Genomic DNA, 72,089 nt, shown 5'->3' on the forward strand with positions numbered 1-72,089 from the left:
TGGAGCAAGGAAAGCCTCTTCAACAAGTGGTGTTGGCACACTGGTTAGCCACTTGCAAAAAAGCAAACTCAGATCCCCAGATAACACCATGTATGAAGGTAAAATCCAAATGGATTAAAGGCCTTGATATCAGATCTGAAACTATAAGGTATATAGAAGAACACGTAGGTAAAGCATCTCTTAACCTCTAGTCGGGTTCCCAGATTCTGCCGCAGTCCATTGGAAGCAGTAGTCCCACAACAACTGCAAAGTAACTTGGTCCCCTGCTTTAGGTTCTTTTTTGTTTTTCTTTTTTGGTTTTGGGTCACACCTGGCAATGCTCAGGGTTACTCTTGGCTCTGCGCTCAGAAATCACCCCTGGCAGGTTTGCGGAACCATATGAGATGCTGGGAATCGAACCCAGGTCCGTTTCGGTGTGGCTGCTTCCAAGGCAAACGCCTTACCGCTGTGCTGTGGCTCCGGCCCCCTGCTTTAGGTTCTGATCCAAGAGCACTGCTTCTCAATTATTTTCTGTCATTTCCCCCTAGGAAGAAGAAAACATTTTTGCACCCCCTGCACTACTGTAAATAGTATCTATATTTAAAAAAAAAACTTTAACATGCAAAACAAAATTATATAAAATAATTTGAGCTGATTTTTTAATCAGAGGTGATGTCTTGGATGAATGGCTACAATGAACACATTTTGCAATGCGTAGCTTTTCGAAGCTGGGTTTGAAGCAGGACACAGCAACTCTCAGCTCCAGAGACATACAGAGACATAAACACGGGGCTTAGCTTGTTAGGACAGTGTTTGCGAGGTCAAATGCCCCCCCCCCGCCCCACCCATTTGAAAAGCACTGTCCTAGAGGAAGATCTGCTCTGACCTCTGCAAAATGGCCTGGCTCCAGTCACTGATGCCCTCCATTCAGCGTATACAGTGCGGGTCATAACAGAACCATAACCAGATTTTCCATGTTATCCAGCAGGATCATAGATGAGAAGAGGAAACAGCTTTAACCATGGAAAATCCAGAATTAAAAAGAACTATAGGGGCCGGAGAGATAGCATGGAGGTAAGGCGTTTACCTTTCATGCAGAAGGTCATTGGTTCGAATCCCGGCATCCCATATGGTCCCCTGTTCCTGCCAGGAGCGATTTCTTTCTTTTTTTTTTTTTTAAAGGGGAGGAGGCCTCGATGTTCTTCTGACCTGTTCATTTTTTTTTTTTTTTGGAGGGGGCCACACCCGGGGTACTCAGGGTTTACTTCTGGCTATCTGCTCAGAAATAGCTCCAGGCAGGCACGGGGGGGGGGGGGGGGGGGCATATGGGACACCGGGATTCAAACCAACCACCTTTGGTCCTGCATCAGCTGCTTGCAAGGCAAACGCTGCTGTGCTATCTCTCCGGGGGCCCAGGAGCAATTTCTGAGCGTAGAGCCAGGAGTAACTCCTGAGCACCGCCGGGTGTGACCCAAAAACCAAAAAAAAAAAAAAAAAAAAAAAAAAAAGAGCTTTAGATCATCTGATGCAAACCTGTAGCCTGAAATACTTCAATGAGATCCTCTATCTGCTTTTCTCATTTGTGCTTGGAAACAGCTTATATTAAGAAAGGGACAGGAAAGCCATCAGCTAAGCTGTATGTAGAATCTTGACATTCTTGAGAGGCTGGAGGAGGTTATAGCCACACGTGGTAATGCTCAGGAACTAGCCCTGGAGTGCTCAGAGACCATATGTTGAGCCAGAAACTCACTAAGTTCTCAGTCCTGTCTCTCTGGCCTCTAACGACCATACTTTAAAAAATAAATAAATAGGGCCCGGAGAGATAGCACAGCGGTGTTTGCCTTGCAAGCAGCCGATCCAGGACCGAAGGTGGTTGGTTCGAATCCCGGTGTCCCATAGGGTCCCCCGTGCCTGCCAGGAGCTATTTCTGAGCAGACAGCCAGGAGTGACCCCTGAGCACTGCCGGGTGTGGCCCAAAAACCAAATAAATAAATAAATAAATAAATAAATAAATAAATAAATAAATAAATAAATAATGTACTCCTGAGGGCTGGAGATATAGCATGGAGGTAAGGTGTGTTTGCCTCTCATGCAGAAGGTTAGTGGTTCGAATCCTGGCATCCCATATGGTCCCCTGAGCCTGCCAGGAGAGATTTCTGAGCATAGAGCCAGGAGTAACCCCTGAGTGCTGCCGGGTGTGACCCAAAAACCAAAAAAAAAAAAAAAAAAAAAAAAAATTTACTCCTGACAGGCTGCAGAGATTGCATGAGATGCCAGGGATTAGCCATGTTCAAGGCAAGCACCCTGCCTGTTGGAATAATCAGTGTTTCCCTAAATCACCCCTAACAGCTATGGCTCCTCTTTTACATATCAAAAACCCACTTATACAGAAAGAACCTCTAGATAGGTTCTTTTCCCCAACCTGTTCTCTAGACTGCTGTACAGACTCCTCTCACTCTTTTTCCTCTCTCCTCTCTCTCTCTCCTCTCATTTGTTTCTCTGTCTCTGTCTCTCTCTCTCCTCTCTCTCTCATTTCTGTCTGTCTCTCTGTCTCTCTCTCTGTCTCTGTCTCTCTCTGTCTCTCTCTGTCTCTCTCTCTCTGTCTGTATGTCTCTGTCTGTCTCTCTCTGTCTGTCTCTCTCTCTCTCTCTCTCTCTCTCTCTCTCTCTCTCTCTCTCTCTCTCTCTCTCTCTCACATGGTGCAAAGGTGTTCGGACCTGTGCTCGCTTCGGCAGCACATATACTAAAATTGGAACGATGCAGAGAAGATTAGCATGGCCCCTGTGCAAGGATGACACGCAAATTCGTGAAGCGTTCCATATTTTTAAATATATTATTATTAAAAAAAAAAAAAGGGCCCGGAGAGATAGCACAGCGGCGTTTGCCTCGCAAGCAGCCGATCCAGGACCAAAGGTGGTTGGTTCGAATCCCGGTGTCCCATATGGTCCCCCGTGCCTGCCAGGAGCTATTTCTGAGCGGACAGACAGGAGTAACCCCTGAGCAACGCCGGGTGTGGCCCAAAAACCACAAAAAAGAAAACAAAAATTAGGGTCCCATATGGTCCCCCGTGCCTGCCAGGAACTATTTCTGAGCAGACAGCCAAGAGTAACCCCTGAGCACCGTCCGGTGTGGCCCAAAAACCAAAAAAAAAAAAAAAAAAAAAAAATTTGGGCCGGAGAGATGACATGGAGGTAAGGCGTTTACCTTTCATGTAGAAGGTCATCGGTTCGAATCCCGGCGTCCCATATGGTCCCCCGTGCCTGCCAGGAGCAGTCTCTGAGCACAGAGCCAGGAAAAACCCCTGAGCACTGCTGGGTGTGACCCAAAAACCACACACACACACACACACACACACACACACACACACACACACACAAAAAGGTGTTCGGACCTTTCATCTCTCTCCAGCCAGGTTTGAATTATTTCTTGCAGCAGCCCTGTTCCAGAGACCTCTTTTCTCTTTTCTCTTCCCCCTCAGGATTGGGATGTGAGAATTTAAGCAAAAAAAAAAAAAAAAAAATAGGGGGAGAGCAAGGAAGGGTTATCTATGATAGAGGGAACAACACTATACTACATAGACATTATATCTATTATGGACAGAGGTTAGACTGACACTGGTATGGCACACACACTCATGTGCTGACATCGACAGCCAGAGGATAGATTCGTGGATTACATTTGAAAAGCTTTCCCAGGTAATATTTTTCCTGGGTTAACACCCAGGTGATATGGGACAGACCACTTAAAGAGAGGAAGGGAAAAGAAAAAAGAAAAAAAAGTAAAGCTGGCAAGTCTGCTGTAAAAGGTCCCCCCTTTTCCTTTTAGGTCGATCATGTTTGGTAAGGGTAAACTATATTGAAGAAAGGCTTCATAACTTATGTTGTGTGTGGAGCATTATTAAGAACAATCATGGCTTTCAAGTCTAAATAACAGAGTGACATGGTAATGAGCACTGTCTGGGGAGACTATACTATAAAATTGATATTGTATATATTACAGACGAACATTAATTAGTATGGTAAACATATATACTCATGCCATTGATCCATGGGTTACAGTTTAAAAGCAGACCCAGGTGAGATGTGGCATAAAATAAAAAAATAAATAAATAAAGGAGGGAGGGAGGGAGAGAGAGAGTAATCTCGGGAGGGGGAGATGTTGGAATAATCCATCTCTCCCTAAAGCTGTATGGCTTATCAGACTTCACTCTTAACCTCTATAGCTTCCCTTTTACATATCAAAAACTCATCTGGGTGGGAGGAACTTCTGGATGGTTCTCTAACCCAATTTATTCTCTATCTATGCGGATTATTTTATCTTCCCAATAAAGACTGCATTCACTGCCAGTCTCTCTCTCTCCACATGGTGGAAAGGTCCCCAGACCCTTGTTTCATCTCTTTCCAGCCTAGTTTAGATTTTGCCTGCAACACCACTGTTCCAGACCCACTTTTCCTTTCCCCTTGGGATTGGGGCATTTGGATTTATCTACACTACCCACTTTACTATCATCTGGCCCTAAAACTTTTCCTTATAGGAGCCATTCAGTACCTATGTGGAGCTCAGGCCTATGCATAAATTACCACCTACACTATCTTCCTGGATCTGAAAAATTAAATTATAACTTTTGATCCTTTTCACCTGTTTTGTTCACACATACCCCATTCTGTACTATGTATTATGGCTTTTTTTTCTTTGTTTTGGGTCAACCATAACCAGTGGTTTTTCCAGGTCAATTTGCAGAACCAGGATTCACACATGTAAAGCATATATTCCTGTCCTTTGAACCATCTCATTGCCCCTCTTTTTATTTCATAATTAAAAAATAACTGGGCTGAGATATAGTACAGGAGGTAAGGAGCTTGCCATGCATGCAGTTGCACAGGTCACAAGTTCTAATCCTTTGCATCCCAATGTTCCCCAGAGATAACTCCTGAGCCCAGAACCTGAAATTAGGAATAGCTTCTGTTGTACTTGTTGGGTGTGGAGCAAAACCCAAAATAAATAAGAAAAATTAAAAAATTAAAATATATATTTAAAATAATAATAAAATAGGTGCCGGAGAGATACCACAGCAGTAGGGTGTTTGCCTTGCAAACGGCCAACCCAGGACCAATGGTGGTTCAAATCCTGGCATCCCACATGGTCCCCCATTTCTTCCAGGAGTGATTTTTTTTTGTTTTTTTTTTTTGGCCACACCCATTTAATGCTCAGGGGTTACTCCTGGCTAAGCACTCAGAAATCACCCCTGGCTTGGGGGGACCGTATGGGACGCCAGGGGATCGAACTGCTGTCCTTCCTTGGCTAGTGCTTGCAAGGCAGACACCTTACCTCTAGCGCCACCTCTCAGGCCCCTAGGAGTGATTTCTGAGCAGAGAGCCAAGAGTAACCCTGAGCGTCACCAGGCATGGCCCAAAAACCACAATAATAATGATAATAATAATAATAAAATAATTGTTTGGGGACTAGAGAGAGCTGATCAAGTAGGATATTTGTCTTGCACACAGCTAATTCATTTCCATATCTACCACCACATAGATTCCCTCAAAGCATTGCAAGGAATGATCTCTGTGCACAGAATGAGTAGTAAGCCCTGTGTATCACCAGGCGCAGCACAAAAAGCAAGTAAAAATAAATAGGGGACCAGAAGAGTGTTTGCATTGCACATGGCCCACACAGGTTCAATCACCACATATGGTGCCAACCCCTATCAGGAATGATGCCCAAGCACAGAGCTAGGAGTAGATGCTGAGTAACTCCAGGTGTGGCCCTCAAATAATTAACTGTTTGGAGGCCAGAGGGTTTGTACAGGGCTTAAGGCACTTACTTGCCTTGTATCCCACCAACACTAGTTCAAATTACCAGCAGCAATATGGTCCATATTCCCCTTCTACAGCACCTCATAGTGTTACTCCTGAGCACAGAGTGAGAAATAGTCCCTGAATACAGCCTGATATTCCATGCAGACTTAGGAAAAGATGGATTATTCCAACATCTCCTCCTCCTGAGATTACTCAAATGCAGAAATCTGAGATAAACCAGAATAAATTGTGTACTAATGTTCTGAAGACAGTCTGGTGTGTCTCCTCTCAAAACAACTTATTTGAACTGAGGAAATGGCTGAAAGGGCCGGAACTCATGCTTTTTGTGTGATCCTTGCTTGATCCTCAACATATATTGCCAAGCAAGTATTACCAAAATTGAAAATGGCCACTAAAATTAATGATAAATATAAATTATAGATTGCAATATGAGAATATGTTTGCTTTTAAAATTTTATATACACATAGGCAGAAATCAATTGCTGTTTATAGCATGTATAGGACATATATATATATATATAAAATATTTTTTCAGTGCCTGGAATCAAACATAGGATTTCACATATTTGATGCATATGATGTACCACTGAGCCACATCTTAGGCAAAAGAAATTGAGTCTGGAAAGGGCCACACCTACCAAAGCTCAGGGACCTTAGGTCACTCCAAGTGGTATTCAAAGAGATATCATTTTTTGTTTGATTGGTTTGGCTTTTGGGGCCATACCCAAAAATGCTCAGTCAGGTTACTCCTGACTCGGCACTGAGGAATCACTCCTGATGGGCTCAGGGGACCATAAGGGATGCCACGGATCGAACCTGGTTAGCCACATGCAAGGCAAGTGTCTCCTGCACAGTACTATCACCAGCCCCTCCTCCCCAATGTTTTGAACCAAAAATAAGTCAAACCATATAGATTGTTTAGTTACCTGCTTTCTTCAGCAGTTAACTGAAGAAATTGTTATTATTGGATAGATATTTTACCACATAATTTTTGGAAATAGATACTGAACAAAACCTAAAAATCATAGACATTTAACTTATTTTTCATGGTATCATATTCTACAAGCATGCGGTCCAGCTCTTTCACCCCACTAGGGGGCACTCCTGAGTACTTATCCAAGAATGGTCCTTGAAATCACAAGGTGTGGCTCAAAAAACAAATCATTGGATTTGGCAAAATTGTATTGGATTGGACGATCTAGCTTGCTTGGAGCCTAGACTTGGTCTTGTGCCAGGAAACTTCAGGGGTCTGGTCTCTTTGTACTTAGGCCAAGGTTATTTCTTTCCATGTTCCTCATATTTTGATGGGCCTATGCAAACAACAATTGCCACTCTAACACCATTCTTACTGTGCTCCTTTGACTCTAATCCTTAAAAAGAACTCACTTAAAATTTGAGGTTAACTTAAGCTAATATGCATGTATATGGAAATGTAAGAAAATACTATGCCTGTAATGTTTAAGGAGTTACGTAAGTTTTATGGCTTTAGATTGCCTTGTGTACTGTTAAGAAATATTATAATGTGTTACAATCTGGGGACTTGAGGGACAAAGTAATTGTACATGGATTCTGTCTTATTTATCTTAATGTTCTTTGGCTGAAATTTCAAAGTTAATATATCAGCAAGGGGACTTCTGAGAATTATGTTATGGGTGATTGTCCTTCCACTGTAACTTTACCTTGTCCTCTTACTTTGCACCCTTGTTCTCATAATTAAAAATAAAAATTTAAAAAAAAAAAAAAAAAAAAAAAAAAAAAAACAAATCAGTCTACCACCACCACTATCAACAACAACAACAACAACAAAGTTAAGTCTAAGTAAAAATTCCAGAAGAAACAAAGTCATGGTTGGTCAGGGCTTAATTTTTCAACAAAAACAGTTCTTTATTCTTTCTGCAAAGTAGAATATGGATTCTAATATAGAGAATCATGTAAATTACAAGAACTCAGGAGGAAGGCTATAAAGAGGTGTGTGCTGTTAAGGAAACTATGGCAACCATAGACTACTCCAATGTAATGTCTGCACTTGTTTCTTTACAAGTTGATGAGTCCGTAGTAAGGGGAAGTCCCAACACAGATTTCACCAAAGGAAACACGGTGGGTGCCACAACATTCTAGAGCACATTCATTCATTCTAGGGCACAGTCCAGAGTATGCTACTAAATTCTGGTGCAGAGCACCTATAGTGTCCAATCTGTGGTAATCACAACAGAGAAGGAGAAGAACATGGGCAAAAATAAAAATTAATGAATAAAAAATACTTTCTCAGGGCTGGTGGTTCGAATCCCAGCATCCCATATGGGTCCCCTGAGCCTGCCAGGAGCAATTTCTGAGCATAGAGCCAGGAGTAATCCCTGAATGCTGCTGGGTGTGACCCACAAACAAAAAAAAAAAATACTTTCTCAAAAAAAAAAAAAAAAAGAGGCAATCAAAAACAATTAAGGGATAGTCTTCAAGATAATTGTTATAAAAGCAAAATTTGGCAGGTGATGTGGTTCAGTGGAATGCTGGAGCTTGCATTCTTTGTTTCTTAGTCATATCTGTATTTTCATGGATACTGAACTATTTCTATTTCTGTGACTGAAAATGATCATCAGAGTTTGCTGTTCCAGGAAGTACTTGGGCTTACCAGGTCATCTTAATGGCCTTCAGCAATTATACATCTCTCTTTAGAGACTTAATACTTTTTTCCTTTCTTAAATTTTATTTTAGATACATGATTTACAAATATTGATATGGCATAGTTTTTTACATAAAAATTCCATTACTACACCCACTACCAGAAGTGCCAGCTTCATTTCATCAGTCCCAGTGTCCCCTTTCTATCCTATCTTATCCCCATCCCCACCCCTGCTAGAGTGATAAACTTCCTGCTAGAGGTGCTTTCTCAATTTCTATTGTTTGGAGTATGTTTTTGTTTTGTTTCTTTTTCTTTTGTTTTTGTCACTGGTTGTTCTCAGGGTTATTCCTGACTTTATACTCAGGAATCACTTCCATCAGGCTTAGGACTAAGAAGAGGATCAAATTTGGGTTTGCCTTGTGCAAGGCAAGCATCTTACTTGCTGAATTATCAGTCTGTCATCCATTTGTTTCTTTACTAGGTTTCTTTATAGCACATATAAGAGGGAGAGCATTTCGTATCTGTTTCTCTCCTAATTCTACTCAGCACGTAACTCTCCAGATTCGTCCATACAGGGACAAATTGCATGATTTCATCTTTTCTTAAAGCAGAATGGCGTTCCATTGGGTATATGTACCATAGTTTCCCTCTCCAGTCATCTATTCTTAAATAGTTGGCCTGTATCGAGATTTAGCTATTGTAAATAGTGCTTGAGTGAACACAAAAGTGCAGATCTCTTTTATGAATGTGCCTCAGTACTTCTTGACTGGATTGTCAGCCGTATAAGTAACTCATACTTGAAGTCTTTGAAAAGGGGGTCCAGAGCTATAGTAAGGAGGGTAGGGTTCTGACCCAGGTTCAATCCCTGGCACCACAGATGCTCCATCTGAATTTGCCAGGAGCAGAACCAGGTATGGCCCAGAAACTGAAGAGAAAAAAAAAAGAAGTTCTTTGAAGTGGGATTGGGGCAGTAGTATAGCAAATAGGATGCTTGTTTGCAAACAGCCAACCCAAGTTCAACCTCCAGCACCACATAGTCCCTGAGCCCTGTCAGGAGTGATCCCTGAGCTCAGATCCAGGAATAAGTCCTGAATCTTTGTGTGGCCCCAAAACCAAAAATTGTTATTTTTAAACTTTTGAAAAGAAATAAACATACGGAATACAAGCATAAGAAGAGAAATAATAAAAAACCAGAGCAGAAATAAACAATATAGAAACAGGGGCCGCCGAGGTGGGGCTAGAGGTAAGGTGTCTGCCTTGCAAGCGCTAGCCAAGGAACGACCGCAGTTCGATCCCCCGGTGTCCCTTATGGTCCCCCCAAGCCAGGGGCAATTTCTGAGTGCGTAGCCAGGAGTAACCCCTGAGCATCAAACGGGTGTGGCCCCAAAAACCAAAACCAAAACCAAAAAAAAATATATAGAAACAAAGAAAACAATACAAAGAATTGATAAAACCAGGAGCTGGTTTTTTGTTTTTTCGGTTTTTGGTTTTTAGGATTTTGGGTACAACACTACTGGTCTGTGCTCGGAAATCGCTCCTGGCAGACTCGGGACCATATGGGATGCCGGGATTTAAACCACCATAGGTCGGGGCCGGGAAGGTGGCGCTAGAGGTAAGGTGTCTGCCTTGCAAGTGCTAGCGTAGTAGGTGTCCCATATGGTCCCCCCAAGCCAGGGGCGATTTCTGAGCGCATAGCCAGGAGTAACCCCTGAGCGTCAAACGGGTGTGGCCCAAAAACCAAAAAAAAAAACAAAAACCAAAAACCAAAAAAAAACCCACCATAGGTCCTGGATTGGCTGCATGCAAGGCAAACGCCCTACTGCTATCTCTCTGCCCCAGGAGCTGTTTTTTGAAAGAAAAAATAAGATAAACAAATCGTAGGCAAGACCCACAAGAATAAAAAGAGGTGGGAATAAAAAGGGAAAGCTGGAAGTGGGTAGGGCATTTTCCTTGCACGTGTTAACCTAGGACAGACCTTGGTTTGATCCCCCAAGCCATTTCTGAGTGCATAGCAGGAGTAACTAACTCCTGAGTGTCACCAGGTGTGGCCCAAAAAACAAAAAAATAGTGGCGGGGGAATACTCAAGTAAATCAGATTAGAAAATAAAAGGGGAGCGATTACAACAGAGCCCTCAAGAAATTCAAGACATCATGAGGGACTATTATGAAAAACTGTACAAAGTTAAGCTAGAGAACCTAGAAGAAGTGGACAGATTTCTGGAAAAATATTATCTCCCAATACTGAATGAGGAGAAAATAGAAAAACTGAATGAGTAGGAAACCAAAAGAAACACAGACTAAAATTAGAAGACAGCTAACTGAATGGGAGAAAAATTTTGCACTCTACAATAAGATAAATGTTTGATATTGGGCCGGAGAGATAGTATGGAGGTAAGGCGTTTGTCTTTCATGCAGAAGGTCATTGGTTCGAATCCCGGAGTCCCATATGGTCCCCCCTGCCTGCCAGGAGCAATTTCTGAGCATGGAGCCAGGAGTAACGCCTGAGTGCTGCCGGGTGTAACCCAAAAACCACACACACAAAAAAAGTTTGATATCTAGAATATACAAAGTACTTACAAAGGTTAACTCCACAAAACCTAAAAGTCCTATTAAAAATGGGGAGAGGAGGGGCTGGGTGGTGGCGCTAGAGGTAAGGTGCCTGCCTTGCCTGCGCTAGCCTAGGATGGACGTCGGTTCTATCCCCCAGCGTCCCATATGGTCCCCCAAGCCAGGAGTGACTTCTGAGCGCATAGCCAGGAGTAACCCCTGAGCGTCCCTGGGGAGAGGAAATAACAGATACTTCCCTGAGGAAGACCAACAGTGACCAACAGACACATTTAAAAAATGCTCATCATCGGGCCCGGAGAGATAGCACAGTGGCGTTTGCCTTGCAAGCAGCCAATCCAGGACCAAAGGTGGTTGGTTCAAATCCTGGTGTCCCATATGGTCCCCCGTGCCTGCCAGGAGCTATTTCTGAGCAGACAGCCAGGAGTAACCCCTGAGCACCACCGGGTGTGACCCAAAAACCAAAAAAAAAAAAAAAAAAATGCTCATCATCACAGCGAAATCCAAATCAAGACAACAATGAGCTATCATCTTACACAAATGAGGATGGCACATATCAAAAATATGAGGAACAATCTTTGTTGGCAGAGAGTTGGTGAGAAAGAAACTCATGCACTGTTGGGAATGCTGCCTGGTTCGACCCCTATGGAAAACAGTATGACCCAGAAATCCCTCTTTTGTGTATCTATCTCCAGGACAGAAAAAACATTCATGCAAAAGGATATATGCATACCATTATTAGTTTTGTTTTGTTTTGTTTTGGGTGACACCCAGCAGCATTCAGGGGTCACTCCTGGCTCTACACTCAGAAATCGCTCCTGGCAGGCTCAGATCATCTGGGATGCTGGGATTCGAGCCACTGACCTTCTGCATGCAAGGCAAATGCCTAACCTCCATGCTATCTCTCTGGCCCCAATATGCATACCATTATTCATTGCAACACTCAGTACAATAGCCAAGACTTGGAATCAACCTAGATGCCCAACAAGACAAGTGGATCATGAAGATGTGGTACATAGATACAATAGAATACTATATTTTCCATGTAGGGAATGAAGCAGTTATGCAGTTTGCAGCTACATGGATGAAACTAAGATGTTATGTTAAATGGTGTAAGCCAGAAGAAGGATAAATACAGAATATTACCTTTTTGTGGTATTTAAAATAACTACATGAATAAATGTAATGGTCTAAACAGGAGTTGTCTCGAACACCCTAGGCCCCAGAGTATATAGCAAGGAGAAGGAAAGAAACTGAGTGGAAGAGGAGAAACACAAATATGAAAGGATGGGTGCCAGGAGCCAAGCAGGCTCAGGTTCACTGGTAGTGTTAAAAAAGGACAGAACTAAATACCCAAGCCAAAGGTGACAACAATGGAATCAAGAGACCAAACTTTAACTATCTAAACTTAAAATGGGCCCGATACTGGCAGGCTGGGGGCTGTGGGGGTTGTATAGGAGGCACTTGGGAACATGGGTGGAGGGAAGTGGACACTGGTGTGGGACTGACCCTGATTCATTTCATTGTCTGAAACCCAACTATGAAGAACTTTGTAAATCACAATGGTTTCAATAAAATTAAAAAAGAAAACAACATAAAAAGAAAAAAATGTTCTGGTCTTATGGTCCATCTATAGATCCAAAAATGTATTATATATATAGTCTTAAGATCCATATTATAACTTGTAGTGTTTTATACTTTTGTTTTTATTGTTTATGTTTTTATCCTTGATATGCATAATATAATTCAGTTTTAATTCATGTACGATTTTACTTTTACATACAAAAGCTATACATCGAATATAAATTCTTTTTATAACTTAATTAACAAACATGATAGGATGTCTTTCTTTTTTATTTATACAAAGATACTGTTTCCTTTCTACCAACACCTCGTATTTTGTTTGGTATGCATTTATTATAAATCACATTGCATAAGTCAAATTTTGAAAAGAATATTTGCATTCACAGGATTGTAATGAGACTTTAATTAAATGAATTTACTTGGGGGAAAAAACGAAATAGACATTTGGAAGAACTCTTAGAGGAAAGCTCTGATATAGAAAAAATGTCTTGGAGTCCAGAAACAATCTAATTTACCGCTGACTATGCACTTTCATGTTTTTCTGTTAACTTTACTGAATCTATTCTTTATATATAAAGTGGAGGTAGTGACAGTTTTTCGTGTATAAAATTGTTGTGGCACTCTATATAAGTAATTGATGAAAAATGTTGGTAGGGACATGGCTCAGTGGTAGGTATGAAAAAGGTATGAAGCCTTAGGCTTGTTCCTTGGCATAACAAAACAACAACTATTCGCACATTGTAAGATATCGTTATTGGTTACTTGACTTTAAAATATACTTAAAGATAATTGATTGTGGGGGGCTGGAGAGATAGTACAGCAGGTAAGGCCCTTGTTTTGCACACAGCAGATCTGGATTTAATCTCTTTAGTCCCCTGAACACTTCTAGGAGTGAGTCCTGTATACAGAGCCATTAGTCACCCCTGAACATTACTAGGTGTAGTCCCAAAACCAAAAAAGGAAAAAAAGGATAATTGTGTGTGTGGAGCCAGAGTGGTAATACACAAAGGTGTTTGCCTTGTATGTTTCTGACCTGGGTTCAATCCCTGGCACCATATATTGTTCTCCTGAGCCTGTCAGTGTGATCCTATGGGTTTGATCCCTAGTGCTCCAAAACAACAGCAACGATAATGGCTTGGTTCTCTTCATAAAAGTTTTTAGGCATATTACATTATACCAAAAAGTAGAAATAAAGACTGAAGAGATAATGCAGTACATTAAGCATTAGCCTTGAACACAGCTACCCCAAATTCAATCCCTGCCACCATATATATCTCTAGGAGTGCTACCTAAGCATAGAGCTAGCAGTAAGACCCAAGCATTGCTACTTGAAGCTAAAAAAATAAAAGGTAGAAATAAGGTTTGAGAAATGACTAAAGGACTAGAGCACATGCTTTGTACATGGAAGTCCTGGATATGATCCTCAGCACTGCAAGCACCTCCAGGAGTACTGAATCAGGAGTAGCCACTCACCACTACCCACAGAACCCCAAAATTAAAAAAAAACATGTCAATATAATTATAATTATTATGTAGTATATTATATATAATTACAGGTAATTATAGTTAAAACAAGGTGTTTCATATATGTTAGTTTTGGAGTCACACTGGTGGTGCTCAAGGATACTTCTCTGTGCTTGGGTCTCCCTTGATGGGGCTCAGAATTTATTGTTGAGGTTGGAGACAATAGAGTTGAAGGGTTTTCCCCTGGCTCCAAGGCTTAAAACTTTACATTTATTTTTATTTATTGATTTTTCTTCTCTTTGTATTTTTTTGGGGGAAATGGGCATCAGGTTTGACTGCTCAGGAGGGACCCAACAGCCATATGTGATTCTGGGGATCAAGTCCAGGTTGTCTGTGTATAAGGTAAGGGCCTTACTATCTCTCCAGCTCCCTAGTTGTAGTTGTTAATGATATTGCATTCTCTGTTGCAGTGTTGTGGCACCCACAGGCTGCAACAGTGCTGGGTGGGAAGTGAACGCACAGCTTCTCATCTGTAAATTAGGTTCTCCACCACTGAACCATCTCTGGGTCCCCAACAATTTTTTTTAATCTAAAATAGTGATGATTTTTGTTTGTTTTTACTCAGGAATTGCTCCTGGCTCTGACTCAGGAATTACTTCTGCTGGAGCTCAGGGGACCATAAGTAGTATTGGGGATCTAATTGGGTTGGCTGTGTGCAAGACAAGTACCTTTCCAATATACTATCTCTCCAGCTCCTGTGGTAATACCTTTTAAAAGACTTAATGATACTAGTATAATCAGTTTGAGTCATAGTTGAACAATCTCTACTAAAACCATGGCTCTGATAATCTAGAAAATGCAAGTAAAATTCCAATGAAAAAATGGTAAATACATGATAAAGTATAAGTCTACTGTAGCATATCAAATTTTTAATGAGTTAAATCTATAAAGAGTAGTAATAGATTCTTAGCTTGTGGAATAGGTTACATAAAGGTCATGACTCTTCAAATGCCAACCTATAATTTCATGTTTATAAATAATACTTATGATTCTAGGTTGGGTCATAGAGAGGTATGTATTTGTGTGTGTGTGCATAACTACTTAGTTATGCCTTAGCTTCTAAGGAAATCTGTAGTTCTTAGACATCAGTCTAACTATCTGCGAAGAAAGGTGACGGTAGAGAAAAGCTCTATTAAGCAACAAGCTAGCAGGTTGGAAGTGGATAGGCTCCTAGAGAACCATTTTGCCTACATGGTCACAAGATGCAACTTATAAAGGAAAACAGGAAAGTCTGTCTTTATTTATAGTTTTAGTTCTTGGGTCATACTCCGTGGTGCTCAGGGACTACTTCCAGTTTTAGGCTCCTGGATTGCATCTGGTGGTGCTCAAAGGAACCATGTAGTTACAAAGAGGACAAATGCCAAGAGCCCTGTGGAAAGTGACTTGTTAGAAAGAGACATTTACAGATTGGTTAGTACCAGGGCACTACTCTAAGTTATCTGAATACCTAAAGAAATGTTTAGGAGGGGACGGAGATATAGCATGGAAGTAGAGCGTTTGCCTTGCATGCAGAAGGATGGTGGTTCGAATCCCGGCATCCCATGCAAGGTCCCGAGCCTGCCAGGAGCGATTTCTGAGTGTCGAGCCAGGAGGAACCCCTGAGCACTGCCGGGTGTGACCCCCAAAAACCAAATAAATAAATATATAAATGTTTAGGAGTGGGAGTACTAAGACTGGATTGAGGCCTTGCATGCACGTAAGACTGAATTTGAGACCAAGTCCTGGATGGTCCCTACAAAATATTAAATTAAAATTTAAAATAAATTGAGGCTGGAACAATAATTCAGCGGGTAAGGTGCTTGCGTTGCACAAAGCCAGCCTGGGTTTGATCCTCGGCACTCCATAATCCACTCCACTAGGAATGACCCCTGAGTATAGCCATGTGTGGCCCCAAAACAACAATCGTCAAACAAAGGAGGGTGGGAGTGATAGCACAGCTTTGCACACAGCCATCCCAGGTTCGATCTCCGACATCCCATAGGGTCCTCCAAGCCTGTCAGGAGTAATTTCTGAGTACAGAGCCAGGCATAACCCCTGAGCGCTGCCACTGTGACCCCTCTCCCCCAAAATCAAAACGGGGGTCTGATATGTGGCATGGCAGGCATTTGCCTCGCATGGCCGACCTGGGTTTTAATCTTGGCCAAGATCTCTGAGCACCACTGGATGTGACACAACTTTGGCCCTCCTAAATGAGTGATCGGCTCTAAGTTTAACAGCAATCTCTGTAAGTGGAAATCCACTCATTTTTTTTCTTTTTAAATAACTTTGTGTACTCAGAAATTTAGAGGTGATAGGTTAAAAGCTTTCAACAATCACATCTACCACGTAGGTAAATCAGAATCAAACACAGGACCAGGCAGGCATGGTTTTCGGATCTTACACAGCCTCAACGATGAGTTGTTAGTCATGTGAGCCGTCTTTATGTTCTCAGTCATAGGAATGACACAGATGGCTGGGCATCGGCCACACTTGTAGGCAGCCACAGGGAGTCAACCAAGCTGTTGAGCCTGATTTTTTCTGATGTCAGCATTTCCCCCGCATTTTTTTTTTTAACTGGGGTAGCATTGGCTGGCATCGTTGTATTTAGTAGCAGCATCCAGTAATGTTTTTCCTCATTTTGATGCCACTTGAGCGGCATCTGCTTCTAACATGTCATCCTAAGCAGACTGCGAGGGCCGGGGTAACAGCACAGCACAGCTGGCAGGGTGTTTGCCTGCCCTTTTGGATCTCGGCCTTCCCACAGGGAGCCCAGAGCCAGCTAAGTTCTGAACGCGGAGCCTTGAGCGCGGCTTGGTGTGGCCAAGGAAATAAAACGACCCCCTAAACCCTCTCCCAATGAAGAAAGAGAGAACAAGAGCAGGTTCCATTTCGAGCTGGACGCCGCGGACCTGGGTCCGATTTGGGCATCCCGTCGATGTCCCGAGCACCCGAAGGAGCGAGCAATCCTCGCGCGCAGTCCGGAGCGGGCCTGGACACCGCCGAGGAAAAGAGGCGGCGTGTCGGGGGGCCTCGCCCTGGGTGCGTCGGGCGCGTGGTGCGGGTCTCGCTGGCGCTGCCTTCAGTGACCAGGAGGGTCCCGGCGGCACGAAGCGCGGGCGAGCAGGCGGCAGCCCGTGAGGTCAGCGCCGGGACGCGAGCGAGTCACAGAGGCCGCGCCCGGCGACGCTCGGACGGTCCGCGCCGCGTCCTCGGGGCTCCGCGCTCGGGCTCGGGCTCGGACTCGCGCACGCTCCCGCCGGCCCTCGCCGCGCCCAGGCGCCGTCTCGATCCCCGCCCCCGCTTCCCCGCTCCTCCGCTCCCCGGGCGTCCCCGCAGCACGGCCGAGCGCGCCCGCCTCAGGCCCGCGACCATGGCGGTGTGCGCCGCGCTCGGCCCGCTCGGCGCGGAGGCGGGGCCCGGCGCGTGCTGAGCCGAGCCAAGCCGAGCCGAGCGGCGGGATGCGCAGCTGCGAGACGACGCGCGCGCGCAGGCCCGCCGCGACTGCACTTCCCAGAAGCCCCCTCGGCGCGCGCGCAGGCGCCGCGGGGCCCAACGGCCGGGCGTCACGTGACGCGCGGCGGCCAATCGCGGCCCAGCTCGCCGGCGCCCTCCCCCTGCGGCGCGGCCGTGCGGCCACAGCGAGCTAAGATGGCGACCGTGGACCCGGTGAGCACGGCCGGCGGCCCCCAGCCCCGGACCCCGAGCCCGCGCCCGGGACCCCGGCGGGTCGGGGCGGCCCTGGGGCGCGCCCGGGAGCGCACGCCGCCGCCGCCGCCGGGCCCGGCCTCCGGGACGATGGGGCCGTCGGGCGGCGGCGGCGGCGTGCGGCGCGCTCGGGCGGGCGGGCAGCGGAGGGAGGGAGGGAGGGACGGGGCGGAGGGCGCAGGCTGCGCACGTGGCCGGCCGCCGAGGCCGCGAGGGGCCGGGCCGGGGACGGGGACGGGGAGCGGCCGCGTCCGGGCGGCGGGCGGCGAGGGCCAGGCTGGCGGGCGGGCGGGCGGGCGGGCGGGCGGGCGGGGTGGGCTTCGGCCACGCGGCCTGCTCCCGGCTCGCCGGTTCCGGGCCTCGCCTCGCCTCGCCCCGCCGCGCGGCATCCCCGGCCGCCCGGGCCAGCCTCGGCTCAGGGAGGAAGGAGCCCATTCATTCGCCGGCCGATCGGCCGACCTTGCCCGGCGTCGAAGCCCCGCTCCAGCCCCTGCGATCGCACAGCCGCTCGCCGTTCCCGCCCCGCAGCGCCCGTTTCCGAACTGACAGCGGACGACTTGGAGGACCAGGCCACTCGCGCATCCCGGCGGCTTCATCTGGATGTGTGCGGCGCGCACCCGAGCTCGGGGTCACGCCTGGATGTCGTGGCACACGCCCTAAGTCCTGCGCGCTGTTTCCTGGCATGAAATCTTAACTCGATACCCTTGACGGACTCGGGGGTTCGTCTCCTCAGCCTTTCCACCGTCATCAGAAATCCTCAATCGTTGTCAGGGAGTTTGAAGTGAAGTTTAAGTGACACGACTGAGACATTAAGTATGGAAGGATTCTTTTCAGTCACTATTCAGAGCCCTTGATGTGTTAAGAGCACAACAGGACAGATTGGGATTCCCTGTCTTTCAGTGTAAAACCCCCACTTGTTTAATTCCCAACGATGTCTGTGTTCATGATCCAGTGTAGTGCTCCGCTGCTGGTCCTTGGTTTAAATCTGTAGAGAGGAATTGGAGCTATATGTAAGACGGATACTTGCTGTATCTTGTTGATGTACTTGCCTCATACATTGCCAACCCGGGTTCAGTCCCGCGCTGGGTTACTCCTAGCTCCGCACTTCTAAATCACTTCCAGCAGGCTCAGGGGATCCTATGGTATGCCTAGGATTGAATCTGGTTTGGCCATGCACAAGGCAGACTCCCTGCTCCTGGCAGGCTCTGGGGACCTTATGGGATGCCGGAGATCGAACCCAGATCCGTCCTGGTCAGCCATATGCAAGGCAAACGCCCTAGCCCTACCTGCTGTGCTATTGCTCAGGCCCCGACACCCCCCCACCCCATATTTTCTTTTTGTTTTTGCAATTGAGGTCTTCCTTTGGGGATACTCTATATAAAACAATTGCTGTTTTAGGTAGGCCTAAGTTTGTTGTTTTCCTGCTAGGTGTAATTAATTATAGCACTTAAGTTCCATCAGAGTTTTCCTGCTGCTCCTCTCTTCTGTAGGCATTTGGCCTCTTCTCTAGCTCCACCCTATCCTGTGTGTGTGTTACACGCAACGGTGTTCAGGTGCTCGCGGATCACTCTTGGTAAACTCGGGATCATGTAGGGTGCTGGGAATCAAACACAGGCCTGCTGAGTGCAGGCAAGTGCCCTAGTTTCTAAACTTTGCTTAGACCCTTTGTCTCTCCTTTAGGTTTTGGCCAGTTTTATTTTTTTATATGGGGGGGGGGGGACACACCTGGCAGTGCTCAAGGGTTACTCCTGGCTCTGCACTCAGAAATCCCCCTGGCAGATAAAGGGGACCATATGGGATGCTAGGATTCGAACCACCGTCCTTCCGCACACAAGGCAAGTGCTCTACAACCATGCTATCTCTCCAGCCCAGTTTTATTTTTAATTAATTAATTTTGGTTTGGGGACTCAGCAGCGCACAGGGCTTACTCTTGCCTCTGTTCGAGGAACATCTCTTGTAGACTGGGGTATGGGACAATCTATGGTATGCCAGGAAAGAAGTCCAAGTCAGCTGCATGCAAGTCAGGTATCACTTGTAGCAGGATTCAAAACACCACCCCCAAAGCCCCAGTAGGCTATGAAAGGTATGATGTGCCTTACCACTATACTCTCTCCTGTCTTTTTTTTTTTTTTCTTAGAACTTACTAGGGTTTATTACAAGTAAACAGTGCTTAGAGGCTGAACCAATTGCGAAGGGGGTGCTTACCTTGCACAGACTGACCAAGGTTTGATTCCTGTCACCCGTCTAGGAGTGATTCTTTTTGAGTGCAGAGCCAGAAGTAGGTCCTGAGAACCTCTGGGTATGCTTCCCCCCCCCCTTAAAAAAAGTAAACAAAACTTATACTGGGGGGATGTTACATAATTGAGTGGTTTATTGATTTTGGTTTCTTTGGGGCCACACCCGGTGACGCTCAGAGGTTACTCCTAGCTATGCACTCAGAAATTGCCTCTGGCTTGGGGAATCATATGGGATGCCAGGGATCAAACCAAGTTCCGTCCTGGATCAGCCACGCGCAGGGCAAACGCCCTACCGCTGTGCTATGGCTCAGGCCCCAATTGAGTCGCTTTATTAACTTGATTGATAGGGTAATCTTGGAAGTTAATAGGGCATTTTGCTAGCATGTGGGGCTGGAGCGATGAAACAGTGGGTAGGGTGTTTTTTGCCCTACCCACAAAACAAAAAAAACACTAATATGTCAAGATTTCTCACTTACTCCTCTCTCTCTTTTTCTCTCCTCCCTCTCCATCTCCCTCTCCTTTCTTCCCTCCCTCCCTCCCTCTAATTTCTTCCCTTCATTTTCTTTCTTTCGTTTGAAGAAAGAATCCCCAGTGGCACTGAGGGTTTACTTCTGGGTTTGCGCTCAGAAATCACTTCCTGCAGGCTGGAGAGACCCTATGGAATGCCGAGGATCAAACGTGGGTTGGTGTGAAAGCAACTCTCACACTTTCTTAGCAAACAGATTCAATTCTGGTATATGTTTCAGATTTCTCTTCTGTTTCTCACCCCTTTCGAGGGGAGGATCCCACCTGGTGATGTTGAGGGGTTATTGGCTCTGCTTTTGGCAGTGCACAGGGGGCCATATGAAATGCCAGGATTGATTACAAGCAGGGCAAATACCCACTGTTGCTCCAGCTCCAACACTTCCCTTTTTTTTTTGAGGGAGTTGTGTTCTTTGTTCTCGGGCTATTCTGCTTTTGGCCCTTGGTGGTGTCAAAGGGATCATATGCAATGCCAAGAAATGAATCAGGGTCTTGACTGCTTTCATGGCAGGAGCCTTACCCTTTGTACTATCTCTCCAGGCTTGTACTTCATTTTATATTTGAATTAGTATTATGCATCATTATTTGACTTACAGAATTTCAACTTAAAGACAATGCAGTGAAATTGTAGACTACTGTGTAGAGTGGATTGCATAAACTTCATCCAATTTGGACAAAATTCTACATGAAAAATCAATGAAATGCTCTTGTATATAGAAAGCGTATACTAGAAATAGCAATCCTGAATGTAATAAGGAACCTCTGAAACAGTTACTCTAGCAATGATGATTTCTATTTTTTTTTTTCTTTTTTTTTTGGGGGGGGGGTTTTGGGCCACACCCGGCGGTGCTCAGGGGTGACTCCTGGCTGTCTGCTCAGAAATGGCTCCTAGCAGGCACGGGGGACCATATGGGACACTGGGATTCGAACCAACCACCTTTGGTCCTGGATCGGCTGCTTGCAAGGCAAATGCAGCTGTGCTATCTCTCCAGGCCCTATTTTTTCTTCTTTATTACTGTTCTGTCTAGTTCCTGTGGGTTTTCCTATTTTTGTCAGGCACTTTTCTTTTAGGGGGGCTCACATCCAGAGGTGAGTCAGGGCATTCTCTGCTTTGTTTTCTGGGGTTGCTCCCAGCAGTGCTCAGGGAACTTTATGGTGCTGGAGATCAGAATTGAATATATGTGTTTAAGCCCACTGTGCTCTCTAGCCCTGTCTTAATGACTTCATTTGAGAAGAGAAAATGAACATGGCTTTTAGTCTTCATTTTACTGTATTGTGTCCTTGAAGTCTGCTATTTCTGTATGTAGCTGAAGCATAGGAGTATGGTTTCTTATAGTGCTTTGGATTTTCTTTGGTGTTTTTTTTGGGGGGTGGGGGGTTTGGGTCAGGCTCAGGGGACCATATGGGATTCGAACCATTGTCCTGCATGCAAGGCAAACGCCCTACCTCATGCTATCTCTCCAGCCCCAGTGATTTGGATTTTCTTTCTTTCTTTTTCTTTTTCTTCTTGGTTTTTGGGTCACACCCAGCAGTGCTCAGGGATTACTCCTGGCTCTGCGCTCAGAAATTGTTCCTGACAGGCTGGGGGGAGGGGGCGGACCATATGGGATGCTGGAATTTGAACCACCATCCTTCTGCATGAAAGGCAAAGGCCTTACCCCCATGCTATCTCTCCAGTCCCATGATCTGGATTTTCTTTCTTTTTTTTTTTTTTTTTTTGTGATTTTTGGGTCACACCCGGCAGTGCTCAGGGGTTACTCCTGGCTCCATGCTCAGAAATTGCTCCTGGCAGGCACAGGGGACCATATGGGACGCCGGGATTCGAACCGATGACCTTCTGCATGAAAGGCAAACACCTTACCTCCATGCTATCTCTCCGGCCCCATGATCTGGATTTTCAAATGCAGTATTCATAGATGATTATCAGTTGAGTTCTAGAAAATTACTCCTAAATTGTGTTACCAGGGCCCAGCATGTAAGGAAGGCTGTCTTGCTAAAATGCTTATATCCCATAACCCAGGTCCACCCTAATCTTTAGTTTGTTATTTTTGTTCTGGTTGTTTCTCAAGTGCTTAGTGAGTGATCCCTTCGCAGCTTTTTGTTTTGTTTTGTTTTGTTTTGGGGCCACATCCGGTGATGCTCAGGGGTTACTCCTGACTATGAGCTCAGACATCGCTCCTGTCTTGGGGGGACCGTAAGGGTGGGACTCCAAGGGATCGAACTGCGGTCCGTCCTAGGCTAGCGAGGGCAAGGCCTTAATCTTTGTGCCACCGCTCCGCCCCCTTTCCCAGCACTTTTTGGCCAACTCTTCTATTCTGACATTTCAGTGCAGGGCTCCAGAGGTGTGATGCCTTGCAGTGTTGAGGGCTTCCCTGGGCCTACTTGATACTGTGCCTCAGGGGCTGCACCCCGTGATGTTCTGAAATTGAACTAGTGTTGGCTGTGGTGTATAGCATGCACTTTAATACTTGTCTTTCCAGTTACTAGTGCTCTTTCCCTCCCCCGTAAGTCTCCCACATAATGCTCAGGGACCCACGACCATATGGAATATTGGGAATCAAACCTGGGTTGCTTTTGTGCAAGACAAACACCCTACTTGTGCTATTGCTCCGGCTCAGAAACTTAGATTCTTAGAACTATAGATTCTGGTTGATAGGGCATTTGTATTGCATGTGTCTGACCTGGTTCAATCTCCAGCATCTCAAGTGGTCTCCTGAACCTCCCAGGAGTGATTTCCTGAATGCTGAGTCAGGAGTAAGCCCTGGGCACTGCTGTGTGTGGCTCCAAAACCAAAAAAAAATAAAATAGAAACAAATTTAGATCTTGGCCCTTCTTTCACAATGCTTCTTTTAGCATAAATGACTTTTTGTCATTTGTCAGTGCTGGGTATTATTTCGGCTTTGTGCTCGGGGGGTCACTTGTGGTGTGTGGGGGACAGTAAGCCGTGCTGGGGACCAAATCAGGTGGTGATTTACTTGGCATGTCAAGTACCTTAATCCCTGTGCTATCTCTGGTGCTATGAGTGGCTTTTTAATATGGCAGCACAGATTCTGAGAGATACTTGTTTTTAGTTTGGAGTCAGAAATGATTTTTACTGAAAGAAATTTGGAGAGATGTGAGGGGAAAGAAAGAGGAGTTACCTGTTCAAGAGGACATGGGTAAAAAGAGACTCAATTTGTAGGCGCTTGGGCATAGAGCAAAGGTATGGAATCCATTCTTAGTATGTCTAAGAAAGACCCTGAATTGGATTATCTGCAGTTTTGGAATTCTTTCCTACCCCCAAACCCCACCCCAAACAACTCTGGGAGTGATTTTGGTGACCACCAGCTAGGCCAAGCATTTCTGGGAGTAATCCCAGAGTACTGTTGGGAGTTGTCTCTAAAGAAAAATTTTATTTGGTTTTTATTATAATTGCATGGGAGGTAATGCTTGATGTCTATTCCTGACTCTCAGGAATGCTTAGGAATGACTTAATACAAAGGAGACTGTATGCAGAACTGGGGATCAGACCAAGGTTGATTACATACACGTTGCTTTGCAGGACTCTCCCATTCCCTATACTAGTTTTCCTCCTCTTCTAGTATAATTTTATTACAGTAGACAGAATATTCTGATAAATAAGAAAGTGAAATACATTGTGATCTCAACAACTGTTTTATAATATTAAAATAGAATATGCTGAGATAGGATAGATAAAAATATAGCAGTAACCTACTACAGAGTTCAACATATTGAGCATACACTTTGCATGCAGGAGGTTTGCATTTGATCCCATCCTTGAATGGGCTCCTTTGACACCTTCAGGAATGAATATTTATTCTGAGTCACATCAGAGTTGAAGGTAGCACTTAAACTGCTTAAATTATGAATAGTCTTTTTTTGTGGGGGACTGGTGGCACTAGGGGTTATTCCTGGCTCTGTACTCAGAAATTGCTCCTGGCAGGCACAGGAATAACCATATAGTATGCCGGGACGCCGTCCTATATCAGCTGTGTGCGAGGCAAAGGCCCTACCACTGTGCTATCTCTTCGGCCCAATTATGAAGTCTTTTTTTTTTAATGAATAGTCTTAAGCATTGCAATGTGTGCCCCAAAGTCCAACCCATCACCTCCTGACAATCCACAAAGTGGTCTTTTCTTTTCTTTTCTTTTCTTTTCTTTTTTTTTTTTTTTTTTTTGGGCCACACCCGGCGGAGCTCAGGGGTGACTCCTGGCTGTCTGCTCAGAAATAGCTCCTGGCAGGCATGGGGGACCCTATGGGACACTGGGATTCGAACCAACTACCTTTGGTCTTGGATCGGCTGCTTGCAAGGCAAACGCTGCTGTGCTATCTCTCCGGGCCCACAAAGTGGTCTTTTTGTAATTCTTTTTCCTTTTGGTTTTTGGAACACTCTTGGTAGTGTGGAGGGATTATTCCTGGTGGAGTTTGGGAGATCATATGGGATGTCAGGGATGCAAGACCATGCAGGATGGCAAGAGTTCAAGACAAGTGTCCCATCTGTGTACTATATCTCCTAGTCCTTGTTCTTTGTTTGATGTTACTATCAAGTGAAAACTTGGTTTGCATAAAGTGAAGATGGATGTTAGCACTTTAAAGTGGGTTTATTGCACTTGAATCCTTTGTCATTCTGTGTCTAATCTCTGAGTTGTCTGTGAAGGGCTTGCATTGCTTTACAAGATAAGATTCTCTATGAACAAAACCTTTGAGGCCTCTCCAACCTTACTTCCTAACTGTCTGTAGTTTTACAATCCCATTCCTCTCTGAGTCTCTGTACTTTAACATCTTGTCCATAAACACTATGCTCTCACTACCATCTTTTCATCTTTTAAATGTGTGCTCAGTGGCTTGAGTCGGTCTTTTACCCTGTACTCTCTGCAGCTCAGTAAATACAATTTTTAAGTACGATGGGCTGAGAATTGACAGGAGACCCACCTGTACACCGTCTGACCTTCTGAACACTGCTTGATGGGCTCGGTGTCCTCTGCTCTCCTCCCACACACCCCAAAATAGGAAGAGGAAAGATTCTTTTTTCTTTTTCTATTTTTGGGCCACACCTGGTGACCCTCAGGGGTTACACCTGGTGGCTATGCGCTCAGAAGTCACTCCTGGCTTGGGGACCATATGGGATGCTGGAGGATCAAACCGAGGTCTGTCCTAGGTTAGTGCATGCAAGGCAGACACCCTACCACTTGTGCCACCAATCCAGCCCCGGAAAGATTTTTTTTTGGGGGGGTCACACCCGACCGCACTCGGGTTACTCCTGGCTCTATGCTCAGAAGTCACTCCTGGCAAGCTCGGGGGACCATATGGGATGCCGGGATTTGAACCACCGACCTTCTGCATGCAAGGCAAGCACTTTACCTCCATGCTATCTCTCCGGCCCCGGAACGATATTTTCTTAATAGCCTATGTACAGGTGCATGCAAGGCAAATGCCCTATCTGCTGCTCTCACTCTGGACCTCTAGCAGAATTTTACTTTAAATAGCTAAGCATATCCTACTTGTTTATGGATTTTTTTCTGCAACGATTTTGGGAATTGGTGCTCTCAGTATTTTGGGGCTATATTCTGCTTTACCCAAAACAAAAACCTTCCCCCAGCTTCCAGCCATGGTCCTTTTTCATTCACCCCCTTTTTATGTGTAAAAGACCCACCTAGGCTGGATTAGCTCCAGATAAGTAGATACTTTCTGCCCTTTCCCCATTGGATTGTAAATTGAACTGGTCAACTAAAGAGAGGACTTTCATATCAGAAGGCTAAAGCCATGCTTTTAGATAAGTGTCTATTATTTTCACCAACCCTGCTCCAGACCCATTCTCCCAGGGTTGGATTACTGTAGGTTGAGCCTTACAAGTATCTTTATTCTCCGGTACTAATTTCATGGTGTAAAGTAAATCTCAGATACTGGAGATATTAATGGCAACATTTCTCAAAATATTATATAGGGGGCACAGCAATGGGGCATTTGCCATGCTTGCGGCCCACCTGGGAGGGACCTGGTTTGATTCCAGCATTCTGTGTGGGCCCCTGGCCTGCCAGGGTGTATTTCTGAATGCAGAGCCAGGAGCAACCCGAGTGCTGCTGCTGTGGCCCAGAAACCAATCGATCAATCAACAAATAAGGTTAAAAAAAAAAAAAGAGGGGGGCCGGAGAGATAGCATGGAGGTAAGGCATTTGCCTTTCTTGCAGAAGGTCATTGTTTCGAATCCCGGCATCCCATATGGTCCCCCTAAGCCTGCCAGGAGCAATTTCTGAGCGTGGAGCCAGGAGTAACCCCTGAGCGCTGCTGGGTGTGACCCAAAAACCATAAAAAAAGAAAAGAAAAGAAAGAAAGTATCAGGTATGCCTCTATAGTTTACCAAAAAACTAAAAGAGAAGATACAATTTCAGAGTAACTTTACTTTTAATTTTAAGTTATTTTAATGTTGAAAATACTTCATAAATTAATAAATGGGAGCTCTGGGGCTGGAACAATGGCACTATGGCTAGGGTGTTTGCCTTGTATACAGCTGACCAGGTTCAATCCCCAGCTTTCCATATGGTTTCCTGAGCCTGCCAGGAGTAATTTTTGAGTACAGAGCCAAGAGTAAATAATCCCTGAGCACCGTGTACCCGGGCAACTTATGTGCCCATGGTCATTAATTCATTTTGATTTGACTTTATGCATGGTATAGAAAACAGAATTTGGGGGCTGGTGAGGTGGCACTAGAGGTAAGGTGTCTGCCTTGCAAGCGCCAGCCAAGGAAGGACCTCGGTTTGATCCTCCGGCATCCCACATGGTCCCCCCAAGCCAGGGGCAATTTCTGAGTGCTTAGCCAGGAGTAACCCCTGAGCATCAAACGGGTGTGGCCCAAAAACCAAAAAAAAAAAAAAAAAAAAAAGAAATATTTTAAAAAAGAAAATAGTCTTGAGTTTGCTTTTTTAATGTGGTGACCGTTTTTTCCATTACCACTTATTGAGGCTTTCCTTGTTCTACTTCATATTTTTTTGTTACTTTATTGAAAATTAACTAATCATATACCTCAGGGTCTGTCTTTACAGTTCCAGTATTATGCCGTTTTAATCACTACCACTTTGTAATAGTTTGAATTTGCAGAAAAGTGATGCTTCTCATCTGCATTTTCTGGAGGACTGCGTTAACTATTGGGGCAAAGTTTATTGTTCCAATGAATTACACACATTTGATTTATTTTTTTAAATGTCATGGTATCCTTGAAAGAACTGAATTAAGTATATATGATTTGTTTTTGTTTGCTTGTTTTGGGGCTACACCTGGTGGCACTCGGGTTACTCCTGGCTCTTCGTTCAGAATTCGCTGCTGGCAGGCAGGAGAGGGATCATATGGGATAAAACCTAGGTCAGCTATGTGCGAGGCAAACGCCTCACCCACTGTGCTATCGCTCTGTCCACTATATAATGTTTTGGGAAGTGTTGCCATTCATATCTCTATACCTATTTCATTTTTTGCATATAGAAAAGCATGGAGTTTCATCTTAATTTTGTGTTTTTTTGTTTGAGCAGGGAGGGAGTAATATGGTCATCCTGGGCTGGTTACTCCAGGCTCTACAATCAGGAATTATTTCTGGTGGCGCTCTTGGGGACCATATGGGATGCCAGGGATCAAACCCAGATTGGCTGCGTCCAAGACAAGTGCCCTGCCTTCTATACTATTATTCTAGCCTCACATTTTAATTTTGTTACCTTCCATCATACAAATATGTAGAGTTTTATGTTGTTGCTTTGGCTTTTGGACCACACTTGTGGGGCTCAGGTTACTCTTGGCTCTGCACTCAGAAGTTACTCCTGACAGGTTCTGGAACCATGTGGTATGCTGGTGGTCCAACCCAGGTCAGCCGTGTGCGAGGCAAACAAACACTACTTGCTGTGCTATAACTTCAGGCCAATGGATTTTCTAAATGCTTTATCTTCTGCATTTAGTGAAAACATGACCAACTCCTTCCTTTCCTATCTGGATGCCCTTAATCTTTTTCTTGCCTAATTGCTACGCCGTATGTTGAATAGAAGTAAGAATGGGCAATCTTAGACATTGGACCAAAGCCTTTACACATACAAGGCAAATGCTCTACCGTTGAGTTACATTCCTGTCCCATCATTACCATCAACTCTTTATAGTAATTCTTTGGTGTTTGGACCATCCTCAGTATCTGGACACCTCCCAGCTCTGCTCTGTGGTTGCTCTCACACTTAAGGGATTGTGCTGTGCAGGATATTTAAACCTATAGCACTCTGCCACATCCTGGCACCCCCCCCCCTTTTCTTTTTTGCTCATAATGGCAAATGGCAGTGCTTAGGGTTTTTTCTGGCTCTGCTGGGTAGTGAATCTGCAGCCGCAACATGCAAGGCAAACACTGTATCCACTCGTACTATCACTCTGGTATACAGCTTTTTTTTCTTTTAATAAAATTCTTCATTGAAAATTCTGCATTGTACGGGGCCGGAGAGATAGCATGGAGGTAAAACGTTTGCCTTTCATGCAGGAGGTCATCGGTTCAAATCCCGGCGTCCCATATGGTCTCCCGTGCCTGCCAGGAGCAATTTCTGAGCCTGGAGCCAGGAATAACCCCTGAGCACTGCCGGGTGTGACCCAAAAAAGAAAATTCTGCATTGTGATATTGGTCACATAGGTCCAGGGTTACTTAGTACATTACTATTATATATGAACTTAAAATAATGTTTTACTATTTTCTACTAGGAAACCACCCCTACTCCTAATCCCCCACCTCCAGAAGAAGAGAAAACAGAATCTAATCAGGAGGTTGCTAATCCAGAACATTATATTAAACATCCTTTACAGAACAGGTAAGCTTTTTGTCCATATAGACTTTTTTCATAGGCAGCAAGGCAGATGTTGAAGAGAAAGTTGAAGTAGAGACTAGTGTTTAGGAGTATTTTAGGATACTAATTTTATTTGCTCTTGCATGACCAGATATTTTCCTTTCAGAGAAGAGAAACTGGGTAAGAGATTGGTTTGAAATTTACCAATTATTGGTACTTATTGAAATTATAGTAAATTAATTATTTGAAGGATTAAAGACTTTGAGGGTAGAATACTTGGATGAAAGCACCAAGAGGAATTTGGGGGAAGAATTGACTGTGAAGTGTGCAGATGTAGGTTAGGTTGGAGTAAAGGAGCAGTGATCATGAAAAAAAATTTTAGGAAAAAATTAAAATGTGATTACTGAATAAAATGAAAAAAAAACTGTTCATTAAATTGTGTGATAGTTACAAAATGACTACTAAATAGAATGATTTAAGAACTAAATCACAGGTTGCAGGGGTCTCAAACTCAATTTACCTGGGGGCCGCAGGAGGCAAAGTCCGGGTGATCCTTGAGTGCAAAGTCAGTAGTAAGCCTTGAACATTGAGGGTGTGACTCAGACAACTAAAACAGAACAAAACAAAAAAAGATTCCTCTAGGGCAGGGCCACAAAATGTTGTACGGAGGGCCATTTGCGGCCCAGAAGTTTGAGACCCCTGGGTTAGAGTGTAGATGATGACAAAGATTGGATAACTTTAATGAGTGAGTAGAAAAGCATAAAAATTTTAGTACTCTTGTGGCCGGAGAGATAGCATGGAGGTAGGGCATTTGTCTTACATGCAGAAGGACAGTAGTTCGAATCCCAGCATCCCGTATGGTCCCTCCAGCCTGCTAGGAGTAACACCTGAGTGCTACCGGGTGTGACCCAAAAAAACAAAATAAATTCAGTAGTCTTAAAAATTGCTATTGTTCTTTATGTTAAGGTGTTTTTTATTTTCTTTTGATTTGGGGGCAGTGGCCGTGCTCATCACTCTTGCACTCAGGGATTTATTCCTGGGGGCCTAGAGGTATGGGGTGTTGGGGAGGGAATCCCTTTCCTTTGTGTGCAAAGCAAGTATCCTACCTTCTGAACTATTGCTCCAAACATTGATATTTTCTTATAGGTCAGCTGCCATATGGAATCAGAAACCATATATTATTAAAATTTACTGGGTTGGGGGCCCGAGAGATAGCATGGAGGTAAGGCGTTTGCCTTTCATGCAGGAGGTCATCGGTTCAAATCCCGACGTCCCATATGGTCCCCGTGCCTGCCAGGAGCAATTTCTGAGCCTGGAGCCAGCAATAACCCCTGAGCACTGCCAGGTGTGACACGAAAACAAAAATATATACTGTGTTGGATCCAGATACTTTGTATTTTAGATGAATTGTTCTCATTCATGGCTTTGCACACCACTGGTCATTTGGAGAATGCTTCAATTATGTGGATCTCCTAAATGTTGACACTGACCATGATAGAGTATCAATAATACGCCTCCTTGGGGCTGGAGTGGTGGTGCCAGCTGTAAGGCACGCACTCGTTTAGGACGGACCGCAGTGTGATTACCCCAGTGTCCCATATGGTTCCCCAAGCCAGGAATAGTTTATGAGCACATAGCCAGGAGTAATCCCTGAGCTTCACTAGGTGTGGCCCAACCCCCTACCCCCACACAAAAAATAATAATACAGCTCCTTATTTTGCAGTCTCAACAGATGTGAAGTTCTGTGAGTTGTTAAACTGAGTGGTACATGTAAATGTATTCCTTTTAGTTTTCCTTCCCTTCCTTTTGTTGGTATTACTCTGATGAGTAGGGAATGCACACAAGTCTGGCTTTGTCATAGTCTTTAATTCTAGTACTTACTCGGGGTGGGTGGTCACTGGTGTGCAAAAAGCTATTCACCAAGGTTGGTACTTTCTGGTTATGGTGTCTGGCTGACTGTGATGCCCAGGAATCAGACAGCAGACTACAGCAGATTTCCCACTTCTCACTTGGCACATGTGACTTTCTTTTTCTTTAACCCCTGTCTCTTCCTGTTGACGTTTCAGTAACAGGGAGTCACACACATGCCTAGTCGGTGCTGCTCACAGACTCTCTGGTGTAGTGCTTGTTGGAGGTGTCTGGTATCACGTGGTTGTGGGGGTTGCACCCTTGATGTGTAATGTGGATACACTGCTGCCAGAATTACTTGAATGCTAAGGACCACAAATAGCAGAGCTTTCAGGATCTTGCATGGTTTACCTGGCAGCACCAGGAACTTAACTCATCTTTACAACTAGGCACTTTAGCCACTAAATCTTCTAGCCCTGGAGGCTGCTTTTGATTTTTCCTTTCTTGAGAAGTCCCTATTGGGCTATAAGTTCACTACTCTTAGCCATGGCTAGTCACTCACTTTTTATAGTAAAAGTGGTGTTCAACCCCATAAAACCAACCTTTTTTTTTTGGGGGGGGGGGGTTTTGGGCCACACCCTGTGACGCTCAGGGGTTACTCCTGGCTATGCGCTCAGAAGTTGCTCCTGGCTTCTTGGGGGACCATATGGGACGCCGGGGGATCGAACCGCGGTCCGTCCTAGGCTAGCGCAGGCAAGGCAGGCACCTTACCTCCAGCACCACCGCCCGGCCCCTAAAACCAACCTTTTTATTTTTACATTCCACATGATAATTATGTTGCTTTTGTTGTGGGGACCCCCTGAGCAGTGGGGAGGGAGCAATGCAGTATAGGTATTAAACTCAGAGTCTCACACTTTTTTTTTTTAACGATTGATTGATTGGTCTGTGGGCCACACCCAGCACACCCGGTGCTCAAGAGTTACTGCTGCCAGGCTGGGAGACCATATAGGAGTCGGGACCCGAATTGAACCGGGTCCCTATTGGTTCAGCTGCATGCAAGCAAATGCCTTACTGTTGTACACTCTCTCCAGCCCCAGGGTCTCAGGCTTGTTAAGGAATTTTCACCCTCATCTGAACCACAATTCTGGTCCCTTGCCAAAGCATTTTGTGCAGATGTCACTGGTGGACGTTTAATGAAATTGTCATTATTTTTGTTTGTTTGGGGGTCACAACCGGTGGATACTCGGGAGCGACTCCTGGCGGTGCTCAGGAGACCAAATGGGATGGATGCATGCCACGGTTTCAACTCAGCCATGAGTAAGGCATGCCAGCTCCCTTCCTGCTGTACTCTCTAGGCCCTAATGGAAATGGTTTTATCAAGGTGTTTTATTTTCCTTAAATGCTGTGGAACATAATGTGTTCCATATATATAATGTTTACATTTTTAGGGGAGGAGCACTTGTGACAATGCTGGGGTGATTATGCCATGCCAGTGATCTTACCCACAGGGCTTCTGTGCGCAAAGAATGTATTTTGAGTGAAATGATTAGTAGGAGAGGAGGAAGAGAAAGAGGGAGAAGGAGATGTATGGGAATGCAATTCTGGCAAAGCTCAGGGGTTGCTCTTAACTATGCATTTCGTCGATCACTCCTAGTGGTTCTTAGAAGACCATATGGTATGCTGGGGGTCAAACCCGGGTGTGCTTTTTGCACAGTTGTCCTGCCCATAGTACTCTTTCAGACCCACAAAGTATATATTCAGTCAGTCTCTTGAGCTATTTGCACTCTTCCCCAGCTCCGTAGACTGAGCATATGCTTTATATGTAGGTATCAGGTACCATTGGGTCTTCTGAACACTGCAGGGACCAATCCTACCTCGACAGCAAGGGGTAGCTCCTTAACATTGTAGGGTATGATTCCCAAACCAAAGAAAGAGTGTATCTAAAGCTCATGGTTAGTAAAATAAACCAGACCCATCTCATTGAGTTTATAATACGTTGGTATGAAATATAAGTATATGTCTTAACTTGACAATAACAATTTAGTAGCAATAGCTATTAAATTATGGGGTAGTATAGTAGGCAGGATACTTGCCTTTCATGCCACCAATCTGGGTTCAGTCCCTGGCACCCCATATATATGGTCACCTGAGCCTACCTGTAGTGATCTCTGAGCAGAGGCAGGGGTAAGTTTGAGCACTTAGTGTGGACCAAAAATTGGGGCCAGAGAGATAGCATGGAGTTAAGCCGTTTGCTTTTCATGCAGAAGGTCATCGGTTCAAATCCCAGTGTCCCATATGGTCCCCCGAGCCTGCCAGGAGCGATTTCTGAGCCTGGAGCCAGGAGTAACCCCTGAGCGGTCGGGTGTGACCCAAAAAACAAACAAACAAACAAAACTCAGCAGGCCTTGTGGTGCCTGGAATCAAAATGAAGATAAATGTGGGCCAAAAATTAAAAAGAATAAAATGAAGACCTATTCTTTTTTTTTTTTTTTATCTGCACAGCCATCTTTATTTCAGCACAATTTACTCTAGCCGAGATATAGAAACAACCCAAGTGCCCAAATTAGATGAGTAGATCAAGTTGTGTTATGTATGAGCTAAAATGGGTAGACTTCTTTTAAGCCAATAAGTCTGGTATAAAAAATCAAATAATATTACTTCTAAAGAAACAGCAGGGAGGTTTAAAATTCAGCAACATGTACATAAAGAATGTTCAGTGTTGGGGCCGGAGAGATAGCACAGTGGCGTTTGCCTTGCAAGCAGCCGACACAGGACCTAAGGTGGTTGGTTCGAATCCCGGCATCCCATATGGTCCCCCGTGCCTGCCAGGAGCTATTTCTGAGCAGATAGCCAGGAGTAACCCCTGAGCGCCGCCGGGTGTCCCCCCCCAAAAAGAAGTTCAATGTTTAATGAAAAGAAATAATTTACCCCATCAAAAACTTTGAGAGGAAATGAACAGACTCTCCGAAGAAGATCAACAGATGGCCTACAGGCACATTAAAAAATGCTCATCATCACTTATGATTAGGGAAACCCAAATCAACACAACAATGATATATTAACTTACACCAGTGAGGATGGCACATATCAAAAATACTGGAATCAAAATGTGTTGGTGGGAGGCCAGAGTGGTGACACGTATTTGCCTTGCACGTTGTAACCTAGGATGGATCTTTTTTTTTTTTTTTTTTTGTAATGGTTTTTATTTATTTTTTTTTTTCAAACAGAAAAAGCCATTTTAATCACACATATACATTCATAGGACTTTAAACAAAGTCTTTAATACAAAGACTGACTTCATCTTTTAATACAAAGACTTTAATACAAAGACTGACTTCATCATAAGTCCCACCTCAGGATCTGTGCAGATACTGAGACCTCTAAACATAGAGCAGAAGTCTTCCACACACCAAAAAAAAAAAAAAAAAAAAAAACGCCATCGGGAAAGTAAAGGATCCTGATCATGAGCAAAGTCTAGAGTTGATCCCATGACAGTATGCTCCAAGGACAGAGAAACCCCATATCTCTTAGGCCAAGTGAATTCCTTTTCGAATGACCCCAATATTTACTGTGCCAGGGCAGGAGGGAAAAAACAAATACAAAAAGCACAAAATCTTGGTTATTTTTTATATAAATATATATATTACCTTTATTTATTATTGTTATTATTATTTTTGATTTATTTATCTATTTTGGTCGATTTTTCTGTTTGGGTGCGATTATTGAAAGTGTTGTCCCCAATTATATTTATTTATTTTTTTCTTTCTTCTCTTTCGTTATGTGCTATACCATGTTTCTTAATTCAAGACCATGGCGTGATTTTTGTTTGTTTGTTTTAGTTTTTTTGTTTTGTTTTGTTTTTGTTTTTGTTTTTTGGTTTGTTTGTTTTGTCTGTTCTTTGAGGTGCTTATCGATATAGCTGAAGCCCTCAATTCATGGGAGGACTGCCCTGGTTTGTCTCTAAGGAGGGGAGATTGGGGAACAGGTGACTGGGCTGCTAGAGCAGATCACATGATCTGTGGTGGTTATTCATTGAAAATGTACCTCATTATATCTGCTTTTGCTTTTCTTGGGCAGCCCTGTCAGCCAACCCACCAGCTGTTAAGCAGTTTACAAGTAAATGCAATTTTTTTTTGTTGTGGGGTTTTGGTTTTTTTTATATTTTATATGAAGACCTATTCTAAGGGAAGATTTCCAGATATGAAAGGTTACAAGGATGAAGATTACCAAATGGGAAAACACTTTTTAATAACACATAGGGAAACACAGGTGATGAAATCTGGATTTGGTTATTTGAGGACTTTGAGGAATAATTCAGGTAAATTCCATTTCGTGAATGGAAATAGAGTAAGTTAAAACCTTTGTTTCCAGCATCTTTCCCAAGTCTAATTACATTAGCTCTCCCAGAGATTTTATTTGTTCCTAATATATTGTAGTTCAGAAAATGTATTATTGATCTTGGTGTACACAGTTGCCTCACTTCACCATCAGAATACCCAAAAATCCCTTGCCCCCGCAGAGCCCTGTGACAAGGATTTATTTATTTATTTTGAGCCACCTGGGTGTTCTGGGCTCACTCTTTTGTGCTTTGCTTTGGAACCACATCTAGCAGTGCTTGGGGCTTTGTCCTGGCAAGATCAAAGGTGATACAGAGTGACAGGGAATTAATGTTAGAATGGCTCATGCAAGGCAAGTCCCCTTTCTGGTGGACCTTCAGTCTAGACCACAGAGGCTGAAGCTGTTGTTGTGAGAGTTGATCGCAAGTATAATTTGGTGCCTGCCTGTCATGATACTTAATAAAGCAGATCTTTCCTCCACTGATCTTTGCAATATTAAAGCAATGTCAAGCCATAAAAATTAATGTCTTATAATTATGAAAACCGTTTATATTTGTTCATCAGTTAAGAATGGTTCTTAGCTTGTCCTGATTCCTAGGGAGCTGCAAGCCATACTGAGAATTTAAATAACTCATAAGTTCTTCAGATAATCGTAAATTTTCCGAAATTAACTTTCCTTTTTTAAAACTTAACTTAGTGGGGTGGGGGAGTGCACACATTGATTCTTAGGGCTTATTCTTGCCTTTGCACTCAAGGATCCCTCCTGGAGCTGGAGCAATAGCACAGCAAGTAGGGCACTTGCCTTGCATGCAACCAAACCATATTTGATTTCTGGCATTCTATATGCTCTCCAGAGCCTTCCAGGAGTAATTTCTGAGTGCAGAGGCAGAGTAACTAACCTCTGAGTGCTAACAGGTGTGACCCAAACATCAAAACCGAGCCAAAACAAAAATAGATAGCTAAATCAAGTATCAACTCCTGGTGGGCTTGGTGGTGGGGTTACCTTTTGTGGTACTGGGGATCAAACCTGGATCAGTCCGATGCATTGCAAGTATCCTGCCAGTTCTATTGCTTTGGCCCCTTGATTCTTTATTATATCAGGGATCTGATCCAGGGTTTCACACGTGCAGGGCAAGTGCTCTGTTGCTGAGCTGCATCCCGTCCTGGTAATATCTCTTGATGCATGGTAGCCTATAAGAATTGTCCAACACAAAACATGTACCATTTCAATGAAAGCAAGAAAGCTACTCATAATCTGCCACTGTAGGATAACCTTAAATTAGTAAATATTGTAGAATACGAAAACAAAGTCTGCTTTTTTTTTAATAACCAAAGGGATCATACCCAGCAATGCTTGGGGTAGTGCTTGCAGAAGCACATGCTCTAGCTTTTAGAACCATATCTCTCTGTCCTCTGTCCCAGATTTACTTTTTTTTTTGTTTGGTTTTTTGGTTTTTTGGTTTTTGGATCACAACCGGCAGTGTTCAGGGCTCTCTGCTCAGAAATCACTTCTGGCAGGCTTGGGGGACCATATTGGATGCTGGGATTCAAACCACCATCCTTCTGCATGTGAGGCAAACGTCTTACCTCCATGTTATCTCTCTGGCCCCAAGAAAATCTATATACTACAGCTGCTTTCTTCATCTTCTGACATGAGAACTAAAGGAGCAATTACTCCTCAACTTTTCCCCAGTCCTACTTTCTGTCTCTGTACCCACCATTCTACTTTCTCAGTTAAGTACCATGTATATGTACAGTCAAAAGATAGTATTTGTCCTTTTAGTGGTTTATTTTTCTCAGCGTACTATCAGATTCTAATCTATGCATGGGCTACTTTATTTATTTTTGAATGGCACTTTAAATTTTTCGCTATACAATGTAAGACTGCAATTTATTCTGACTTTATTTTCAGATGGGCACTCTGGTTTTTTAAAAATGATAAAAGCAAAACTTGGCAAGCAAATCTACGGCTGATCTCTAAGTTTGATACTGTTGAAGACTTTTGGGCGTAAGTAACCATTTTCAGATGACTTATTGTATACTTAAATTTTATGTGTAGAAGAGCTATCTCCATTTTGTCCATTTCACAATTTTTGTCATTAGTGGTTATTCTTTTGGAAAGTTTAATATTGTCATCCTTTGTTCCTGAAATACATGGTCTGTTCCTTGTCACTGGTTATCCTTTGCCTGAGAATCCTTTTTGTTGGTTCGTTTTGGGGCCACACTCAGCAGTGCTCAGCGGTTACTCCTGCCTCTGTGCTCAGAAATTACTCCTGGCAATCTCGGGGGACCATATGGGATACTAGGAATCGAACCTGGGTCTGTCCCGGGTTGGCCATGTGCAAGGCAAAAACCCTACCATTGTGCTATCTCTCCAGCCCCGAGAATACTTTATTATACCTAGAATTTTTGATATTTTTGCGTCTGTCCCCTTATGCCATTGTTTACATATATATTTTTTCAGGGAGGTGGAGGGTGGCCACAACTGTTGATGCTCAGGGCTTATTACTGTTGGTGCTTTACTCAGTACTCACTCCTGGCAGTGTTCAGGCGATGATCATATGGTACGCCCTGGTGGATCAAACCTGGGCCAGCACTTGGAAGGCAAACTCCCTACTTCTTATAAGAGTTCTTGCCTAGATTCTTTTGTCATATTCCTGAACTTTTTAAGGTCCCTTTTTCTGCATATTGTTTACTGTATATTATCTGGGGTTTCTGTAATACAGTGCTCAAAATTCAATAGTATATTTGTTGATAGTTTATTAAATCATACTTTTGTGACCAAGTATTGAAATATTTTTTTGATGTTTTGAGGATTAAACTTAATGACTTTTAAGGGTCAGAGCCTATGTATAAATCACAATTATAAATTGTAAGGTGTTTGTTTTGTTTTGGGAGCACAGCGTGCTGTGCTTCATGCTTTCTGACTGCTAAGGAATCACTCATGGTGGTGCTCAGGGACCATCCAGGGTGCTGGGGATAGAGCCCTGTGTGCATGCAAGGCAAGTATTTTTCCTGCTAAACTGACTCTCTTGTCTCCCTATAAAATATTTTGAAGAAGTTTTTTTAATTTGGGGGAAGCATTTCTGGCAGGTCAAATCTAGGTCCACTGCATATAAGGCAATTGCCTTACATGATGTACCATCTCTGATTTACAACAAGCACTGATTGACTTGTGGGCCACACCTGGTGCTGCTCTCAGGACTTACTGATGGCTCTTGGCTTAAGAATTTTTTCTGGGGCCCGGAGAGATAGCACAGCGGCGTTTGCCTTGCAAGCAGCCGATCCAGGACCAAAGGTGGTTGGTTCGAATCCCGGTGTCCCATAGGGTCCCCTGTGCCTGCCAGGAGCTATTTCTGAGCAGACAGCCAGGAGTAACCCCTGAGCACCGCCGGGTGTGGCCCAAAAACCAAAAAAAAAAAAAAAGGAATTTTTTTCTGGCAAGCTTGGGAGACAATGTAGAATGTCAGGGATCAAACCTAGGAAGTGTACCTACCCAGCTCCTCAGAGTACAAAATTTTAATCATGCAAATACTTCATCAATAATGAGTGGTACTAATTACTAATTAGTGTATTACTCATGTTGTGTATTTTTTGTTTGTTTGTTTATGGGGCAACAAGGGATGGGTCTCTTTCCTGTACCATGGGGTATGCACTATTTCTGGGAATACTCAACTTGGTGGTGTGGGCATACCAGTTTGTATGAGGTAGTGCTGAGGGGCTTAGCAGGGCCATACCCAGTAGTGCTGGGGTAGCGATTTTGACTATGCACAGCACATTGCCACTTCAAAACAGTCCTGATCTTGCCCTCTGAGTATATTCTGCACACATAAAAACAGATTGTGAATAGGAAATTCATGCATGTATTTGATACTCAGGCAGAATACTATCCTGTGTTTTTTTGGTGTGTATTATTTTGGGAACACTCCTGTCTCGACGTTGCATGCAGTGCCAGGATTTAGACCAGTGTTGCACATGCAGCCAACATGCTAAACAAATTCCTTGACCTTTATACTCTTTCCAGCACAGTGTCCTATATGTTTGCAGTCCTTTCCCAGAAGAGGCATTTAGTGTGTGTTAGACTCTCTAAGCAAGAGGACAAACAGAATAAAACTACTTTTGGGGGCCCGGAGAGATAGCACAGTGGCGTTTGCCTTGCAAGCAGCCGATCCAGGACCAAAGGTGGTTGGTTCGAATCCCGGTGTCCCATATGGTCCCCCGTGCCTGCCAGGAGCTATTTCTGAGCAGACAGCCAGGAGTAACCCCTGAGCACCGCCGGGTGTGGCCCAAAAACCAAAAAAAAAAAAACACAAAAAAACTACTTTTGGGTCGGAGAGATAGCATGGAGGGTAAGGCGTTTGCCTTTCATGCAGAGGGTTGTTGGTTCAAATCCCGACGTCCATATGGTCCCCCGAGCCTGCCAGGAGAGATTTCTGAGCATAGAGCCGGGAGTAACCCCTGAGCGATGCCGAGTGTGACCCAAAAAAAAACAAAAAAAAAAAAGAATAAAACTACTTTTGATGGCTGGAGAGATAGCATGGAGGTAGGGCATTTGCCTTGCATGCAAAAGGATTGTGGTTCGAATCCCAGCATCCTATATGGTCCCCTGAGCCTGCCAGAAGCAATTTCTGAGCGTAGAGCCAGGAGTAACCTCTGAGCGCTGCTGGGTGTAACCCCAGAAAAAACAAAAACTACTTTTCTGTGTGCTATCCATTCATATTTATTATTAAGTACATTAATTTGTTAAAAAATATAACCCTTAGTAATTTGTAGATTTAGTTTTCTAGTTCAATTCAGATTAATTTCTTTTACCTTTAGTCACAAGGTAGCTTTTTTCATCTCTTGTTATTTTTTTTTTCTCTTGTTATTTTTTCAAGAATTTTCTACAATGTATAAAAAGTTTCTAGTTCCCTATGGGAGATGAGCTAGTAAATGGTCTTGAATCATTTTTCACTGAATCAGATAAGTATTTAGTTTGATGGGCTGTATTGCTTCTAACTGGTTTTCTGATTTGAATGTGGTCCATACTTTATTAACATATCTCTTCACAGTGGATTGTATCTCATAATTTACAATATAAAGGAACTCTTAGTCTCCTAGAAATGTCTAAGTTATGTCTGAGATTTTACTGGTCACCTGCCATTAATCTTTCAGGATTTCAATGTATTGTTATAATTTCTCACCATTACTAAGGGTTAGCGACTGTTGGAGTAGCCGGTTTTTATGCGATTCAAGATATTTCTTTTTTGCTTTTGCTTGTCACTCATGGACTTGGAAGTACCTCTGGATTCTTTTCCCCTACCTGTTCTAACCCATAGGGGTGGTTCTTCTTTTCCCAATAAACACCTCGGGTCAGATCATAGCTAGCCTGTTGGCCAGCTAGCAAATAGCTCATGGTGGACGTTTTCCTGGCTGTGTTGGCATTGCTTCCAGATCTGCATTCCAGGATTGGGACTTGAAGCTTCTGCTCCACCCACAAAGAAGAAAAGAGAGAGCAAAACGAACCATTAGCGTTTTTCTTCCTTGAAATTTATTAACAGTCATTTCTACAACTGTCCATGAATTTATAATGGTACTCATTCTTTAGTTACTATTATCATTCTGCAGATCTCTCATTGTCTCTTGAAACTGTCAATATAATGTAATTTGGAGTAACCATTAGGTAGAGAAGTTCAACAAACCTTACTTAGTTTATGCTCTCCCACCCAGGCTGGATTTATTATAGTGTCCCATGGAATGTGTTCCAGAGGATATCAGACTTCTAAAACTGAAATATTTCTAGACTTGGTTGAAATTTCCCCCAAGAGAATCTGACAGAATAACACATTGTTCTTGTTCTATACACATGTTGCCAATAAGATCTGTATTTCTTCATCTGCTGTTGGGAAACAAGGCACAGCATTCTTTCATTTCAGGCAATTTTTGTTAACCATACTGCTTTAGGGAAGACCTCTGAAAATAAAATAACAGTAGTATTTTAGCTCTAGGCTACTGAGTTGTCACCCCAAGGGTCGCTGCTACATTGATACTTTGGCATAGTTTGCAAATATGGATTTTTGAGTTTTCTTATTCAGGGAACTGAACTCCCAAAGTAGACCTGGAATTTAATTCCCCTGAATACTAACTGACCGGTAATGCCTAGTAGTAATTGATAAGCATTTATAGGTTTTACTATTGGATACTTCTTTTTTTTTTTTTTTTTTTTTTTTTTTTTCATTTTTTCCTTGGTTTTTCAGGCCACACCCGTTTGATGCTCAGGGGTTATTTCAGGCTAAGCGCTCAGAAATTGCCCCTGGCTTGAGGGGACCATATGGGACGCTGGAACCACCGTCCTTCCTTGGCTAGCGCTTGCAAGGCAGACACCTTACCTCTAGCGCCACCTCGCCGGCCCCACTATTGGATACTTCTAAGAGTAATACTGTTGAATTAGATCAGGAAATTATCCAGTTTTTTTTTTTTTTTTAAAAAAAAAGGTGCTGAGAATGAACTGAGTGGTTTACACATGTGAGGTACATGCTTTCCTACTGAATCAGAATCCAGGCCCAGAAAATTCATCTTCATTAAAGTTTGCCTCTTTCTCTTGATTTATCTTTCAGAAGTTGGAGGGGGAATTTCATATCCAGCAGCATTCAGGGCTTGCTTATTCCTGGCTCTGCAGTCATGGTTCCTGTTGGCAGTTCTCAAGGGACCATATGGGTGCTGGGTATTGAACTTGGGCTATATGATCTGCCCAGCCCCTTGGTTTTTCTTTTTAGTCTGCTTAGATTTGCTCATCAGCCTCATAAATTGTCTTACCTGCTTATATTGCCTTTTATATTTGTGTAGTTTGGCAAATATGGCAACATATTTTTATTAGACTAAAACTTTACATATTCTTGAATATCAAGAGATTTTTGGTGGGGCTGGAGAGAGAGCGCAGTGGTAGGGTGGTTTGCCTTGCATGTGGCTGACCTGACACAAACCTGGGTTCAATCCCCAGCATCCCATATGGTCCCCAAGCCTGCCAGGAGTGATTTCTGGGCACAGAACAAGGAGTAACACCTGAGTGCCGCAGGGTGTGGCCCAAAAACTAAAAAAAGGAGAGAGAGAGATTTTGATTTTTGGTTCTTGAACTGACTACTATTAAGATCTATTCAGCATTTGGCTTTATGGAAAAACACAAACATGGGGCTGGAGTGATACCACGGTGAGTAGGGTGTTTGCCACTTGCCACACGGCTGACCTGTGTTTGATCCCCAGCATTTCATATGCATAAGGATTATCAGCTTGTGAGTAATTTCAGGAGTAACCTCTGAGCACTTCTGGATGTGGCCCCCAAACAAAAAATACTTTAAAAACTGCAAACGTTCCTGTTTATCATCATATTCTTATAAACATTGTATGTTACCTGTTCCCTGTTTATAATTTTCTTTTTCTTTTACCTAGTTTATACAACCATATCCAGTTATCTAGTAATTTAATGCCTGGCTGTGACTACTCACTTTTTAAGGTATGCTTAATTGGTGATTTCATTATATTATAAAACTCTTGGCTGTTAAGTATCCACATACTAAGTATTGACAAACTTGAGAAAAATTTAATGCTCCTACTTCGAGGAAGGAATTAGCTTTACTAGGCTGTATAATAAATTTATTTTGCCTTACTCTAGTACAGTGCTTCTCAATTATTTTCTGTCATGCTCCCCTAGGAAGAAGAAAACATTTTTGTGCCGCCCCCCCCCCCCCGCGCAGGACTGTAAATAGTAACTTTATTAAAAAAAACTAACCTGCAAAAAAAAAATATATAAAATAATTTGAGCTGATTTTTTTTTTTAATCAGAGGTGATGTCTGGATTAATGGCTACAATGCTCACGTTTTGCAATGCGTAGCTTTTCGAAGCCGTGTTTGAAGCAGGACACAGCAACTCTCAGCTCCAGAGACATAAACACGGGGCTTAACTTGTTATAATAGTATTTGCCAAGGTCAAACGCACCCCCGTTTACGTAGCCTCGCACCCCCTCCGGGGGGCATGCCCCACTATTTGAGAAGCACTGCTCTAGTATAAATAGAAATGTGAGTCTATTAGCAAATAATTGTGATTGACCTCAAGGAGAGCTTTGATTCAGTTCTGTATTGGGATGGATGTTAGCATTTGTCCTGAATTCTTAATGTCATGTTTTTGTTCTTGTTTTCGGTTTTTGGGTCATATCCAGGGACGCTCAGGGGTTACTCCTGGCTCTATGCTCAGAAGTCACTCCTGGCAGGCTCGGGGACCATATGGGATGCCAGGATTCGAACCGGGGTCTATCCTGTGTTGGCCGCGTGCAGGGCAAATGCCTTACCGCTGTGCTATTGCTTCGGCCCTGTCATGAATTCTTAATGCATGGTTTATAGTTTCATGAGATTAAAAAATGTGTTTTCCCAGGTGAGTGGAGGTTGGGATATTTGTGAACTTTGCCATTACATTATTATTATACATATTTCCTCTTATAGAAATGTTTGCAGCTTTGGTAAGCTGTTTCCTGAATTGTTTAAGAGCCTCTGATTAAAATTAACTCCAGTTTGCTAGTTAAGAAATTCCTATGTTGGGACTCTATAAAGTTTACAATTCTGTGGCTTTGGTTTTTGAGTTCCATGTATTTTCCCTATTACATCATTAGAAATTCAGTGGGAGATAAAGTAAAATGTTGGTAGATTGTTAATTGTGTTCAACCTGAAATTGTTTCCAACTTGATAAAATATCAACATTGTCTTAATATTGTTGTCTTCTACCCTTGCAGGATGGTATTGAGCCTATGTGGGAAGATGAGAAAAACAAACGAGGGGGACGATGGTTAATTACATTGAACAAACAGCAGAGAAGAAGTGACCTTGATCGCTTCTGGCTAGAAACAGTAAGGTCCTAAAATTAGGAAGCACTTGTAGAATACTCACTTGTTTTGAGTTATTTTTCCCATTAATTGAAGGGGTAGGAAATTGAAGAGTTATCTGCCCACTGTGGAAAATCTCTGCCAGTAGTCATTTTGGTCTGTCATTCTGTATATTTGACAGCTATTTCAGAAAGTCTCCCCACAAATGAGAATGGTAATTGACTTCATACCTTTTACTCCATCGATTTCAGTATTTTTTTTGTTTAATGACCACACCTGCTTATGCTAACTAAGGTCTACTTCTGGTTCTGTGTTTAGGATTACTTCTGGCAGGGTTTAGGTGGGGGGGTGTCATATTGGTTGTTGGGATTAAATCTTCCTGTATTGGGCCGGGCGGTGGCGCTAAAGGTAAGGTGCCTGCCTTACCTGCGCTAGCCTAGGACGGACCGCGGTTCGATCCCCCGGCGTCCTATATGGTCCCCCAAGCCAGGAGCGACTTCTGAGCGCATAGCCAGGAGTAACCCCTGAGCGTCACCGGGTGTGGCCCAAAAACCAAAAAAAAAAAAAAAATCTTCCTGTATTACTTTCTGTACTATTGTTCCAAGCCTGTTACATTCACATTTTAATATCACCCCCTGTGCCCCCAATAAAACAGTATTATTTAAAAAAATATATCAGAGTTCTGAAATATTAGGAAATATCGGGCACCTGAGATAATGTATGATTCTAGAATGGAGTTCACTGGCACATATTACAGAACAAGAAGTGCTGGTATGGATTTGGAGAGAGAGGAACTTTCATTAACTGCTAGTGGGATTGTCATCTAGTCCAACTTTTCTAGAAAACAATATGGATATTCCTCAAAAAAATTAAAATTGAGGAGCCGGAGAGACAGCATAGCAATAGGGTGTTTGCCTTGCAAGCGGCTGACCCAGGACCAATGTTGGTTTGAACCCTAGCATCCCATATGGTCCCCCGTGCCTACCAGGAGTGATTTCTGAGCAGAGAGCCTGCAGTAACCCCTGAGCGCCTCAGGGTGTGACCCAAAAAAAGCAAAAAATAAAATTGAGCTCCCTTATGACCCAGCAATACCACTACTAGGGATATGCCCTAGGAACACAAAACACAATACCAAAAAATGGCCTCTGCACTCACTCGGCGGTGCTCGGGTTGCTCCTAGCTCTGTCACCTCCGTACCAGCACTTGTTCTTTTTCTGTAAATTGCACCTGGCAGGTCCGGGACCCTCTGGGATGCCGGGAATCTAACTAGGGTCCTTCTAGGTTGGCCACATTCGAGGCAAATGCCCGACCGCTGTGCTATTGCTCTGGTCCCTGGGATCTGCGTTTCCATGTTCATTGCAGCGCTGTTTACAATAGTCAGAATCTGGAAACATCAAGATGTCCGAAACAATCCAGTTGCCCGGCAACAGATGAGTGGCTAAGGAAACTGGTACATCTATACTGAAATACTGTTCAGCTGTTAGAAAAAATAAAGTCATGAAATTTGCCTGTATGTAAATGAACATGGAGACTTACGCTGAATGAAATGAGTCAGAAGAAGAGAGACAGACACAGAATAGTCTCACTCATCTGTGGGATTTAAGAAAAAAAGACAGTATGATAATAATACCCAAGGAAAATAGAAGTGAGGGCCAGAAAGACTACTAGCCCATGATATGAAGAGTGGTGAGTGCAATTAAATAACTGCATTAACAACTATTGTGACAAGAGAAATAGAATTCTCTTGGACAGGCAGGGCATCAAGGAGGAGAGAAATGATGGTGAAATTGGTGGGGGGAAAGTTTAACTAGTGAAGAGTGGTGTATATTTGATGCCGGAAACCCAACTAAAATTTTGTGTTTAAATAAAATTACTATTAATCAAAAAATAGAAAAGAATTCAGGGCTTGGGAGACTCAAGCACATGAATGTCTGAGGCTCTGAGTTTGAATGTTCTTAAGTTTTGCCTTTGTTGTGTGTGTGTGTGTGTGTGTGTGTGTGTGGAAATGGAATCCAGGACCCTCCCACATACAACACAAGTTGTCTACTGCTGATTTGTATGTAGATTTGAGGTTGCATTCCTATATGCCATGTGTGTGGACATATGCCTATTCTTCCAGTACTAGTGGTCTCTATTTAAAATTAGAAGGAATCAAACCTGTGTGATTTTTTTTTTTTTTTTTTTTTTTTGGGTCATATCTGGCTGGCTCTGTGCTCAGAAATCGCTCCTGGCTCTAAGGACCATATAGGATGCAGAGATTCGAGCCAGGGTCCGTCGTCCTCTGTTGGCCACACGCAAGGCAAAATGCCTTTTTGTTGTGCTATTGCTCCAGCCTCCATGTATCTGGAACTTTTTGTTCAATTTATAACTTATATTTTACCACTTTATGACTTAGTACGAAGAGATTTTCTAGTTCAGTTTCAAAGACTTTTAGGAGCAGGGATCATAGTCTCAGTTAAGAAATGAAAATTAGGGGCAGGAGAGATAGCTTGGAGGTAAGGCATTTGCCTTTCATGCAGAAGGTCATTGGTTTGAATCCCAGCATCCCATATGATCCCCCGAGCCTGCCAGGAGTGATTTCTGAGTGTGGAGCCAGGAGTAACCCCTGAGTGCTGCCGGGTGTGACCCAAAAACCAAAAAAGAAAAGAAATGAAAATTAGGGGCCGGAAAGATACCATGGAGGTAAGGTTTTTGCCTTGCATGTAGAAGGTCTGTGGTTCGAATTCCAGCATCCCATATGGTCCCCTGAGACTGCCAGGAGCGATTTCTGAGCATGGAGCCAGGAGGAACCCCTGAGCACTGCCGCGTGTGACCCAAAAACCAAAAAAAAAAGAAAAAATGAGAAATCTTTTAATGTGGCTTGGAGACGGAGAGACAGTAAACAAAGCCGTTGATACCCCTATTCAGACTTTCAAAATAAACGTGAGTCCTCAGTCTCCAGCAGAGAAAGAAAAAAAATAAAATGTTTGAATGTAGTTTGTTTTCCTTTTTTGGGAAGATAGCATTTGACCCTTATTTATTTATTTATTTATTTTTATCTAAACACCTTGGTTACAAGGTTGTTCATACTACAGTTTGTTTTCACAGATAAAGTTGTTCATGGTTGAGTTACAGTAATCCAATGTACAATCCAACGTACAAGTGTGCATTTCCTGCCACTGTTCAGTTTTTCACTCACCTTCCCTGATGCCCTCTTCCCTCCCACTCCCCCTCCCCTGCCTGCTTCTGGGGCAGGCATTTTAATTCTCTCTTTTGGTGGGGGGGGGGTCACATCCTGTGGGGCTCAGGGTTTACTCCTGGCTCTGCACTCAGAAATTGCTCCTGGAAGGCTCGAGGACCATATAGGATGCTAGAACTCAGACCAGGATTCGTCCAGTGTTGGCCTTGTGCAAGGCAAATGCCCTACCGCTGTGCTATATCACACTCTGGCCCCCCTCTCTTTTCTGACACTGATTTGCACAACTTTAATGAAGGGGTGCCATGCATGTCCCTTTCATAGTAGACCCTTCTTAACTTTTTTTTTTTGTTGTTTTTGGGCCACACCCGGCAGTGCTCAGGGGTTACTCCTGGCTGTCTGCTCAGAAATAGCTCCTGGCAGGCACAGGGGACCATATGGGACACCGGGATTTGAACCAATTACCTTTGGTCCTGGATTGGCTGCTTGCAAGGCAAACACCACTGTGCTCTCTCTCTGGGCCCTATCCCTCTCCCTTTGACTCATTTCACTCAGCATAATTTCCATGTCCATTTATAAGCACAAGTTATGACTTCATTTTTTCCCCTAACATCTGCATTGTATTTCTTTCTTTTTTGGTTTTGGTTTTGGTTTTGGTTTTTGGGTCACATCCGGCAGCGCTCAGGGATCACTCCTGGCTCCACGCTCAGAAATTGCTCTTGGCAGGCTCGGGGGACCATATGGGATACCAGAATTCGAACCAATGACCTTCTGCATGCTATCTCTCTAGCCCATGTATTGTATTTCATTGTTTAGATGTACCGCAGTTTCTTTAGCCACCCATCTGTTGTTGGATTGCTTCCATATTCTGGCTATTATAAACAGATTGCGACGAACATGGAAGCAAAGAGAATATTTTATATTATGTTTTAGTTCCTCTCCTAGGGGATATATCCTAGAAACACAAACATAATATAAAAATTATGTTATTATTTATTATATTGATTACTAGTGCTAATAATCAATATTATTGGTGTTGATTATTAATTATATTTTTATAAAATTGTTGAATCATAAGGAAGCTCAATTTCCACTATTTTGAGAAATGTCTATATTGTTTTCCTAAAAAGCTGGACTAGAAAGCATTCCCACCAGGATGAATGAGTCTCTTTTTCCCTCATATCCACACCAGCACTGGTGGTTCTTGTTCTTTGTGATGTGTGCCAATCTCTGTGGTGTGACAATACCTATTGTTATTTTGATTTACATCTACATGATGATTAGTGATATGGACCACTTTTTCATGAGCCTTTTGTCCATCTTTCTTCCATGAGGAAATGTCTGTTCAATCTCTCTGTCTTTAGATAGGGTTACATTTTTTTCTTGTTAATTTCTTTTATACTGTATTTGCCGGCGTATAAGACAACCCCCTAACGGTATGTACCACAGTGAGCCAATCACAACAAGCAAAGGTTCAAAGGTTCTACTGTCATAGACTTCCTCTTGACTCTGGCCAATCTGAGCAGCTTTTGACAGTGTAGATTTGGTACAGAACATTGTCTAATTTCCATGCACAAAAAGCCTGCTTGGATGGGCTGAGTCAGAGAGGTGGTCTGAGCAGCCTGGCAGTGAGTGGTGCAGGATCGAGTTGGAAAATTTGTTTTGTGGCAATATTCAGACAATTTTCGTTTAGCAGCATATTGAAACATTTTTCGGGATATACTTGGCGTATAAGACGGCCCCCGATTTTTGGTTGACTTTTTTTGGTTTCAAAAGTCGTCTTATATGCCGGAAAATACGGTATATATATTTGGGGGCGGTCACACCCGGCGCAGCACTCATGAGTTACTCCTAGCTCTGCACTCAGAAATCACTCCTGGCTGCTCAGGACCATATGGGGCGCTGGCATTCGAACCACCATCCGTCCTGGGTTGGCTGCGTGCAAGGCGAATGCCCGTCGCTCTCACCCCTTCTTGTTAGTTTCTGTCTGCACCTTTATCTTAGGTATTAGCCCCTTACCTAGTGGCTATTGGGAGAGTAATTTCTCCCGTTCCGTGGTTAGCCTTTGGATCCTAGTCATGTTGATGTCGTGGAATGGTTTCAAGTCTGATTCAAGGTTTTTTTTTTTCCAAAGTATTGCTTTAGCTCTTTGTGGGGATCTATTGTTGCAAATGAATTATAAGAGGTTTTTTGTTTTTGGTTTTGGGGCCACACCCAGCGGTGCTCAGGGGTTACTCCTGGGCTGTCTGCTCAGAAATAGCTCCTGGCAGGCACAGGGAACCATATGGGACACTGGGATTCGAACCAACCACCTTTGGTCCTGGATCGACTGCTTGCAAGGCAAACGCTGCTGTGCTCTCTCTCTGGGCCCGAATTTTTTTTTTTTTTTTTTTTTTTTTTTTTTTTTTGTGGTTTTTGGGTCACACCCGGCAGTGCTCAGGGGTTTTTTCTGGCTCCGTGCTCAGAAATTGCTCCTGGCAGGCATGGGGGACCATATGGGACACCGGGATTCGAACCGATGACCTTCTGCATGAAAGGTAAACGCCTTACCTCCATGCTATCTCTCTGGCCCCTGGGCCCGAATTTTAAGAGTATTTGATGTACTTCTTTTAAAAATGTCACAGTTATCCTCAGAGGGTTTGCATTAAATCTGTACAAACCTTGGGGAAGTATTACTAGTTTAGTTTTGGGTCCACACCTGGCAGCACTCGAGTTACTCTTGGTTCTGCGCTCAGAAATAGCTCCTGGCAGGCTTGGGGGATTATATCGGATGCCAGGGATCCAACCTGGGTCTGTCCCATGTTGGCTACATGCAAATGCCCTACTGCTGTGCTATCACTCTGGCCCAGGATTGCCTTTTCTTTTTTTTTTTTTTTTTTTTTTTTTTTTTTTTTTTTGGTTTTTCGGGTCACACCCGTTTGATGTTCAGGCTAAGCGCTCAGAAATTGCCCCTGGCTTGGGGGGACCATATGGGACGCCGGGAGATCGAACCGTAGTCTTTCCTTGGCTAGCACTTGCAAGGCAGACACCTTACCTCTAGTGCCACCCTGCCGGCCCCAGGATTGCCATTTTAATTATGTTAATTCTCCCAGTCCATGATCAGGGTATATGTTTCCATTTTCTCATGTCCTCTTTTATTTCTTGGAGTGCAGTAGAAGTCCTTCACCTCTTTACTTAAGTTGACTTGTTTTTCTGAGGCACAATTGTCAATGGGATTGTTTTTATTAATATCTCTTTCTGTTCTTTATTATTATTGGGGTTGCACCCTTTAGCACTCGGGTTACTCCTGGCTCTGCACTCAGAAACCCTGGCAGGCTCAAGGGACCATATGAGATTCCAGGGATCGAACCCGGGTCCATCCCAGGTTGGCAGTGTGCGAGGCAAATGCCTTTCCACTGTGCTATCACTCTGGCCCCAAGTCTTTTTTTTTTTTTTTTTTGGTGTGGTTTTTGGCGTCCCATATGGTCCCAAGTCTTTATTTTTATATAAAAATGCCATGGATTTCTATGTGTTAATTTTGTAGCCTGCCACTTTACTAGAAGCTTTTGGTAGAGTCTTCGAATTTTCTAAATAGAGCACCATGTCATCTGCAAACAGTGAGAGTTTGACTTCTTTACTTGCTTTTTAAAATTGCAGGTATAGGACTGGAGATATAGGTATATATATAGCCAGAGGGCATTTGCCTTGCACGGGTTGACCTGGGTGGACCCCAGTTCGAGTCCCAGGATCCCATATGGTCCCCCTAGCCTGCCAGGGGGAGAGCACAGAACCAGGAATAACCCCTGAGCACTGTGGGGTGTGGCTCCAAAACAAAAATAAAATAAAATAAAATGGCAGGTTTATTGGGAGTAGAGCAATAGTTTGCTTTGCATGTGACTGGCCCAGGTTTGATCGCTAGCATTCATTTTGGCCCCTAAGTATCACCAGAATTAATTCCTGAGTGCAGGGTCAGGAGTAACCCTTGATCTTTGCTGGGTGTGGCCCAAGAACAAAATACAAAACAGGTGTATTTTTCATGTACCCCTTTCCCTTTTTCAGTTATTTGTGTGATAATTTGGGGTGTCTTCTTGTTGTGATATACCAGAGACACTACATGCTTTGTTGTGGCAAAGTCAGTGAACACATTTGGCATTAGCTGTGTTACAAGGAATTTAACTCTAAGCCACTTACTCAAAAGGTGATCTGTGGGCCATTACTGGAGGCTTTGTGTGGGGTATAGGACATACCACTCTGGCAGTGCTGGGCCAGCCATGCAGTACAGGGAATTGAACCAGGGAACTCCACATACAAGACCTGTGTACTAGCCTGGAATCCTGGCCGTGCTCAAGGTTTACTCCTACCTCAGCATTCATACTCCTAGCGGTATATGTTATGTGTGCATGTGTATCATGTGGGAGGGGGGTGTTGATACCTTTCGAGGGGTGGACAAGTGCCTTGATAGGCTCAGGGCCTATTCTATGGCCTGCTTTGGAGACCCCTGGCGGTGCTTGAGGGAACCAGTGCCTCCCTTATCTCTTGTTCTGTCCCTGAAGGATTAATTTGTAAGATTTAATTTTGCTTTGGGGGAATGATTCAGTAAATAATCATTTATATTCTACATTGACATTTTATTTTAGCAAAGTTTCGTTAGCTCTGGAGATGGGTGGTGGTTTCTATTGTATAATACTAAATATATGCCACTAGTCTAGGCTTAAAATGAATGGGGGGGGGGGCGCGGGAATATGCTTTAGTTTCAGAGTACATGCCTTAAAAGTGTGAGGCACTGGGTTTCATACCTGGCCAAGAAAAAGATTTTAGATATCCTACACCCACAAAAGGTGGTATTTATTAAATACTGGAAACAAAAAGCGTAAGTTGCTATTTCAGTCCATTAAATAAATACAAACTGCTCTAGGGTAAACAAGCCATGCTTTTTTTTTTAAGTTGGAATAGAAAGCCTTTATCAGTGAATATCATTGATACCCCAAAGTCACCTTTTACTAAGTTTAAAATTTCTGATCTATAGGTGAAATGGAAACACTTTTAGTTAGCTGTTTTGTAATTCATTGACTGTAATTCGGGATTGAATCATCTTTTTCAGCTGCTGTGCCTTATTGGAGAATCTTTCGATGATTACAGTGATGATGTGTGTGGAGCCGTTGTTAATGTTAGAGCTAAAGGTGACAAGATAGCAATATGGACTACTGAATGTGAAAACAGAGAGGCGGTCACACATATAGGGTAAGCGTCACTCTCTTTACATATCACTCTTAAAACAGTAAGATCATTGCAGCCAAACTTACTTGTAGCTTTAAAAATACCTTATTTATAGGTAATTTTTTCTTGTGCTGTCTTTTCTCCTTACCCCCTTTAGTAAATATCTTTATTGGGGATCTTGTGCTATCTCAATAAATGCATTCAAAGACTTAAATTGTTGGTCTACAATATCTTATTTATAGATTCTATCAATAAGTTATATAATGTTCTGTAACATGTTAGCATTAAAATCATAGTGCATATATATGCATTTATACATATATATGTATATAATGTAAATATTGGCATATGATAATAGTTCTGTCATTTTCCCACCCATCCATAATTGTCTAGGGTTTCCTTTTCACTACATTAAAGCTAGTAAAATTAAACCTTATTTTTAGGACCACTTCTGGTGGTGCTGGCGAGTAAACAATGCATGGGATCAACCTTGGGGCTCCCTCATCAAATCATGGAGTCTTACTCTGAATTTTCCCTGGTTCGGAAAAAGCTTGAGTGTTTTGGAGCCATACTTGGTTGTTCTCAGGGCTTGCTCCTGAGGTCAAAGGGGTCACTCCTGCTGCTGCTTGATCTTATATGGTGCTAAGAATCAAGCCTGACTTGGTTGTGTGCAAGGCAAGTGCCATGCCCTTTATTTCTCCAGCATCCAAGAAAAGCTTTCTTTTTTATTTTCACCCGAGCTAAGCTCTAGCTTTCTGGCATTTTCAATGATGGCTGATACTTGAGGGTGTGAGAGTGGTGTGTTTAACCATAATATAAGTCTAAAATTAGACAATTATGTTCGATTACTTTTAAAAACATTTTATGTACTTTTTTAGGGACAATAATGAAGCTATTTAAGAGGATAGGGAAAAAAAGAGGATAAAAGTACCCTGTATTAATGGTTCATCAAAATGTGATTATCAGGTTAGAACAGTGGAGCAAGTTGTAGTGTGTTTGCCTTGCACACGCTAACCTAGGACGAATCGTGGCTTGATTCCCCTGGCACCCCTTTATGGTCCCCCAAGCCAGGAGCGATTTCTGAGCGTATAACCGGGTGTGGCCTAAAACAAACCAAAAAAAGATGTGTTTGTCATTTTATTTTATTTTACTTTGTTATTTTTCCTTGGAATAAAGATTCAGATACCTGCTGTGGCCTATAATGTGCTTTGTGATCTCTCATTTTCCCATGTCAACTTTTTCTTTTACACTCACTTTTCTTATGAGCTGTTGCCTCATAGCATTGTTTTTGCTCCTCAGTCTTCAGATGTTCCTCTTCATATGACTTCCCTACTTAATGGGAAAAATTATTTTTGGATTTTGGGCTACATCCAGTGGTGCTCAGGCTCTGCACTCAGAAATCACTCCTTTCAGACTTGGGGGACCATATGGGATGCTGGAGATTGAACCTGGGTCTGCTACCTGCCTGCCTTCCCCTCCTTACCCCACCCCTCCCTCTCAGAAATCACTCCTGGCAGGCTCAGGGGACCATATGGGATGCCTGGGATTGAACCCGGTAACCCCTGAGCACCGCCGGGTGTGGCCCAAAAACGAAAAAAAAAAAAAAAAAAAGGGAAGTTGTAGTCTGAGGGCCTAGAAAGATTGTACAGCCAGTAAACTGCTTCCCTTGCATGTGGCTGGTCCAAATTTGATAACACATATGGTCCCCCTGAGCCCTCCAGAAGTGATCTGTGATTCCAGAACCACAGGAGTAAAGCACAGCTGGGTGTAGCTCAAATACCCCTTCCCTCAAAAACAGTTGAGTGTGTGCTCTGGTAATTAGATGGAAAATGGTAATATGCAGTATTTTGTGCATTTATGTAAAATACAGTTGTGTATTTTAGATTTTTGTCTAAATATTCATTTGACATGTTTCTAACAATATGTATTTATAATGTAATTAATTAGATACTATGAAATGTGATCACTAGGAGTTCAATGACTGGGCCCGGAGAGATAGCACAGCGGCGTTTGCCTTGCAAGCAGCCAATCCAGGACCAAAGGTGGTTGGTTCGAATCCTGGTGTCCCATAGGGTCCCCCGTGCCTGCCAGGAGCTATTTCTGAGCAGACAGCCAGGAGTAACCCCTGAGCACTGCCGGGTGTGGCCCAAAAACCAAAAACCAAAAAAAAAAAAGGAGTTCAATGACTAATATCTGCTTTTGTTAATCACAATTTTGGAAAATAAAAGAACAATTTTTGCTAATAGAAAAAGGGGACTGTTTCTCAGATTTAGTTTTAATTGTCGCATTTGACAGAAAGGTTACAGGGACCAGGAGCATGCATATGCATATGACTAACCCTGATCCAAATCCAGGAGTGATCAGGGCTAGCCTCTGATCACCACCAGAGTTAGAGTTAGCCCTGGGCCAGACACCTCTTCCCCAAAGATAAAGAATACTAGCGTTTTGTATGTGTTTGTGACAAAAAGTAATGGCTTTCTTTTTCTCTTCCTTTTAGGAGGGTATACAAGGAAAGGCTAGGACTTCCTCCAAAGATAGTTATTGGTTATCAGTCCCATGCAGACACAGCTACTAAGAGCGGCTCTACCACTAAAAATAGATTTGTTGTTTAAGAAGACACCTTCTGAGTATTCTCATAGGAGACTGCGTCAAGCAATCGAGATTTGGGAGCTGAACCAAAGCCTCTTCAAAAGCAGAGTGGACTGCATTTAAATTTGATTTCCATCTAAATGTTGCTAGATATAAGAGAAGTCTCTTTCGCCTTTGTCTTGTACTTTTGTTTTTGTTTTTAGGTTTTGTTCTGTTTTTTTTGTTTTTGTTTTTGTTTTTTTTAATTTTGGCTAGTGTCCACTATTCCCAATCAAAGAATTACAGTACACATCATCCCTAGAATCCATAAATGTGTTCCTGGCTCACTGTGTTATAGTTTAGTAGAATTAACATGACAGGTACATTCTAACCATCCAAAATACTGAGAAAAATCCAACAACTTGCGTTCTCATATTTTACAGGAAAAAAATTGTTAATGTTCTATTGTATTTGGAGCTTATTTGCTGGTTTAAGAAGAGAGTGATGCATCCAGTCTTTTTCTCTTTTATGGCATTGTCTCTGCTGTGCTCTTGCTGATGGCTGCTAGATTTTAATTTATTGGTTTCCCTACTGATAACATTAGTGATTCTGATTTCAGGTTTTCATTTCGTTTTGCTTTTGGTTTTCCTCATGTAACATTGGTAAAGGATCCAGGAATATGACACAAAGGTGGAATAAACATAATTTTGTGCATTCTTTGGTAATTTTTTGTTTTTTTGTAACTACAAGGCTTTGCTACAAGTTTGTGCATTTCATTCAAATCAGTGATCTATGTTTGTGTGATTTCTTAAACATAATTGTGGATTATAAAAAAATGTAACATCATAATTACATTCCTAATTAGAATTAGTATGTTTTTGTATCTTTATGCTGTATTTTAACAATTTGTATTTACTTAGGTTATTTTGCTTTGGTTAAAAATGGCTCAAGTAGAAAAGCGGTCCCATTCATATTAAGACAGTGTACAAAACTGTAAATAAAATGTGTACAGTGAATTGTCTTTTTAGACAACTAGATTTGTCATTTATTTCTCCCATCTCTACTTAGAAGGAATATGTACTGGTTGCAAGGCAGTTTTTCTGGTGTCTCCCTTTGAGCAGCAGTCGAGCATTCGATTGATTACTATGTTGATTACAAGTTTTAATAAATTGAATAGGTAGTATGATTATGGAATTAAATTGATGTGGCTATTGTTTTTTTTTGTAAGGTAAGGCTTGATCCTTTAGTCTTAGGTAATTTACTCTTAATGTGTTCAAACTCATGAGAAATGGGACTTGGTGCTTCACCATTTTCTTGGTAGTGGTAGTAGCTATGAAATTTGAATACAGAGGTGAGGTGTTCTCCTTTGTTGATAAAACTGCATAGGAAAATCTGTAGGTGGAGGGGCCACATGTGCTAAGTATTTTGCTAGTCTTGCTGTCTAAATAGAATTGAATAAAAAGGTATGAAGATATTAGGAAATTGGTATGGTACACTTTATGTAAGCTTGAAAATTATTGAAGGAATATTTTAAGTTTGTCTTTAATACTTAATTGTATATTTTAGGTCCTATGAAATAAATGTAGCTATAACAACAGGTAAGCTGTACTATGGCTTTGCAAAATGAAAGTATTTAAATAGCGATTATGAGTTAACTTTAAAAACTGACAAACGACAGAAAACTCGATGTGAAAATGAAAGTGATGGCATTTTATTTTATTGGAGTTTTAAAAAATTGGGGAGGGGGGCTCAGCAATTAGTCCTGGCTCTGTGCTCAGAAATTGTTCCTGGCAGGCTTGGAGGATCTATGGCATGCCAAGGATCGAACCCGGGTAGGCTATGTGCAAAGCAAACACCCTACCCGCTGTGCTATTACTCCAGCCAGCCCCTCTGTTGAAGACTTTTGGAAACAGTTTAGATTATCTACCACAGGCTATCGTCTTAAGTATTTAGTACAACAAATACTTGTCAGTATTCTAGAAATACTCTTGTTGATCATTTCTATGTTATACTTGCTATTTTAAATGTGGGCTCTTGGATAAGGTTATTTATCGTCTAAGTAAGTTATGAGCATTGCCAGAGCTTAAAGTGATCATGGTGGGGCTGCAGTGATAGTATAGCAGATAGGGTTTTTGCCCTGTACCTGGGTTTGGTCCCTGGAGCCCCTCCAGGGGATACACGAGTTTGGAGTCTGGAAAAAGCCATGAGCACTACTGGCTGTGGCCCAAAGAGCAAAAATAATTTTTTTTTTTTGAGTGATCCCTGGTATTTTGCAGTAGAGTAAAGTAATATGAGAAACCAGTACTCTGTAGAATCAGTTCTACATTTGGGTAACCATTAGGATGGGGAATCAAACCCAGGTCGGCCATGTTGTGTTATCACTCCGGCCCCTCAGTGCATTTTAAGAAACATTAGCTTTCAGATTAGAAGAGGAATCGTGCATTAAATACATGTAGACTGAAGCTAAAACTCAATTTATGGCATTTTGGTTTTGAAGTTACCATTTTATAATGAGTTTTATGTGTTTACTAAGAAGTGGGAGTAGTTATTTTTGACAAATGCCATCTGAGTGTTACAATTTTTTCTTGACCTCCTTAGCTTTTCTAGATAGTAGGCTAAGACTATATGATTTCTAAGTTATTTCTGTCCAACAAGATATATATTTTCATAATAGATTTAAATCTTAAATGAATATCTAAGGTGGTATGTATAGGACCTTTTACTTAGCATATTTATTGTAATAGCCCAGATTCTGCAAAAGCATTTGAGGTATATACATAGTGTTTGCCAGGCAGTATTCCAAGCACTTGACATGCACTTTAACATAAACAGTAGTAATTTGATTTGGGTGTTGTTAAGCCCTATTTTACAATGAGGAAATGAAAGCGCTGATGATTCATCGTTTTACAGGTTGTTAATTGCAGAGTATGAATTTGATTGAGTATTGGAAACTGGTCTCCTGGTCCTGTAGACCACATTAAGTATCTCAGTAGTGTGGAGCCTGATCAACCAAACTAATACTGTGGCCTAGAAGAGAAATATTTTACTTGTGATAAAACTGGCAAGAGTTCCCTTTACTAATGGGCTAAACTTGTTGCTTGGAGTTTTGAGACTATGGAGGCAAAGGTACAGGAGTTTATGAATATATAGCTTAAGTGGATATTTTCTTATATAAGTTTGAATATCTTCTGTTACCTACTGTGCCAAGTGGCAAAACGAAACATTTCAAATGGATAGGAGTTGAGATTTTTATTAAAGTTTATAATTAAAAGGATACTTAATTTACAAAGGTGGTGTGATGATGCTAATTTTTTTACATTTGAAATTAAACAAGTTAATGACAAGTTTCTCTGCTACTTTGTTTTGTTGGGCCTAGTGGCTCTTGTGTTACTCCTGGCTCTGCACTCAGAAATTACTCATTGCAGGCTCAGGGGACCATACGGATGGTGGGGATTGAACCTTGATCAGCCACATGCAAAGCAAATGCCCTACCTGTTGTGCTCTTGGTCCCACGCCTCCGAACACATTTTTAATGCTGCAATAGGACAAGTCAACATAAAATGAGAGGCCCTTTTAGCTCTAAAATTGCATCTGAACATATGGTACTTAAGTTCACTAAACCTTCACATACATATCTTAATACTTTTGCAAGAGTTTTTCATATGTGTGAATATGTGAATGTTCAAATGAAGTTGGATGGGTTTTGTTTATGAACACTTAAAATTTTTTTCACCATTTAGTATACGCTTTGAGTTCATTAGATTCTTTTCCTTCTGCTGTTGGAATGAGGGTCTGGTGTGTGTAGTTACTGTCTGTTGCTGTGCTTGCTGGGGATTAAATTTTAGATGGGTGGGGGCCGGGTGGTGGCGCTGCCTTGCCTGCGCTAGCCTAGGACGGACCGCGGTTCGATCCCCTGGCGTCCCATATGGTCCCCCTAGAAGCCAGGAGCAACTTCTGAGCGCATAGCCAGTAACCCCTGAGCGTTACTGGGTGTGGCCCAAAAACCAAAAAAAAAAAAAATTTTAGATGGGTTTACCAGGACTTGTGATCACACTCCTTTGGGCACCAGGATCCAGTACCCTGCTGGTAGGCAGTGCTGCCCTCCAAGGCTGCATCCAGCCTGTGGTATCACCAGTGTCTCTGAGTCACCTCTGCACCTCTCGGAAAACAATTTGAAGGTGATTATGTGGTCTTCACTTTCCACAAGTACTGATTTCTCTTAACTCACCAGATAAAACATACTCTTGTTGGGGGTTATTTTTATTTTTTTGTTTTTTGCTGCCAAAGGTTTCTCTGTTTTCAAAGTATGAGTCAATCTTTGTACAAGTGTGGGAATTTTCTCTTCATCAGATACATGTTTGTGTATGTTTGTATGTCTGAGCTTTATTTTTTTTGGACATTTTACTATTTTTTTTCATCCATGTAACTTGTTCAAGCTGTTCTGTGCATGTGTGGATTTCTAGTGGTGTGCTGGAGGACTCTTTCTCCCTCTCCAATGTGATTTATAAGTTTGTAATTGTTTTGTTTATTTTTGTAAATATAAACAGTTTTTCCTTTTGGCAGGGCACACCTGTGCTTGAGGCTTACTCCTGGCAGGCTCTGGGAATCATATGGGATGCCAGAAGTTGAAGCCAGGTCAGCTTCGTGCAAAACAAACATCCTACCTGTTGTACTATTGCTCTGGCCCTGTAGCACTTATTTTCTACCCCTAACTTCTCACATCCACGTCCAGACTGTTCCAGCCCATATAAATGATAACTATCATGTATCTTTGAGCAGGAAGATTACACCTATTGGTGCTCAGAACTCATTCTTGGCCATGCTCGGGAACTCTAGTGCTGGGGATCAAATCCCCCATCATTTTAGTTCTTCAAAAGTTTGTTTGGGGAGGGAGGCTAGACAGTGTAGCCCGTTGGTGCTTGTGTGGCTAACCCAGGTTCAATCCCCAGTATTTCTTCATATGGTTTCCTGAATCCAGAGTGTAGCCAAAGAAAAATCCCCCAAAGCTTATAGGGAATACATATTGTGGATGTGGGTCATCTTGGTTCTGGGGCAGAACCTGCACCCTGCACATGCATTGCTTATGCTCAAGTAACTTGAGCCATGTCTTAGGGCCAAAAATACTTATTACTCTGGCCCTGCACTCGGAAATCACTCCTGGCAAGTTCAGGTTTATCCCATATGAGATGCCAGGGATCAAACCTGACTTGGCTGTGTACAAGGCAAGTGTACTCCCCGCTTTGCTCTCTCTGGACCCTCCCATATGTTTCTCGAGACCACGAACCCCACATATGCTTTATCTGCACTTTGGAACGGGACTAGCATGTGTAAATGCAACAAAAACTAGTTTATTGTTCACAGTAGCCATGTTCCTGTGCTCAGACAGCTGGAAGTTGGTCACTGTTGGAAAAATAAGATTCCTCCCGTCATTGACAAATAGAAGTGTATGCGTAGCTTCTTAAGTGGGTTACTTCTGGCTATGCACTCAGAAATTGCTCCTGGTTAGGTGGACCATGTGGGACACCAGGGATTGAACCAGGTGTGTCCTGGATCTGCCACATGCAAGGCAAAAATCCTACCACTGTGCTATCCCTCCGGCTCTTGTATTCTGTTTTTAAAGTTATTTTATTCTAATAGATTTGAGGTATGTTCACTTTCCATTCTATTTTGAACAGTTTTTGCCTGAACACAGTGCATTTACTTAGTGCTAAAAATTTTTAACTTTTAATTATATTCTTTCACATACAGGGAAACTGCCAATCCTTGGCAGTGAACATCACTAGTGTGATTGCCCTGAGATCCCTCACTCCAACCTTCCTAGAACTGTCTCCTCAGGGAAAATGTAGTGTAGGAGCTGACCCTCTACTGTACTCTTTGGAGCCCTTTCTCTGGCTTTGAACATATAATGCAAAGGCTAGGAGGGAGTGTGTGTGTGTGTGTGTGTGTGTGTGTGTGTGTGTGTGTGTGTGTGTGTGTGTGTGTGTGTATGCAGTGGTAACATGTCTTGTTTTAGCACATCTATTGGTGCTTAAGACCTACCTACTCTTGGTTTGGTGCTCAAGAGTTCATCTTGGCTGTACTTGGGAGACTGGTACTGGGGATAAAACTGGGTGTCTTGCATACAAAATGCTCTAGCTAGTTGAGATATCTTTCCAGCTTCCCATGTCTGTTCATTATTTTCTCGATTTTTCCATTCTGGTACATATATTTGTTTTTTGTTGTTCATTTGTCTTTTTGATTTTGGGGTCACACCAGTGGTGCTCAAAGGTTACTCTCGCCTCTATGCTCAGGAATCACTCCTGGCAGGCTCGAGGACTCTGGGATACCATAGATGGAACCAAGGTCAGCCACATGCAAGGCAAGTGCCCTCCACTATTCTACCATTCTGGTCTGTTTTTTGGTTGTTTTGGGGTCATGCCAAGTGTGTGCTCTGGGCTTATTTCTCACTCTGCAACCAGAAATCAGTCCTGACTGATTTATGCTGATTCATGATTTATGATTTATGCTCAAGGGAGCAATCAAACCTGGAGGCCACAAGTAAGGAAAGCACAATGCCTGCTGTCCTATCTCTGGTCCCCTACATATTTTTAAAATTTTGTTTTTATAAAATGCTGGTTTGCAAAGTTGCTTATAATGCAGTTGTTTCAGGCATACAGTGTTCCAACTATAATCCCCCTGCTGTTGTGGTGAAAGTAAATTTATGGTGATTGCTACATGATTTTGAGGCCGAGGGCCCATACCCATTAGTACTTGGGGGTTATTCTTGGCTCTGCATTCAGGAATCACTCTTGGCAGTACTTGGGAAAATCGATGTGGTACCAGGGATCTAGTCCATATTGGCTGCATGGAAGGCAAGTGCCTTATGTGCTGTACTATCACTCTAGCCCCAGTTTGTCATGTCTTTTAATACTTAGAGCAAAGTGGTTTCTGTTGTCTTAATATAAAATAAAGAATCCTAGTGTTGTTGTGGGGATGGTGAGGCCTTGCTGGGTTCGACCCGGCTCCTGCAGCCTCTAGGCTTGGCCAGTCTGAAGGTGGCAGCCAGGTGAGGGCGGAGAGATTCCCAAAGCAGTCAGATGAAGTTCCAGGAGTCAGCCAGCTTTATTTCACAGTCCCTACCGCCATGCACATCTCCTCACATGGCCTCTATAATAAGCCTTTTCCTAGCAGCTACTTCTCCACTCTTCCTGGGCTCTCTCGGCCTCTGTCTCCCTTTCAGCAGCTTTTTCCAGGCTTACTAATTGGCCTCCAGGCTGACCAACTCCCTTTGGTGATGCCACAGCTGATGCTTCCCTGATGATACTGAATTGCTGATGCTGAGTCCGATGAGTATGGCTCTCTCTCCTGATGCCTCTTCTCTACCTCTCTAACTCTCTTACCCCTCTCTCCCCCATGCAGACTCCTCTACCCACCCACTCCAGGTGTGGGTAATTCTGATCATTCAGGTGGGGGAGAGGATACCCGCAGTTTCAAGATTATGAATTCCGGGGCCAGAAAGATAGCACAGTAGTAGGGTGCTTGCCTTGCACAAAACCAACTCAGGATAGTTGTTGGTAAGAATCCTGGCATTCCATATGGTCCCCCGAGCCTGCCAGGAGCGATTTTTGATCTCAAGAGCCAGGAGTAACCCGAGTGAAGCCGGGTGTGACCTAAAAACAAAGATGATGAGTTCCTGGGCAGGAGTGTTAGCACAGTGGTAGGGCGTTTTCCATGCACACAGATGACCCGGGACGGCCCGGATTCAATCCCTACCATCCTGTATGGTCCTCCAAGCTTGCCAGAAGTGATTTCTTTGCACAGAGCCAGGAGTAGCCCCTGAGTGCTGCCGGGTGTGGCTCAAAAACAACAAAATAAAAGATGATGCATTCCTTAAGAGGTTGGTGTTTGGTGCCAGAGAGATAGCACAGCGGCCTAAAGGCCTTGCAAGCAGCCGATCCAGAACCTAAGGTGGTTGGTTCAAATCCTGGCGTCCCATATGGTCCCATGCCTGCCAGGAGCTATTTCTGAGCAGATAGCCAGGGGTAACCCCTGAGCACCGACAGGTGTGCCCCTCTCCAAAAAAAACGAAGAGGTTGGTGTTTCTGAAGCTTTAAATCTGAATGATAATCTAGCTGCCTGGAGTGTACTGGTGGTGTGTTTATTTCATTGAGTTTTTCTACTATAGTCCTGTCTGTAAGAATTTAATTTGTGAATTGGGGGGGGGGTCTTTCCTATGTATGTAAATTTGTTTCTTTTCAGATTATGTTTTTTTAATTTTTTATTTTTCTCATTTTGGAGCTCAACTGCTGTTAATCTGTTGTTTAGAACTTCTCTTGAGTTTTTTTTTGTTTGTTTGTTTTTGAGCCACATCCGATAGTGCTCTGAGAGTTACTCCTAGTTCTGCGCTCTGGAATCACTCCTGGCGAGCACAGTTCTCTTGGAGTATCAGGGATTCCAGGTAGACTTCATGGAAGGCAAAGAAGCTACCTACTGTGCTATTTGTTGCTCTAGCCCCAAATGCTCTTGAGTTTGTTTTTCATTTTAATTATTTTTTAATTTTTTAATTTTATTTAATTTTAATTTAATTTATTTTATTTTATTGAAGCAGTTGTGGTCCACATAATTGAATTTCAAATATACAATGAATCAGGACCCTTCCCACCACCAGTATCAACCTTCCTCCACCAAGCAGACCCACCACTACCCTTTGCCCCCTGGTCATGTGCAAGGCAAATGCCCTACCCATGTGCTATCGCTCCAACCTCTTGGATGTTTAGTTCTGTCCTTAGTTATTTCCTCTCCAATACATCTGAGACCACTTGCCCCTGCTCCTAGTCTTTATTTCTAGTTTGATTTTTTTTTTTTTTTATGTAACGTACCATACTCATTTTTTTCATTTCTGATTGCAGTAGTTTCTCCGGTTTTTGGGTCACACTGGCAGTGCTCAGGGGTTACTCCTGGCTCTATGCTCAGAAATCGCCTCTGGCAGGCACAGGGGACCATATGGGACTCCGGGATTTGAACCATAGATCTTCTGCATGAAAGGCAAACGCCTTACCTTCATGCTATCTCTCCGGCCCAGTAGTTTCTCATTTTAACTTTTTTTTTTTTTGACCTTTCCACTCTATTTATTACTGTTTGCAACACTGGACCCCCACCCCCACCCCACCCCAAAGACCCAGAATAAAGGAAGTGTAGGGCTAGGTGGCAGCTCTGGCTCCTCCTTTCTGCAGGTATCAGCACTTGCACCAGCTCCCAGGACCGCACAACCTCATCCGCCCCCACTCACCGTGGACTTGAAGCTGTCATGTGTGGGACATGGTGACTCTGGGTCAATAGTCATTTTAACTCAAACTATCTTGTATTTGCTGAACCTGTGCTATCATTTCTTTGAGTTCACTGAATATTCTCACTGGCATTATTAAAATCTTTGGATTTACTGAGTTGCTTTTTGAACTCTATTGTTTTTGTTCATTGACATGGGCAGCCTTTTTTTGTTTTTTAAATTTTTGTTTATTTGTTTTTTGTTTTGGGGTCACACCCAGCAGCGCTCAGGGGTTACTTCTGGCTCACACTCAGAAATCGCTAATGGCAGGCTTTGGGGACTTTATGGGTTGCAGGATTGGAACCAATGACCTTCTGAATGAAAGGCAAGCGCCTTAACTCCAGGCTATCTCTCCGGCCCTGTTTTTTTTTAATTTTTTGGTTTTGTTTTTTCGGTTACATCTAGTGATGCTCAGAGCTTACACCTAGCTCTGTACTCAGGGATCACTTCTTGTATTGCTGGGGGACCATATGAGGATTCCAAAAATCAGATCTGGATGTGCCACATGCAAGGCAAGTACCCTAACCACAGTACTCTCCATCCCCAAGCTTGGTTACCAGAGGACCTTTGCCTGTCAGAGTCTGAGCAGGCAAAACTCTGAGAAGTTTATCTGGAGAACTCAGACCTCCAACACCATGCACAGAGGTCAAATCCAAATGGATTAAAGACCTGATATCAGGCCTGACACCATAGGTATATAGAACAACACGTAGGTAAAACACTACATGACATTGAGACTAAAGGCATCTTCAAGGAAGAAACAGCACTCTTCATATAAGTGGAAGCAGAGATAAACAGATGGGAATATATTAATCTGAGAAGCTTCTGCACCTCAAAGGAAATAGTGCCTAGGATACAAAAGCCACCCACAGAATGGGAGAAACTATTCACCCAATACCCATCAAATAAAGGATTAATGTCAAAAATATACAAGGTACTGACAGAACTTAACAAGAAAAAAACATCTAAACCCATCATAACTAGGGAGAAGAAATGAACAATTTCCCAAAGAAGAAATACAAATACCCAAAAGGCACATAAAAAAAATGCTCCACACCACTAATCAGGGAAATGCAAATTAAAACAGAGTTACCATCTCATGCCACAGCGACTGCCATGCATCACAAAGACTGAGAACAAGCAGTGCTGGCGGAGATGTGGAGAGAGAAAGGAACTTATTCACTGCTGGTGGGAATGTCGTTTTGTCCAGCCTTTATGGAAGACTATGGAGATTCCTCAAAAAACTGGACATTGGGGCTGGAGAGAGAGCATGCCTTGCATGCAGAAGGACGGTGGTTCAAATCCCAGCATCCTGTATGGTCCCTGGAGCCTGCCAGGAGCAATTTCTGAGTGTAGAACCAGGAGTGACCCCTGAGTGCTGCCAGGTGTGACCCAAAAACCAAGAGAAAAAAAAAAAAAAACAAAACAAAAAAACTGGACATTGAGCTCCCATATGATCCAGCTATACCACTCCTAGGGATATACGCTAGGAACACAAAAATACAATTCAAAAATCCCTTCCTCACAACTATACTCAGAGTGCTACTTACAATAGCCAGACTCTGCAAACAACCAAGATGCCCTTCAACAGATGAATGGATAAAGAAACTATGGTACATATACAAATGGAATATTATGCAGTCATGAGGAGAGATGAAGTTTTCCTATACATGGAATTTATTATGCTGAGTGAAAGAAGTCAGAGGGAGATAGGCACAGAATAGTCTCACTGATCTATGGGTTTTAAGAAAATCAAGGACATTATTGTAATTATGCCCAGAGACAATAGAGACGAGGCCGGAAGGACCAATTCACAATATGAAGCTCAGCACAAAAAGTGGTGAGTGTGATTAGGGAAATAACTACACTAACAATTATGACGCTCTTGATGAGTGAGAGAAATAGAATGCCTGTCTTGAATACGGGCGGGAGGGAGGGAGGACATTGGTGGTGGGAATGTTGCACAGGTGAAGGAGTGTTCTGTTCATGACAAATCCAATTACATATACTCGTGGTGCTTAAAGATTTTATTTAAAAAATGTTCTTAAAACTTCACTTAACAAGTAGAATAGGGCAGGGTAGACAAACCCCTGGCCGAAAGTGGGGTGGAGAGGGGAAAGAGAAAGCTGGGTTTGGGACCACAGTAAAGTCAGATAGGGGGCCAGGTAAGAGGAATGATTAGGCCAGGGAGGCAAGAGGATCTAAAATCTGTAGGAAATTGTAGCCACTCACTAGTCAGCAGCTCACAAACTCCAGCTCCAGCAACCTACACTCCTGCACTTGAGGTCGGGGCTTTTCTACCCCTAGCCAACTGCCAACCAATGACAGAAGGCCTGAGACCTTTGTAAAAGGGCAGACCCTTTTTATGGCTGCTACGGGGGTGTTACAGTAATGACCGTAAGACGGGCCCGGAGAGAGAGCACAGCAGTGTTTGCCTTGCAAGCAGCCGATCCAGGACCAAAGGTGGTTGGTTCGAATCCCGGTGTCCCATAGGGTTCCCCGTGCCTGCCAGGAGCTATTTCTGAGCAGACAGCCAGGAGTAACCCCTGAGCACCGCTGGGTGTGACCCAAAAACCCAAAAAAAAAAAAAAAAAAAAGACTTGTGGTCTCTGTGTCTTCCACTTTAGGTTGACTGTGCTCCTGGTGCTGTGAGTAGTGTGAAATTGGGAGGAGTTCTAATGGCCATGTATGCTTCGGGAGCTGTGGAGTTGGCCAGTTGATAGAGTAGAGGAAGCCAGGTGTAAAGGCTGCCTGGTCTAGCTGGAATAGGGAACACACCTGCTCGGTTTCAAAAAAGGCTTTCGATTTCCAGCTCAGAGATAGATCCACCTACCCGGGTGTGATAGCTGTTCAGGAGCTCTAGTCTGGGCCCATTTATGTAGTTTAGGTGGTCAGCTCTGATGCCTGAGGCCTAGCTGGAAGGTAGAATTCTGACTCCCCACCCCACCCCATTCTGATAAGGTCTGTTTTCAGCTGAGATCATTCTTTTTGGTTGTTTATTTTGGGCCATACTAGATGATGCTCAGGGCTTACTCCTGCAGAATCAGGACCATATTGGGTTCTGGGGACCAAATCCCATTCACTGTATGAAAGGTAAACATCCTACCCCTCTACTAACATTCTGGCCCCCAGGTATTTTTCTTTTATACATTTTTTAAAAGTTTATTTATTGGTTGATTCATTGATTGGTTTCTGGGCCTCACCCAGCAGCTCTCTGGTTATTCCTAGCTCTGCACTCAGAAATCGCCCCTGCCAGGTCAACTGCATACAAGGCCAATGCCCTATGGCTAATTTTTTTTTTTTGGGCCACACCCTGCGATGCTCAGAGGTTACTCCTGGCTGTCTGCTCAGAAATAGCTCCTGGCAGGCACGGGAGACCCTATGGGACACCGGGATTTGAACCAACCACCTTTGGTCCTGGATCGGCTGCTTGCAAGGCAAACGCCGCTGTGCTATCTTTCCGGGCCCAGGAAATTATTTTATTGATTGAGATTCTGTGATGTACATATCATGTTGTTAATGAAGGTTTCTCATGCACATAATTTTAACATCACACATGATTATTTTTGTTTTATTTCTTTTGGGAGGCCACACCTGGCAGTGCTCAGGGGTTACTCCTGACTCTCTACCCAGGGATCATTCTTAATAGGGTCATGGACAATATGGGGTGAGTGGGAAGGGGGTCCACTTTGGCCACCACCTGATGGAGGGACCAGATCCTGGAGAAGGGTTTGCGACCAACATCAGCTCCACTTCCATCCCATCGTGAAGCCTGATCACCAGGCAACGTAAGTATTGAGCTTCAAGAAAAAACCTTGCCAGCCTTCTGGGCTGTACAGAAAGCAGCCAGCTTAGCAGCAACGTCACAAATAGAAGCCGAGAGTGGTAGAAATGTAATATAGAGGTGGTACAGGAGGAAGATGCTGGATGCCCACAAAGTGCTCCATTACCCCAGGCTCCTCTGCTTCCCTCCCACTGGGTGTTGTTTGTAAGTCAGCAACAATAGTGGTACTGACTAAGAAGCCACACAGGCTTGTGTCTGCTGGATGGATGCGAGCAGGAGGCTGCCGTTTTTTTCCCCTCACCACTGCCTGGCAATACTTATACAGGCCTCTATTCAGAGTTCTTGAATTCATCTTGGGTAGAAACATCTCTCCTTGGTCCCTTGCCACCTTACTGAATTGTTTGTTTCAGTAGTTTCTCTTGTGTCCTCCAAATAGTCATCATATCAAATGGGAATAGTGGAAGTTGAAACTTTTTTCTCTAACTTTTATTAACTATTTCCTAAGAGTGTTAACAGGAGTGCATGTTAAGGAACACTGAGGGCCAGAGCATAGCAGTGAGCAGGGAGCTTCCCTCGCAAGTGATTCATTCCTGAGTGCAGAGCCAGGAGTAATCCCAGAGCATTTCCGGGTGTGACCTCAAAACAAACAAACTAAAAAAGAACAATAACAACTCAATGCTCAAAAACTTCCACCCTGCAGCTGAACTTTCTTCAAACTGGAACCAAATTGTGGCATGAGCCCCTGTGTTGTGCTAACTTCCTTTCCTTTGTGAAGAGGGAAGCGTTGATGGACTCCTCGGTGCATGGTTTACAGTCCTGTGGGTCATTCTCTGAAGATGTACCACCAACAACCTGAAGTTGTGAGAAAACCCTGTTTCCCAGCCCAGGCTGCAGGATGTTTGTGCACTAATTGATGCACATAACAGTCATAAATAAGGAGCATTTTATGTATTCCAGGCGTTCATGCTTCTTTCATAAGCAACAATACACAGAACAATCACAAACTTGATTTTTAAATTCAGCACACTGAGTCTGAAATATAAATCCTCATAATGATTTTTACATTGTTTTAAGCACCATCAACTGTGCCATAGGCTGGAAGGATACAAAATATGAGGCATGGAATGGAGGAAATGGGAATGAGACAGTAATTGTTGAGTAACCAATTTTCACCCTGATCAGGATGATTTCTTCTTTGTCCCACCTGGGCAGGAAGATCCTCTCGATTGGCTCCTACCCTTACCTGTTTTCCAGGGGTGGTCCTACTCTTCCTAATAAGGATGTCAGATCTGAGAGACTTCCACAAGTTTTGGTTCCATAGTTTGTCTTCCTGTCAGTGCCCTTTGCCTACTTGCAGCCCGCTTGTGGTGGAAGTTCTCGAACCTGTTTTATTTCCCTAACCTGGTGTGGATTACTTCCTGTGTCAGTGTTATTTTCAAATCCAAGTTCCCCAACTCCTCAGGATTGGGGTATGAGGCTTCCTCTACACCTGACATCACGAACAGAGATATTGTCAGCAATGGGTGAAATGTTTTCTGGGTGGATTTCATGGTTACCCAAGTGGATAATTTCACATTGGATGAAGACACTAGTTCCTTATTGTAAGGCTAAATGATAATGGCTTGGTTTTGGATCAAGGGACTCTGGTTCCTCCATATATCTTGCCACTTTCTTTTTTCCATCATTTACCATATCATATATAGGAGTGGTAATTTGTATATTAGGCATTCTGGTATTGCTCCATGTAGGCATTATATTCTTTATGTACAGGATTCACAGACCAAGCCTTCCAAAACATCTTCCACATTGGAAAATAAAAGCACATTCCCAGGGTGACATATACATTAGTCAAAGATCCCAAGGCTGGTAACTGGCAGCCAGCCACTGGCACTAAGCCAGAGGAATCACCATCTGCTGAGATTAATATACCTGATGAAACAAAAATGGAAAATGAGCAGCCACAGTTCTCTTGGTTGCTGAGTACGAAAGTAAGCTTACTCTCCACCACACCACACCCCCGCAGCAGTTCAGCAGAGTGCCAGAAATGTGGCTGCTCTGCTCCCTCCCATCAGAAAGCAACCAACCTCCAGCATATGTGGGCATAGAAAGTGGCCTCTATTGGCTAATTTTAAAAGGCCTGCTAACAGTATGGGCAGATTTCAGTATTTTGTATTGAATTCCTTACTACCTGGAGTGAAGGTGGGCTTTCAGGATTTTCATACTTTGGCTAAGACCTGCCTAAGTGTTTCCCAACATATGTAGTGGGAAATGTGATTTTCTTTTTTTTGTTTGTTTGGTTTATTTGGATCACACCCAGCAGTGCTCTGGGTTTACTCCTGGCTCTGCTCAGAGATTACTCCTGGAAGGCTCAGGGAACTATATGGGATGCTGGGAGTCAAACACGGGTCAGCCTTGTGCAAGGCAAATGCCCTATTCACTGTTCCACTGCTCCAGCCCTGAAAATGTGGTTTTCTGATGAAGCTAAAGCCAAACTTCACATTTTAGGTCATTTGGAAGATGATTTCAGGCATTCAGTTGTCCTATGAACTTTTTTTGTTGTTTTCTGTTAGTTTTGTTTTGTTTTTTGGGCCACACCAGGCAATGCTCAGGGGTTACTCCTCGCTCTGCACTCAAAAGTCACTCCTGGTAGGTTTGGGGGACCATATGGGATGCTGGGAACCAATCAACATCTGTACTGGGTTGGCCACATGCAAGGCAAATACCCTACCAATGTGCTATCTCTCCAGCCCCCTGTCCTATGAACTTTTGATAGAAAGGGTATTATTCAGATTCCCACAGGCAGGAGACTTTACCCTCTGCTGTTTTGGAACTGATCCATGAGATTATATTTTGTGCTCGAGAGAAAATTGACATAGATACAGAATTTAAGGGTAACTTTACAATGATTTTTTTTTTTCAGATCGCTTCAGAGCCTTATGAACACTTCTTGGGAAACTCACGGATGCTGTATAATGGCAAATTAGAGGCAAGGAAGTATTTGATAAAAACGTTAGCTTTTGAGAATGCCAATGATGACTGTTCTAAAAGAGGCCAAAATAGGATATCAACAGGCTTGTCGAAATGTTGGATCAGTAGAACATAAGACTCATGTGAATGCTTGTGTGAATGCTTTGATGGTCTATTCTGTATGAAGGCAAACTCAGGGGAACCGATGGATCAGGCTATCTTTCTAAAGGATAGAGGCCCCTGCAATTTCCCCCCAGGGGACCACCTGGACTTTATCCGAGATGTTGTAGAGAATTCCACTAGGCAAGAGCCTATTGCTCATCATGTCTTGGGGAAGAGATCAAACCCTAGCTCCACGAGTTCATGTCAGATGCTTTAATTGTAGCAATATGGGACATTTTCAGAGACTGCAAAGATTCCCCCTCACAGATGAGACCTAATCATTCAGTCTTAGGAATTGAGTGATGGACCAGTCCCAAGCCCCATTAAATCAGTGAACATTGTCATCAGTAATTATACTTTCCAGTGTGGGCTGTAAGAGCTGCAATCAATAAATTCATTATAACCCACTACATCAGGAAGTTGTGATTTGGATATCTCCTGCCCTAAGACTGTGACTACATCATCAGCCTAGTTTTCTTACAAATTAAGATCTGGCATAAAGGGGCCGGAGAGATAGCATGGAGGTAAGGCGTTTGCCTCTCATGCAGGAGGTCATCGGTTCGAATCCCG

At 43.2% G+C, this 72,089-nt stretch overlaps 1 protein-coding gene and 1 non-coding gene across 2 annotated transcripts; both read left to right on the top strand.

Annotated features, from left to right (window-relative positions):
* The first annotated feature begins 2,698 nt into the window (after nt 1–2,698).
* On the top strand, nt 2,699–2,805 carry LOC126026625 (U6 spliceosomal RNA). Its single transcript, XR_007501848.1, has one exon. It is a non-coding gene; the product is annotated as a U6 spliceosomal RNA (small nuclear RNA).
* A 14,891-nt stretch (nt 2,806–17,696) lies between these two features.
* Nucleotides 17,697–56,501, top strand: EIF4E (eukaryotic translation initiation factor 4E). The gene is made up of 7 exons (XM_049785312.1): nt 17,697–17,736; nt 29,247–29,353; nt 37,427–37,522; nt 42,940–43,003; nt 44,274–44,387; nt 52,619–52,758; nt 55,232–56,501. The coding sequence occupies exons 1-7, from the start codon at nt 17,719–17,721 to the stop codon at nt 55,344–55,346; spliced, it is 654 nt and encodes a 217-aa protein (XP_049641269.1). The 5' UTR covers nt 17,697–17,718; the 3' UTR covers nt 55,347–56,501.
* Nucleotides 56,502–72,089: the final 15,588 nt, after the last annotated feature.

The sequence above is a fragment of the Suncus etruscus genome, chromosome 13, assembly GCF_024139225.1.
Source record: "Suncus etruscus isolate mSunEtr1 chromosome 13, mSunEtr1.pri.cur, whole genome shotgun sequence".
NCBI lineage: Eukaryota > Metazoa > Chordata > Mammalia > Eulipotyphla > Soricidae > Suncus > Suncus etruscus.

What these genes read in the sequence shown, in the direction of transcription:
- EIF4E (XM_049785312.1), top strand. An exon ending in GTGACTACTCACTTTTTAAG is followed by an intron (nt 43,004 to 44,273) that starts GTATGCTTAATT and finishes CTACCCTTGCAG; the next exon opens with GATGGTATTGAGCCTATGTG. An exon ending in GAGGCGGTCACACATATAGG is followed by an intron (nt 52,759 to 55,231) that starts GTAAGCGTCACT and finishes TCTTCCTTTTAG; the next exon opens with GAGGGTATACAAGGAAAGGC.